This window comes from Aegilops tauschii, chromosome 3, assembly GCF_002575655.3.
Source record: "Aegilops tauschii subsp. strangulata cultivar AL8/78 chromosome 3, Aet v6.0, whole genome shotgun sequence".
NCBI lineage: Eukaryota > Viridiplantae > Streptophyta > Magnoliopsida > Poales > Poaceae > Aegilops > Aegilops tauschii.
Genome location: NC_053037.3, coordinates 549,408,197 through 549,480,285, shown reverse-complemented (window position 1 = coordinate 549,480,285; position 72,089 = coordinate 549,408,197). Strand labels below are relative to the sequence as shown.

At 45.3% G+C, this 72,089-nt stretch overlaps 2 protein-coding genes and 1 pseudogene across 2 annotated transcripts; all 3 read left to right on the top strand.

Moving 5' to 3' along the window:
* The first annotated feature begins 18,834 nt into the window (after window positions 1-18,834).
* On the top strand, window positions 18,835-19,570 carry LOC109755194 (uncharacterized). The gene has a single exon (XM_020314093.4). It carries the CDS (start codon window positions 19,144-19,146, stop codon window positions 19,396-19,398), a length of 255 nt encoding a protein of 84 aa, XP_020169682.1. The 5' UTR covers window positions 18,835-19,143; the 3' UTR covers window positions 19,399-19,570.
* A 3,518-nt stretch (window positions 19,571-23,088) lies between these two features.
* On the top strand, window positions 23,089-24,874 carry LOC109755159 (uncharacterized). Its single transcript, XM_045235146.2, has 2 exons — window positions 23,089-24,429; window positions 24,515-24,874. The coding sequence occupies exons 1-2, from the start codon at window positions 23,604-23,606 to the stop codon at window positions 24,613-24,615; spliced, it is 927 nt and encodes a 308-aa protein (XP_045091081.1). The 5' UTR covers window positions 23,089-23,603; the 3' UTR covers window positions 24,616-24,874.
* Window positions 24,875-43,990: 19,116 nt separating this feature from the next.
* Window positions 43,991-49,425, top strand: LOC109755200 (uncharacterized; annotated as a pseudogene).
* The last annotated feature ends 22,664 nt before the right edge of the window (window positions 49,426-72,089 follow it).

Sequence of the window (72,089 nt, the reverse complement as noted above, 5' to 3'; positions counted from 1 at the left end):
ACTACATTTTAAATACAATCAATCTTAGCTAGCTATCTTTTCACAATCTTCTTGCCCTTCTTTTTTGCAAATGGAGTTCTTCTGTTGAACGGACGTCCTTTAGGTAGGGTGGTCCTACTTCTTCTTGTGGTGTATGGCACTTCATCGTCGTCGTCATGTTCCATCTTCGGGTCGCCGTACTTGTCGAAGTCTTGCTCATTGGGGACTCCATCCATTCCGATGATCTTCCTTTTGCCTCTCCTCACGGCAACACGACTGGGCTTTGACGGGTCGGTAATGAAGAAGCATTGGTCCACTTGGGAAGCCAGTACCCATGACTCATTTTTCGCGGTGACGTTTGCGCCCGCGGTCTTGGATTTGGCTTTGGGTATAACCATGGTGGTGAAATACCGGTCTTCTTTTAGGACGCTCTTGGCCCATCTGACACGGAACATCGGGACCTTCTCTCCAGCGTAGCTCAGCTCCCAGATCTCCTCGATCCTTCTGTAGTATCTGTCCTTGTCGTTACCGGTGTAGGATTCCATCTTACCCCGGAGTTCTGATAACCATCGCTCTTCATGTCCTTTCCTCGGTGTAGAATGTGTAGCCATTGATATAGTACACCTCATAGGTCATTAGGTTGTGCTCGGTGCCCTGTGACAAGGCGAATATGACTTTTTCTTCCGCGGAAGAATTCTCATGTAAAGGGTACGACAGAAGCTTCTCCTTGAACCAACGCGTGAAACATGAGTTGTGCTCTTTGATTATATCTCCGTCCGTCCTCTGTTGGCCTCGGTCATTGTACGTCTTCTCAATAAAGGTTTTGTGCTCTACCACCCAAGGATCGACCACGTCTATGTGTTGTAGCGCGACTAGGTTTGCTCTTTCAAAGTCGGCGAGTCGACCCTCGAAGTCGACATGCATTTCGCGGTGACCATCACGGTGACCCCATCCAGCGAGCCTGCCGAGGTGCCCGTTGACGGGCAGACCAACGGGGTTCTCCATGCCTAGATAATTCGTGCAGTAGGAGATGCACTCTTCGGTCAGAAAGCCCCTGGCTATGCTTCCCTTTGGACGTGACATGTTGCGAACGTATCCTTTAATGACACCATTCATCCTTTCAAACGGCATCATGTTGTGTAGGAACGTCGGCCCGAGTTGGATGATCTCCTCCACGATATGTACCAGCAGATGCACCATAACATCGAAGAATGCGGGCGGGAAGTACATCTCAAGCTCGCATAGTATCACCACGATCTCTTCCTGTAGCCTTCTGAGTTGCCTCACGCCAACCGACTTCCAAGAGATGATGTCGAAAAAGTTGCATAGGCCAAATAGCATTTCACGGACGTGCGCGTCCATGATCCCACGGATTGCAACTAGAAGTATCTGCGTCATCAGCACATGACAGTCGTGAGACTTCATCCCGCTGAACTTCTGTTTCGCTGAGTCTAGGTATCTACTTATCTTCCCCGCGTAACCGTAAGGAAGTTTTACTCCTATGAGGCAGGTGAAAAACTGCTCGATCTCCTCCTGACTTAGAGTGAAGCACACGGGAGGGTAGTCATTTCCGGTCTTCTTGGCCTTTTTGCCTTTGCGACGACTTTCCGTGTCCTGCTTCAACTCATCATCATCATCATTAGCGTGAAGCTCCTCCCTGATGCCCATTGATTTCAAGTCTGCCCTTGCTTTCGGCCCATCTTTGGTCCTCTCTGGCATGTTGAGCAGGGTACCAAGCAGACTCTCGCACACGTTCTTCGTGATATGCATGACATCAAGGCTGTGAGGCACACGGTGGATCTTCCAGTACGGCAAGTCCCAGAAAACATACCTTGTTTTCCATACCTTCAGCAGCGGCTCTGGCGCCTTTCGCTTCTTTCCCGGCTCTGGCGCCTTTTGCTTCTTTCCCGGCAGTGGGCAATCTTTCCAATTTTTCAACAGCTCGTCTATTTCCTCGCTGCTCCTCGTACGCGGGCGTCTTCGGGGTTTGGTTTCACCATCGAACAGATCCTTGCGTTTTCTCCATGAGTCATCATCGCGAAGCCACCTTCGATGTCCCATGAACACGGTTTTCGAAGACCCGGGATCTCTATCTAGCTGGCGATACGTTGTGTCATCCATGCACCTGACGCATCCAGAAAATCCATGGACCACCTGCCCCGCGATATATCCGTAACCGAGATAGTCCTGCACCGTCGTGAGCAGTGCGACTCTCATAGGGAAATATTCTTTCTCTGCGGCGTCCCACGTATTGGCTGGCGTTTTCCACAGCGTGTCCAGCTCCTCTTTCAGCAGCCCCAGATACAGATTGATGTCGTTCCCTGGTTGTTTCGACCCTTCAATTAGCATACTCATGTGAATGTACTTCCTCTTCATGCACAACCAGGGGGAAGGTTGTACATCCACACAAACACAGGCCAGGTGCTATGTGTGCTTCTCTGGCTGCCAAACGGATTGACTCCATCGGTGCTCGAGCCCAGCATGATGTTCCTTGGATCGTCCCCAAATTCTGGGTGTTCGAAGTTCAACGCTTGCCACTGGCTCGCATCCTTAGGGTGACTCAGCATCTTGTCTTTTTTATTTATCTCCGGATCATTTCCGTCATCTTCTCGCTTCTTCTCCTCCCTATCCGCGTGCCAACGCAGGAGCTTTGCTAGCTTAGGGTCCGCGAAATACCGCTACAGATGAGGAGTGATCGGAAAGTACCACACCACTTTTCGAGGAGCTTTCTTCCTCTTCTTGTATCGAGTGACGCCGCACACCGGACATATGGTAGACTCCGCGTGCTCGTCCCGATAAATGATGCAATTGTTCATGCACACATGGTATTTCACGTGCGGTAAATCCAGAGGACACACGATTTTCTTCGCCTCCTCGAAACTGGTCGGCACTTGTTCCCCTTGGGAAGACGTTCGTGCCAGAATGACATGTTCTCATCGAAGCATGCGTCGATCATTTTGTGTTTGACCTTCATCTCCAGAGCCATGAGCGTTACTTTCAGGCGGGTATCCTCGGGCCTGCATCCTTTATACAATGGAGTAACCACGTCTATCTCCAGTTGATCCAGCTTGGCTTTCTCTCGGGCGGCAGCTCTTGCGTTATCCGTCTGCTTGAGAAGCAGCTCTTGAATATGAGGGTCCTGCACCCAGCCCATCGATGGTCCATCATCGTCTGCTCCGGCATCTTCATCTTCATGATCATGCCCTTCGTCTGCTCCAGCATCTTCCTCATCATCATGTCCGACATCTTCTACATGATGACTGTGTACTGCATCTACTTCGTGATCATGTCCTGGAGATTCTTCGTCTTCTCGCCCGCCCTCACCGCGGTTGTCTTGCTGCCCTTCCTCATTTCTTGCCCGGCCCCCATGGATGACTTCATAATCATCTTCATCACCTTGCCACCGATAGCCATCCATGAAACCACGCAAGAGCAGGTGGTCCCGCACCTATACGGAATCCGGGTCCATAAGGCTCCTCAGCTTGCATCTTCGACACGGACATCTTATCTCCATATCGTTCTTTTGAAGCATCTCAGCCTTTGCGGAGCTCAAAAACCTATTCACGATGCCTTCGGTCATCGTGCGGACCATGGTCGCCTGCGGGGTAGAGCAAAACGATATTTTAGAACCAAAAAAATTTTGGCATGACTTTGCCTAAAAATAGGACCAAAAAGAATGCATAGTGCCAAATTCTCGCCGAAACGGAAATGAATCAACATTCCGGCAAAATATTGGCAACTATCGCATTTCAAATACCGGTACCTGCAAACACAAACATATATGCAACACCACAAACATACGTAGATCTAGCTAGGCCATAAAAAGTGCATGTGCACGTTGTTGGAGGGAGAAAAAAGTAGATCTACAACATAAAGAAAGCTTTCCCCTTACTTACCTATCAAAAAAAGGTTATTTAACCACTTAATTTGGGTGAATCTATGGTGCAAATGAGGTGAGGAGGAGGAGGCAGCCGAGACAAGCTTGGAGGAGGAGGTGGAGAGAATGAAGTGGGGAAAGTGAGTGTGGTAGGTGGCTGTCCAAAATATCTAGCTGGTCTCAGGTTACTAATGGCGCACCACCTAAAAATGCGCCATTAGTAACCCTGGTTACTAATGGCACACCTGTTACGTGGTGCGCCATTACTAGTTTTGCAAAAAAAATGTTAGTAGTGGCGCATCGTGGATGTGGTGCGCCATTACTAGTTTGAACTAGTAGTGGCGCACTGTACTCTGGTGCGCCATTACTAGTTTTGAAAAAAAAAGTAAATTTTTTTTGATAGTAGTGGCGCACAGAGTGTGTGGTGCGCCATTACTAGTTAAAACTAGTAATGGCACACTGTGCCCTGGTGCGCCATTACTAGTTTTGGAAAAAAATTGTTAGTAGTGGCGCACCATGGGTGTGGTGCGCCATTAGTGATATGGACACTAATGGCACACCTGCACATGGTGCGCCACTGCTATATAGCAGTGGCACACCACATGTGCGGTGCACCATTAATGTCCATATTATCTATAGCCCTTTTCCTAGTAGTGACTCCTACAACCACTTTTCCACACTCGCTATACTAACTTTATTGCTTCTTTATCTAAACAGCCCCTAGCTTTTATTTACGTGCTCTTTATTATCTTGCAAAACTATCCAACAACACCTATAAAGTACTTCTAGTTTCATATTTGTTTTAGGTAAAGCGAACGTTGAGCGTGCGTAGAGTTGTATCGGTGGTCGATAGAACTTGAGGGAATATTTGTTCTACCTTTAGCTCCTCGTTGGGTTCGACACTCTTACTTATCGAAAGAGGCTACAATTGATCCCCTATACTTGTGGGTTATCAGTGGCGCACAAGGGTAGTACATTGGTTTCAGATCATGTACTGCTATGACGCCACTAAGGGTAAGCCTGAGGGCGATCTTAATCCTACAAAGTAGGAAGCTTTTGAGAACATGGATACCCTCTTCAAAGCCACCCTGCTGAGTGTTCCTGACGATTCAATTGTGGATTCATATATGTCGTTTGACAGCAGCAAAGACATGTGGGCTGCGCTTGAGGCCATGTTTGGGGCCTCGGGCGCTGGCAACGAGTTGTACGTCATGGAGCAATTCTATGACTACAAGATGACTGATGAGCGCTCTGTTGTTCAGCAGACTCATGAGATACAGACACTCGCTAAGGAACTTGAGTACTTTAAGTGTGTGTTGCCAGACAAATTTGTTGCTGGGACCATCATTGCCAAGCTTCCACCTTCGTGGAACTATTTTGCTACTTCTCTAAAAAAACAAGAGACATGAGTTTTCCGTTTCAGATCTCATTAGCACTCTTGATTTTTAAGAGAAGGCGAGAGCAAAATACACACGTGCTCGGGTCACTGAGGGAGCTTCTAGTGCCCACATGGTACATGAGAAGAACTTCCAGCCCAACCAGCCCCAAAACAACTGATACGTCTCCAACGTATCTATAATTTTTGATTGTTCCGTGCTATTATATTATCTGTTTTGGATGTTTAATGGGCTTCATTATACACTTTTATATTATTTTTGGGACTAACCTATTAACCGGAGGCCCAGTCCAAATTGCTGTTTTTTTGCCTATTTCAGTGTTTCGCAGAAAAGGAATATCAAACGGAGTCCAAACGGAATGAAACCTTCGGGAGAGTTATTTTTGGAACAAACGTAATCCAGGAGAATTGGAGTGGACGTTAAGAAAGAAACGAGGAGGCCACGAGGCAGGAGGGCGCGCCCCCACCATCGTGGGCCCCTCGTGGCTCCACTGACCGACTTCTTTCGCCTATATATACTCATATACCCTGAAAACATCCGAGAGCACCACGAAAACCTATTTCCACCGCCGCAACCTTCTGTACCCGTGAGATCCCATCTTGGGGCCTTTTCCGACGCTCCGTCGGAGGCGGAATCGATCACGGAGGGCTTCTACATCAACACCATAGCCTCTCCGATGAAGTGTGAGTAGTTTACCACAGACCTTCGGGTCCATAGTTATTAGCTAGATGGCTTCTTCTCTCTCTTTGGATCTCAATACAAAGTTCTCCTCGATCTTCTTGGAGATCTATTCGATGTAATTCTTTTTGCGGTGTGTTTGTCGAGATCCGATGAATTGTGGGTTTATGATAAAGATTATCTATGAACAATATTTGAATCTCTTCTGAATTCTTTTATGTATGATTTGTTATCTTTGCAAGTCTCTTCGAATTATCAGTTTGGTTTGGCCTACTAGATTGATCTTTCTTGCAATGGGAGAAGTGCTTAGCTTTGGGTTCAATCTTGCGGTGTCCTTTCCCAGTGACAACAGGGGCAGCAAGGCACGTATTATATTGTTGCCATCGAGGATAAAAAGATGGGGTTTATATCATATTGCTTGAGTTTATCCCTCTACATCATGTCATCTTGCTTAATGCGTTACTCTGTTCAGTTTATCCCTCTACATCATGTCATCTTGCTTAATGCGTTACTCTGTTCAGTTTATCCCTCTACATCATGTCATCTTGCTTAATGCGTTACTCTGTTCTTATGAACTTAATACTCTAGATGCATGCTGGATAGCGGTCGATGTGTGGAGTAATAGTAGTAGATGCAGAATCATTTCGATCTACTTGTCGCGGACGTGATGCCTATATACATGATCATGCCTAGATATTCTCATAATTATGCACTTTTCTATCAATTGCTCGACAGTAATTTGTTCACCCATCGTAATACTTATGCTATCTTGAGAGAAGCCACTAGTGAAACCTATGGCCCCCGGGTCTATTTTCCATCATATAAGTTTCCGATCTATCTTATTTTGCAATCTTTACCTTCCAATCTATATCATAAAATACCAAAAATATTTATCTTATTATCTATATTAGATCTCACTTTTGCAAGTGGCCGTGAAGGGATTGACAACCCCTTTATCGCGTTGGTTGCAAGGTTCTTATTTGTTTGTGCAGGTACGAGTTTGAGTGTAGCCTCCTACTAGATTGATACCTTCGTTCTCAAAAACTGAGGGAAATACTTACGCTACTTTGCTGCATCACCCTTTCCTCTTCAAGGGAAAGCCAACACATGCTCAAGAGGTAGCAAGAAGGATTTCTGGCGCCGTTGTCAGGGAGTCTACGCACAAGTCAAGACATACCAAGTACCCATCACAAACTCTTATCCCTCGCATTACATTATTTGCCATTTGCCTCTCGTTTTGCTCTCCCCCACTTCACCTTTGCCGTTTTATTCGCCCTTCTTCTGTTCGTCTTTTCGTTTGCTTTGATGTCTTACTTGGCTCGTTTGCTCGTTTGGTTGGAATAGTTGTTTATTTATTGCTAAACAGAGAACCTAAGATCTATGGATCCTCATCCGCTTGCCAATCTTTTTAAGAGATCCAATTATGATGAACCAAATCCTAGTGATTTGAGTGCACTAGATTATCTTTATGAGGTTTCGCTTGAGATTCGTGAATCTGAAAATTGTGATGAGGAAATTTATGAAGAGATTCACGATAGCTCCTTGAATAAAAAGCATGATTGCAATGATTTTATTTTAAATTCTCTTGATGTCAATTATGCTAATAATATCCAAAACCCTAAGCTTGGGGATGCTAGTTTTGCTATGTCTACTACTTGTTGCAATGATCATGATTGGGGTGACTCTTCTTATGATCTTGAAAATTTATTTAAGCCCCATGATGAATATGAGATTGATAATAATGTTTGCAATAATATTGAAAGTGGGTATGGAAGAGTTTCAACTTTAGATCCCACATATTTGGAGAATGTTCAATCTTATGGTATTTTTGATGAAAGTGGGTTTGGAGAGGTCATGACTTTAGTTAATGATAATCCCACTATTTTGGAAGAGTGTCAACTTCACATGCATGTGGATCGTGTTGAGAATAGGTTATGTGATAGCTATTTTGTTGAATTTTCCTATGATCCTACATATAATTATTATGAGAGAGGAAAATATGGTCGTAGAAATTTTTATCTTACTAAATTACCTCTCGTCATGTTGAGATTGCTATCGTCTCTTTCTTCTTCCTTGCATATGCTAGTTTTTGCTTGACTTGCAAATTTGCTTGCTTATAATATGCCTATGCATAGGAAGTATGTTAGACTTAGATGTGTTTGTCATGTGTTTCATGATGCTCTCTTTGTGCTTCAATTCTTTTCTTTCATGTGAGCACCATTAAAATTATCAATGCCTAGCTAAAAGGCTTTAAAGAAAAGCGCTTGTTGGGAGACAACCCAATATTTTTCTTTGCTTTTATTCAATAAATAATTCATCTAGCCTCTGGTTAGATGTGGTTTTATGTTTTAATAGTGTTTGTGCCAAGTAAAACCTATAGGATCATCTTGGGTGATAGTTAATTTGATCTTGCTGAAAAACAGAAACTTTTGCGCGTACGAGAATAGTTTTCATAAATAACAAAAACGTGCTTTTCAGTTGATTCTTTTTGCAGAAGTTTAATAGACAAATTATCTAGGACTTCCTATTTTGGTTTGGCCTACTAGATTGATTTTTCTTGCAATGGGAGAAGTGCTTAGCTTTGGGTTCAATCTTGCGGTGTCCTTTCCCAGTGACAGCAGGGGCAGCAAGGTACGTATTGTATTGTTGCCATCGAGGATAAAAAGATGGGGTTTATATCATATTGCTTGAGTTTATCCCTCTACATCATGTCAACTTTCTTAATGCGTTACTCTGTTCTTATGAACTTAATACTCTAGATGCATGCTGGATAGCGGTTGATGTGTGGAGTAATAGTAGTAGATGCGGAATCGTTTCGATCTACTTGTCGCAAACGTGATGCCTATATACATGATCATGCCTAGATATTCTCATAATTATGCACTTTTCTATCAATTGCTCGACAGTAATTTGTTCACCCACCGTAATACTTATGCTATCTTGAGAGAAGCCACTAGTGAAACCTATGGCCCCCGGGTCTATTTTCCATCATATAAGTTTCCAATCTATTTTATTTTGCAATCTTTACCTTCCAATCTATATCATAAAAATACCAAAAATATTTATCTTATTATCTCTATCATATCTCACTTTTGCAAGTGGTCGTGAAGGGATTGACAACCCCTTTATCGCGTTGGTTGCAAGGTTCTTATTTGTTTGTGCAGGTACAAGGGATTTGAGTGTAGCCTCCTACTGGATTGATGCCTTGGTTCTAAAAAACTGAGGGAAATACTTACGCTACTTTGCTGCATCACCCTTTCCTCTTCAAGGGAAAACCAACGCATGCTCAAGAGGTAGCAACAACAAGAACAAATCTCAGGGGAAAGGCAAGTTTGATGCAAAGAACAAGCCGTCACATTCTACCAACTTCAAGAAGAATTCTCATAACGGGAAGGGATACAAACCTCAATTTTGGTAGCACCGCACAAAATTTATATGGCTGCATCTACCAGCTGTCAGCTAACCTCATGGTGCTCCAGGTATTCCTACATTCGTAACTAGGTAAAATGACCACCGCAAGATGAAACAAGCTTATCGTACGTTGACTTGCTGATTGCAGTGCGGAACGATCCTGTCATGTGTGGAGGAGCAAACAAGCAGTGCAGCCGAAGGTGGAAATCAACCAAGGACTTATGAAATTATATATAATCTTCCTCAGGCAGGTCAGTATCCCCTTCGTCCAAATGATCGTGTTTTGTCATGTCGAGCTATTGATATGTGCTACTATTTTGCAACACTATTTAAGTATAGCTATTGTTTTCCTATCTTTTCAGATTCAGGACAATGAAGATGATTTCAGGGGAACTGCACAATATGGACTCATGTTGAGTCATCTCTATTGCCTCATGTGTTTGCTGCAAATGTGTCAGCATCAATTGCAAGATGAGGCAGCTAGCTAGTTGTGGAGTTGCCAACATGCTCAAAGTGCTCGCAACATTGAGAAGAAACAAGCATGCCCAGGAAATTAATGCGTGCGCAGGGAGGCCCTTTGCTCAGAGAAGTATCGACCGATTTTATTTATTTCCACACCTTCTCACAGCTTTGTATTGGTTATAGTATGGTGAATCATTGAGATGCATAAACATGCTGAACTTTTGTTCTTCTGAATGTTAGTATGCATACCGTATCTTCTAAAGCTTAGTTTAATGTGAGTGTCTGCATCCAGTACCACATCCTCTAATTTGGTGGATGCCAAGTTGAAAAATACCGATGAGTAGCCATAAGCTAGAGGCATCTCTTTTTTTCTTTCGAATGGGCAATAAGCTGGAGAGTGTCTCAGGCTGCCTCTAGCACAAGGCCCTCCAGTACGAAACACGGGCAGCCGACTGGGCCGATACAAAAGCCTATCCATCTTAAACCCCATTTGTTTTTGTTTTTTGCGAGGAGAAGCCCATATTTCTTGAAGAGGGGGCGATCCCAGAAAAACCCTCCTTCCTCCTTGCTTCCACTTATACTCCCTCCGTCCGGGTTTATTAGGCCCATGAGCCAATTGCTAAGACCAAGAAGTTGCACACAGAGAAAATAAATCTCCTTAATTTACTCCATAACCACCCTATTAAATAGGCCTAGTAACAAACCAGGCACATGCAGTGGCCGGCGGGCACATGCATCCTGCATGCATGGCCAGTCAGCCAAGTCCATGCATCAGCTCCAATGCAGCAACGCAAAAGAAGAGAGCGATTCTTGGGAAAAAGCGAGTAGTTAGTGCAACGGGCCTTATAAACACGAACAGCTCGCTCTCCCGCTTCCGTCTTCCCCCAATTCCCCCCACTCCCCATCTTCCTCACTCGTCCACAAAACCCCTGCTCACCTTCTTCCTCACTCGTACAGAAAATGTCTGCTCCTCTTCTTACACTCCTACAGAAATCCCCAGCCCTCATTCTTTCCCACTCGCACTGCCACTAGGCTCATCTCTGGCTACTCTGCTCAAACCCGTGAGCTCGGCGCGATGCCCACAAGGAAAATGGAGTTGGCTAGCCCCAGCGCCAAGAAGATGAGGCTCCCGCCAGCGGTGACGCCGGTTGTAGATCCCGCACCCGGCAGTGCGGGGAGAAGCGGCGAGCCCCCCCCCCCACCCGGATATGAGGAACCGGTAGAATCTTCGGTGGACCGCGTCAGCGATCTCCCGGATGTCATCCTTGAGGAGATCATCTCGCTTCTCCCCACCAAGGATTGCTGCCGCACACAAGTCCTCTCAACTCAGTGGCGCCCTCTATGGCGCACCGTGCCCCTCAATCTCGACTGTCGTCAGATATCTGTCCTTCCTGAATTTGATCTCCTCAGAGCCATCGTCTCCTCTCACCAGCAGGACCCTGTTCAACGCCTCTGCATCCCGACACGCTACCTGCTGTCCATACCCAGTATGGTGGACGCTTGGCTGACATCTCCTGAATTCGGAAAACTCCAGCAGTTTGAGTTGTACCATTACCACAAAAGTTTCATACCACGAACACACCAAGAATTCATGCTCACACCACCGTTGTCCATATCGCGGTTTTCCTCCTCTCTCTCCACACCGTCACCTTCGCCTGGTGCCATCTACCAGACGAACTGGTACAAATGCTTCGACTCCAACTTCTAAAAAAACTTTCGCTTGTGGTGGTTTGTCTGTCAGAGGCCTCACTGCACAACATCATCCACTCCAGTTGCCCTGCCCTGGAGCACTTGCTGATTGTTTTGGGAATAGAAATCCCTATCAGTTGTCTCCAAATAAAGTCGCCTCACCTTAAAAGCATTGGAATTTGTTTTGAAGGACAGCAGCTCATCATCGAAGATGCCCCTTCACTTCAAAGGTTGCTCCTTGATGATTGTTATAAACCTTCACAAATAATTGTCATCTCTGTGCCCAAACTGGAGACCTTGGGTGTAATTTGTGACCCGTTTAATGATCACAAGAAGTTGGTGTTTGGCTCCTCACTCTTTCAGGTACCATATATTATCATCTACACATTTGTAATCATAAGCTGCATTTTTCATTTGTGCGCATAAGTTTTATATCATCTTGGAGCAAACTTTGGGTACTAATATTATGTTATATGCTCAATGAAGAGTTCGTCCATTGATAGCGTATCAATGCTGCTGGATTCTGTCAAGATCTTATATATCGGAATGTTTAGTTTTGATCTGAACATAATTATTGGCTTGCTGCGATGCTTTCGATCTCTGGAGAATTTATATATAGAGGTGATGATTTCATGCACATTGAAAGCATGTATATATTGTACTAGAATTAACTGTTCAGCTGTCACTCTTTCGACATACTCTTTTTTTAGACCTTAACTGTTTTCAATCTTCATGTCTACTTAGGCACAACCACATGGAGTAAAACATATAACCAATCGGTGGCGTAATAAGCACCAGGATTTTCTCAGTTCTCATGACATTCGTTTGAGTACAATAACGATGGAAGGATATGCATCCAACCAGGCAAACAGAAGCTTTGTCACATTCTTCCTGTTGAATGCGAGGTTACTATTGTCCATGAGTCTTAAGTTTTACCGCAAGAGATTTCTCACGGACGGACACGTTGAACAGCAAAAAAAGAAGTTTCAGGTGGACAAATGGGCTTCTAAACGTGCTCGGCTTTTATTTACAACAAGTTGTAGTCATCCTGAAATAAATTTTTTTTGCACAGGATGTTGATTTTATGGATCAGACCGATCCATTTGTTTGTGACTGCGAAAAAGAGTGGTTGGGTTAGATGTTACTGCCATGTTCAATCTAGGTTTTGTCTAAAAATTTGATGAACAATTAATCCTTGGGCCTTTTGTACTATTTGTAAGCTTGAGTTGCATGTTGTTGCCCTCATACTCCCCTCGACCTGCCACTACACTGCCGCATCTTCCACGACTGTTGTTTGTTCCCGTCCGAGGCCTCGCCGTCGTTCTCCGCCTTGGTTCGCTCGCTGTGCCCGCCGCCGTCTGGCGTTGTCAACATGGTCAACAACCAAGAGGAATCAGGAGATGACTGTACGTGGAGAGGCTGACAGTAGGGACCCACCAAGGTCATTGCATTACGCAAGCAGGTGCCTCGTTATTACAAGCCAAAAAAATACTTCCTCCTAATTGTTTGACAACTAGGTCCCACGCCATTGTCAATGTAGTTAATAAACGAGAAAATTACACAACGAGCGGATAACACCAGGGACCCAGCAACTCGCCCAGTTGTTTTTTAGTTTCAGAGACGGAGCTGAACTGCGCGCTGTGCAGGGGCTGTGGCCCGTCTAGCCCACGCTTACGCTTTTATTTAAGCACATGATGAGCCCAGTTGATATATTTTTTCTTTCTGAAAATGGCTAGCCCAGTTCTTTTTTTGGAGAATACCAAAACCGAGGCCTACTTGCTTTTCTCAGCCCTGCTGGGCTGCGAATCTTTCAAGACGAGGAGGGATGTAAGTAGTAAGAAATGGGCTTCCCCAGAAAATGGGCTATAAGTTGTAAGAAATGGGTTGTAAATTTTTAAACCAAAGCCAACCGGCAATTACATTAAAATATCATTTTTTCTAGATTTCTCTACTCTCTACTCTTATAAAAACCAAAGCCAACTGGCAATTACATTAAAATATCATCTTTTCTCCCACAAGATAAACTACTCATACAAATGCATCTTCATGTTCCGTGCAACGAACGGGCATCTTGCTAGTTAAGATTTTAAATTTCATTCTTTTTTTTTGCGGAGAATTTTATTTTGATATAATTTTTAAAAATATATTTTAATGTGACTCGAAATTTTGTGATTAAAAGAGTTCGGACCCCACCGAAATATGCAAAATTTCACTGAATTTTTTAGCAGTGCCCAGAATATATGGTGTGTAATGCTAATAAAAAGAATATGGGCTTCAAATATCCTTAAGAATTAGCAAATGGGCTGTAAATTATTGAAAATAATGGCTAATGGGCTATAAGCTGTTTTCCACAGATTTGAAGGCTGACTTCTAGGCCTACTAGGTTGACGATGACACTGTTCTAAATTTTTTTTTGACGCGTACGCAAGGCTTTGTCAACTTAGTCAACACGGAGCAATGACTGTTGGATGTCCATCCAACGGCCGCCGTAAATCTTCAATCTCTGATCTTCCTGCTCCAGCCGCCCAAACCAGCGCCGGCGGGACTGCCTGCTCCCTCCTCCCTTGGCTGGCTGTGCTGTGCCAGGCCATCCCTCTACCCACCCACACATCCTGTTATTTTTCGGCGACGTCAGCCTCACCATGCAGCCGACCAGTCAGGGCTCGTACTCCTCTCAGTGTGGGCATCCGCTGCGGTGGCTTCACCGGCTTCGGGTCGTTCCCTTCCTGGGCCTCGCCCTCGTCCATCGCGTTTGTGCTCTCGGCGCGGCGAGGTCAACATGGTTAATAAACAACAGCCATCGGAAGAGGCTGACAGTAGGGGCCCACACAAGGAAATGCCTCCTTATTACGCGCAAAATAATGAATGCTCCACCTGAAAGCTGGGACCCACCAGAAGGGCCTCTATATTTCGCGAAAAAACGTTCCCCCTGCTGTCAGCTCGGACCCACCAGTTATATCTTCGCACGCAAGGAAGTGCCTCCTTATTATGCACAAAAAAATGAATACTCCCCTGCTAGCTGGGACCCACCGTAGTGGGAGGCTAACTTGTGGGCCTACTAAGTTGACGGGGACGAAGGGCTTTGTCAACTTAGTCAATATGAACGATTCTAGCCCCAGTGACCGTACGATGTCCATCCAACGGCCATAGTGCTTCTTCAACCTCTGGTCTTCTTGCTCCAGCCGCCCAAAGCAGCGCCGGTCGTGCCACATGCTCTTGCCTCCCGTGGCCGGCTGTGCTGCCGCGGAGGCCTCACCGCCCCTACTATTCCCACCGTTGGCCAGGCCCTGCGGTGACGGCAGCCTCACACCGCAGCCGAATTAGTGAACCCTTGTACTCCTCTCCGCGTGGGCATCCACTGCCGCGTCTTCCCCGGCTCCACGTCGTCCCCTTCCTAGGCCTCGCCATCGTCCACCTCCTTGGTGCTCTCGGCACGGCCTATTCAATGTGGTCAATGAACGACTTCCATTTGGAAGAGTACTATACGTGGAGAGGCTGACAGCTGGGTCCACGGCCGCGGCAAGGAAGTGCCTCCTTATTACGCGGAAAATAATGATTCCTCCACCTGACATCAGGGACCCACTGAACGGGCGACCGTATTTCGCGAAAAAACGTTTCCTCCCTGACTGTTGGGACCCACCAGCTACATCTTCGCACGCAAGGAAGTGCGTCCATATTATGGGCAAAAAAAATGATTCGCCCCCTGACTGCTGGGACCCACCAGCTACATCTTCGCACGCAAGGAAGTGTCTGACAGTCGGGACCCACCTGGTCGAAGCATACGTAGCGTTGTCATTTTGGTCACGAATGTGTACGTACATACTGGTCGATCGGAGTGTCTGCAGGCTGCAGCGATGAACCATGGCCGTGTAAGGAAGGGCACGTGTCGTAGTAGAGGCGCACGTAGCATGTCACGCAGTCCCGTTAATATCGTGTACACGTACGTACAGCGGCCAGGGTGCAAGAAAGTAAATACGGCCACATACGTACATACGGGCGGGGTCTCGATACTCGCGCATACGTACAGCCAGGACTCGTGTACATGGCTAGGTCGAAACGGAGAAACTGTGTCGTCGTCGTGTTCATGGGGAGGCAACGAAATGCGTCGTGTTCATCGGGAGGCAACGGAATACGTCGTGTTCATCGGGAGCCAACCGGTTTGGACAGAACAGCCGATCGAAATGGGGCCTGGCGTATCGCAGAATGGAGGAAACGGCCTTGTGTTCGACCGTCCACGGTCGAAACGGGATCATGTTCATTGGGAGGGGTCTGGCGTACCACAAAATGGAGGAAACGAACTTCTCTTGGACCTCCTACGGTCGAAACGGGCCCCTGTTGATCGGGAGGGGTGTGGCGTACCGCAAAATGGAGGAAACGGACTTGTGTTAGAGCGCTACGGTCGAAACGGGGGTCCTGTTCATCGGGAGGGGTGTGGCGTACCACAAAACGGGACTCCACAGGATTATGTTCATCTCCACCGTCGGCCTCCTCCAACCTCCACGGGCTACTGTTCATCCACCGTTGACCTCCTCCAGCCTCCACCTGCGACTATTCATCCATGGGCTCCTGTTCATCCAGCCTCCACCGCTCCTCCATCGGCTACTGTTCAACCAGCCCTCTCCACGGAGTCCTATTCAACCACCCCTCAACGGGATACTGTTCATCAAGCCCTCCACCGGCTATTGTTCAACCAGCCATCCACGGGGTCGTCCTGTTCATCCAGCCCTCCACGGGGTCCTGTTCATCCACCCCCAACCGGCTCGATCGGGGTCTTGTTCATTCAGAGACAACACCACGGGGTCCTGTTCATCCACCCCCATCGGGAACTGCTCATCCAACCTCCCCCCCCCCCCCCAACAACGGTCACTGTTCATCAAGGGAAGGAGGCAGCAGGGATCGATAGGCTTCAGTTAGCAGCAGTAGCGAAGGAATCACTCGGGTTCAGTTAACAGCAAGGGATCGATCGCTCGGGTTCAGTAACGTAGCTAGTGCAATCGCTCGGGTTCAGTTAGAGCCCAACGCCTCGCACACACGCGCGTACGTGTACGAGAGAAACGCGCATCGCTCGGCCCCCAACCACCCACCATAACCGGGAACTCCCCGAAATTTTCCTCTTCCTTGCTTCTACCACGGTTTTTTCCATCATGGACGGCCCAAAAAATGTCATGCAGCTGCGTCTCCGCCCGCCCAGGACGAAAAGCCCATTTTCTGTCGTGATTTTTTGTCATAGAAGTAGGAGCCCACCACATCTATGATGATACCGGATTTTGTCACAATTGTCGTCATAGAAGTGTCGTAAGCATGACAGAAAAAATTTCGTTCGACCCAAAATGTCATGGATGTGTCTTTTTTTATAGTGGATAACAGAGAGAAATCCGGCCAAAAGTAACTGAATATGGTTTTAGTCACTTGGAAGTTTCAATACAAAAATAGAACCGCTCACATTCATCGATAGAGACCATTCTCAGAGATGATAACATCGGCTGGGTACTTCCAACATTCAAAAAGGATGGACTTGGCGCTACCCGAACCTTGTCTTGATGTTCCAACTTAATAATCTTGGATATGCCAACATCTGAAGACTGGCTATTGGGAACTCTGAAGGTGTCATGTACACAAACTGACCACATAGTAGACGTAATTAGAACTTCCTAAACCAATGAAGATGTTTTGATCATCGTTCTCATAAAAATGTGGATTTTGGGAGATTCCAACATTTTTATATATTCGGAAACACCTTACTAGTTGAGCATTAACTAGATTCTCTAGCCATCTTTCAGATATGAGTCGTTCAATAGTGCATCTTTTCTCACACTTAAAGTGATTTCGTGGACAGTCAAAATACATATAAAGAAAACCATTAACCTTCACTACTTAAAGTTGTCTTTTTATAACATTTTAGGGGTCGTCGGCGTTTTATAAATCACTTGTTAGGAGTAAAACACATGAGCACAATTAGTATGCATTGTCTCCTTAACGATTTCAACATTAATCATAAACCCCTCTTCAGAAAAAATAATGGATGCAATTTTACCTCTCATGACATAATACCATAACTTGTAGTTGTATTGTAATCACTAGATCACTATTGTGGGAATAAGTAAAACTATCTCAGATTCCACCTAATCTTACATGGCATCCACATGATAAATAATCCAAATCAAGCCATGTTGACGAAAGTTCCAAGCATGATCTACAAGTCAAAAGATAGAAGCTAAAATAAAAGGCCAAAAGACCATATCCCAAATGAAGAAGCCCAATGAGAGGAAAGACGGATGTGCTACTTCACTATAGAGACCATACACCACTCCTCCTCCTCCTCCTCCTCCTCCTAGCCCACTATGGATTCATGGGCCATGAATCTTCTCACCTACCATTTGAAGGGTAGATCGGTCCCAAGGCTAGGTATCAGGATCCCTCTTCCGAAGTTTTCCTTGTCTCGGCATTTTGTGTACTCTAAACAAGGCTTGGGGCTGGGTATTGAGATCTGATCAAGGGACCTTGTAAGGCTCGGATTGTCTGGATAAGGGAAGCTTCGGAAGCGTGACGCAACGTGAGCCAATCTCTTTTTCCTGAGGCCACTTCTCACACGTGGGCCAATCTCTACTCTCCACGGAATAACTGAACCTGTTTTAAAAACGTCAATGTGTTAATTTTGTCACTGTACAATGACCATCCCTATAATGCCCTCCTACACACCCTGCTAACTTTGTAGTGAGTACAAAGGATGAGTTACTCTTACTTTGTTGTTGTTTCGACAATATGTACAATGTGTATGATATGTCCTTAGACATGAGAATGCCATATGTACCCTTTCTATATATGCATGAACATAAAACGTCGCACGACTAAAAAGCTATTGCATTCTCTTTTTGTTTATAAGGCATGTATGTTTAGAATGTGAATCCAATAATAGTATAATACACGGACAAGTACATTTGGCTTTCGGGTGTATATGCAGCTGGTATGAAAAAGATAATTTACTAGTTGCAAAAAAAGCCAAAAAAATCTGAAACTTCTTTAAAACAAACTTAACCTTCCGTTTTACTCGTGTAAAAACCTTACTCATTCAAATCGTGATCTGCGTTAACTAGAATTGGAGTCACAATGGGTGCCGGGGCATCTACCCTCTTGTCTTGCGGCAAGCAAGCAATGCAGCATCTGTAAAAAGCAGCAGTAGGAAAACGGGAGCAAGAAGAACCGGAGAAGAGGGGAAAGCATCAGCTGCAGTGCGGCCACCGCAAAACGCGTCGCCTTTGGCTTTGCTCTGCTCGGCTTCTTTTCGCTACCGGCCGGCTTCTCCAGCCTTCCTCTTGCTTTCGGCCCTAGCTGGAGGCTGGAGGCTGGAGCCCCCTCTCACACTGTAAAGCCACAGAAAAGCGGCGGCAGTACGTACTCTGTTCAGTTCTTGTACCCTTCCTTAGCTCGCAAGCAGAGTATGCATTCCTTCCTTGTCCCTCGCCGACGCATCCACCGCCAAGCAACCTCGCTACATATGCGCCGTTCCTTCGTCTACCCCCATTGTTCTACCAAACTCGTCGGCCGGTGAGCCCATACATACACACGCACAGGTCGGATCAGAGGTCAGAGCACGTGTACAGGTAGATAGCTGGAGCCTGGAGGCCGGTGGCGAGAGGATCATCGCTTGTCATGAACGGTGGCATCGGGGGCACGGCGGAGGGGGCACCGCACCCGAGCACGGACTGGGGCCCGATCATCGTGGCGGTGATCCTGTTCGTGGTGCTGTCGCCGGGGCTGCTGTTCCAGCTGCCGGCCAGGACCAGGGTGGTGGAGCTCGGCAACATGGCCACCAGCGCCATCGCCATCCTCGTCCACGCCGTCATCTTCTTCTGCATCCTCACCCTCGTCGTCGTCGCCATCGGCGTGCACGTGTACGCCGCCTAGCTATCTCATATAGTACTCCAGATCAAGATGGGTTTTGTCTTTCTTCAGTGCTGCCCTGCCCAGCCCTGCCCCTGTTTGCCTGTTTGATTTGGCCGGCTGTAAACTGCAGAAACACTGCTGGCTTAAAACAGTACGTATATATGTTCTTGGATGAGGAATTAGTTGCTTGTAATTACTTCTCTGTGTCGATAATTGATGAAATGCCTTTGAAATTGATTCCGGCAGAACCGTTTGCACCAACTATTCACTGAATCAGCACTCTTCAAGGGCTCCTCTACTTCAGATTTTGTTTTGTTTTGTTAAAGAGCATACTGATGCTGCAACTTTGGAAAGTGCTACCGGGGAAATTAAGAAACATATTTGTCCTCCAAAAAAATTAAAGTGAAAATTCCATCTTAAAGGATATATTTTGCGACATAATGACAGGTCGAACCACGTTTTACTTTCGGAAATGATAAATTCCGAAAATTCGGATTTTAACCATGGCAATCCGACATTTTTCATGGCAACTTGAGTTCACGCAAGATTGACAAACATGGCAATTTTCTAACAAAAAACAAATTGGGACAAAGTTGCCATGTTTTAACAACTAAAGTTGCCACCTCGTGTCAACTAAAATTGCCATGAAAAAACGTACAGGATGACATGCTTAAAATCCGAACGTTTGGGGTTTATCAGGCCACTAGGAATCGGATTTTCACACATTTTAGCATTCTATTTTGAACGACATTTTAGTATTAGAAGTGGCTCTCACATGATTGCCCAACTCGTTAGGGTAACAACGCTGGGCAACTAGGACATGCATTTCACAAAGAGGCTTTCGACATAAAAACAGGCATATTTTTATATATTTGAAATCTCGGCGACGAAAGCTTTAAAACTCAATTTTGGATACATTTGACATAATTATTTTGGAATCACTTCTTTGAAATAGTACGGCAAACACTTTATACATTTTACATAATTATTTTGGAATCACTTCTTAATCACTATTTAGTTTTCGTGGAATGGTTGAAATCATTTTTTTATGCATGCATTTCAATGCCAGAACATGCACATCACAAAGTAAACCCTAAAATGTAATTTCAATTTGAGAATATGCAGTTTCAACTTTAAAACATGCATTTCACATAAAATAGCCAAAATCACGTTTGGCGAACCAAATAAAAATATATCATAAAGGATGCATTTCAATTTGACATTTCATACTTCATGTCAAATACCAGATTTTTTTTCATTTTCATGATATTCATTTCAATTTTAGAACATGCATCTGACATAGTACTGCCGGTGACACAGTGGTCGTCATTCTCCTCAACACTAGCACCTTTGTTCTCGCCCCGTGATCCAACCTACTACCGCTCTATGCTAGAGCATCGTCAACAATGGTGACACGTGGATCCCTAGCGAGAAGTTGGGGTACGACAAGTGCATTGGTGCTCCATGGTGGATGGTCTCGTAGAGAGCGTACGGAGACCCCGCCCCAGAGATTTACGCCTTCCAGCTCAACCTGGATTGGACGCCGTAGTTCGTTTGCGGTGGAACAACACTCAGGGAGTACTAGGCCGCCGGCAACTGGATAGGCCAATCTTTAAAAAAAGTAAAACACTTTATATTACTCCCTCCGTTTCTAAATATAAGCCCATTTAGAGATTCCACTACGGACAACATACAGAACAAAATGAGTGTACACTCTAAAATCCGTGTATATACATCCAATAGGTCCATATTGAAATTTCTGAAAGGGCTTATATTTAGAAACGGAGGGGGTAGAAAACAATCAGTCACGCATCGAAATTATCACTTTCACATATTGAAATATCAATGTCAAACATGTCAAAGTGAGATGTTTCAATATGGGAAACCAATTTGGTTTCAATATGTGAAACAAAATACTAAATTATGCAAAATTGATTTTGTTTCACTGTGTGAACTGATATTTAAAATATGTGAAACATATTTTATTCAATGTATCAAACAGATCGCAATGATGTGAAATATATACCGTTTCAATGTGTGAAACTGAAATTTTTAAATATGCGTAACAAATTTGGCCTCGATATGTGAAACCAAAATGTGTAACATAGATTTTGTAAATGTTTGAAATAGGTTTTTGCCATATGTGAAATAGATTTTCTTCAAATATGCCAAACGGATACTTAGATTACGAGAAACAGTTTCTTTAACTTGTGAAATTGAATACACATATTTCTGATATATATTTCACTTAGAACGTTCCAGTTTTACAAATAGTTAAAGCCGCCTTTTGAAATAGTTAAATAGTTGAAATAACTTTTTTGTGAAACTGAAAACGACTAAAATTTAAATTAGCTTCAAATGCACCCAGGATTGGTCTTGGTTTGAAGGTCTTGACGGACGTTAGTGATTCGTAAATACAAATCATATTTGAAAACGAAATTTTAATTGAAAAGATCTCAATCATCTAAAAACAACTTCAAAGAAATACATAGTTTTTAGGTGGGAGGGGGGGGGGGGGGGGGGGATCATGGGATGTTGATTGCATTCGTTCTTCAGAAGAAGCGTATACGTAGTTTTTACGTGGGGAGATCATGGGATGTTGATTGCATTCGTTCTTGAGAAGAAGCGTAGATAGCAGCGAGCGAAATAACCACGGGGATGCGTCGAAAGCTGTGCGGCCCTCGGAGTGCTTTTGCGCGAGCCTGATCTAGCCCACGCTACCAGTGTGCGGGGTGCAGCTCGGTGTCTGTCGTCCCGTTGCATGAAACGGCAAAGGAAAAAAGTTACACGGCGCGCTCCACCTTTTCTAAATCGGTGATACGGCAGCAATGGACGCGGGCCCGCATGCATAAGCATAACCGGACGCTGGGGCGGGTCCTCGGAGCCACTCTCCTGCAAAGTGATCGAGACAGACCACAACCTCTCAAGCTAGTTTAACCCCTCTCCTTTTTTTTTTTGCTTGTTGATGCTTGGCGCCCTGCTAGACGAGCTTCTCATTTGTATCATCGAGTGCAGATCTAAACGTCCGAACGCAACGAAAAATCGCTTCCAAGTGTCTTTCTCGTTGCACATGCGAAGGAGTTTTTTCGCATGGCCGGTTGTATCATCCGGATCATCGTCGTCGCCGTCCTCGTCTCCCCCTCCGGTTGTAGGGACTGCTGCTGCTGGTAGTTGCCGAACTGAGTGGGATCCGAGTCTTCCACCTGCCCGTCCTCATAGCCCCCTCCTCCTCAGTCGCCTCCGTCGTGGATGATGTCGAGCATCTTCTTGTCCACGTCGCCGGCTCCCCCGCTCTAGGCATTGCAGCGAACAGCGTGCGGGCACCCATCTACTCCCTAGCCGTCGGTCGCGCCTGGACGAGGTACGGCGAAGAATACTTGGAGAAATACGTTGAAATGAGGGCTGTGAAAAAAATCCGGGGCTTTTTAGCACATGATACTATTCATCCTCAAAGTCCCTAAATTTGCTTCTTGACGGGTCGCATTTCAACGTATTTCATCTAAATTTTTACACACATATACATTTCATCCTCGTATACTTGCATATTTTTCAGATTTTTTTTTAAATCAAAAAGTTTGAACTTTGAAATTTTCAAAAATTCCGGGGTTCGTGGAGCCCGGTCACAGAAACGCCGCACTCGTTCATGCTTCCTTTAAACTAGATGAGCTTCTCATTTACGGTATATTATCCGCCGTAGATGATGTAGTCATATTTCTGATTACACGTGTTTAGGAGAAGTTCCTGTAGCACCTCGCTGGTTGCTCGTGTGAGATCACAGATCAGTGTATCAGTGGCCTGTGGAGGACCCTGGTTGATCCAGACAATGGCGTCGAGGTAGGCAGGAACAGTAATGAGTGCTGGTGTTGCACTTGAACAAACGTTTCTGCTCGGCGCATGGATACCCACCACCACACCACTGCGCTCCGAGGTAGACAGGGGAAGGAAAGTGCGCGGAAAGCTCCTGGTGGACGGACGAGGCAAAAACCATGCAACGCTCGCCATGCCTTTGGCAGAGCCCGATCTTAGCTCAGGGCCGGCGTCGCCGCGTTGCCTGGAATGGCAACGCAGGAAGCCACGCAGCGCTCGATCGGCTCCACCCTCTCCAAATCGATGCAGCAGCTAGCACTGGGTGCATTCATTAGCAGCTCCAGCTCATGATCACCACTCTCCTCGGCTAGCTCCTCCTCCCAACAGTTCACCACCGCCCCCTAGAATCGCCCATTCACATGGCGCTCTCCCGCCGCCTTCCCCTCCTCCTCCTCCTCTCCCTCGTCGCCGCCATGACGGCGGTCACCAGCACCGCCCCCGAGGTCATCGTGACCAAGTGCTACCCGCCGCCGACGCCCACCGGCACCACCCCCGGGGTCATCGTGACCAGGTGCTACCCGCCGCCGACGCCCACCGTCAACGGCAGCGGCGCGTTCCCCGATAGTCTCCTCCCGCTCCTCGACGCCCTCCCCTCGGCCGCCGCGCGGACGGGCTTCGCCTCGCTGGGGGCCGGCGGTGCGCTCGCCCGCGGCTTCTGCTTCGGCGACCCCGCGCCCGACCCGTGCCTCCGCTGCCTGTCCGACGCCGGCAGAAAGATCACCGGCCAGTGCGGCGACGCCAGCCGGCGCGTGGGCTTCCTGAACGACGGCTGCTTTCTGGGCTACGCCGACACCAACGCTTCCTCCTCCGCCTGCCCGGACGCCGACATCGGCGCGGTGACCTTCTCCGGCGACGCCGTCCCGCGCCTCGACGACGCCGACGTGCAGAAGCTCGTGACCGTGGCGCAGTCCCTGGTCCCGCGGTCCGCGAACGGCCAGCTGCCCGCCGTCAACGCGACCGCCACGGCGAGTAACGGCGACACGGTGCGCGTGCTGGCACAGTGCGCGACGGACCGCGCCGCGACGGAGTGCGCCCGGTGCCTGCGGGACTCGGCGCTGCAGATGGCCAGGAGCTGGGGGGCCGCCGCCGGCGCCGTGCAAGGAAGCGTGGCCGCTGTCCTCGGTTCCAACTGCTACCTCCGCTTCGAGATATCGGCACCGCCGCTGCCCCTGGGAGAGCAGACCCGTGAGTAGCTCAGCTGATCTCCGGCCGGTAAATTTCTTGAGGATTCTGGCTGTCTCAGACTTGTGATGCATTGCATGCGCTGCAGGGAGGATGATAAAGGAGAACGTCGCCCTGACGGTGTGCATTGCCATCATCTTCGTCCTAGTCGTGGCTGTCATGGCGTGGCAGCTTGCGTCGTCGGCATGAGGATGGGGATACAGGCCTGGAATGCGGCGGTGGCAGCGGCGGCGGCGGTGCAAGGGAATTAGCCATGACCGATCGAGGGACGAGGAAGACCCAATAGCAAGTCGGCTGCAGGCAGGACATGAGAGAAGTTCCGCGGACGAAGACCCTGCGGTCAGGAGCACATGACTAGCTAGGCTAGGGTAGTGTTATGCTCTTATTGATCTATTCTGTTGTATGCATTTGGATGCTTGGTAGTGCTACTGCTCTGTTCCGTGATCGATCTCGCACTAAAAATGCTCATCCTTTTTAGATCTTCAACAGATGATGATCTCTTCTCGCTAGTTGCTTGCCTAGCAAGCTCGTCGAGTCGTCCCGTCCTCCATAATTATGTTCCCGTTCTGCTCCGTCGAGTTCTACTCGATCAGCATGCAGGTGTTTTTTTCAGGAAAAAAAATGGAGACAAAAAAAATGCTTGCAAGCGTCTTTTAAAAATGTTAGAGTATTATCATGCTGGTGCACATTGGGCGTGCAATCACAAAAAATGTGCCACGGTTGGCATGCAACGTGTAAAGAGAGAGAGTGGCACATCAGTCTGATGTGTGGGTTCGTCGTGTAAGAACCAATATAAGAGTAGATGCTAAAATGGGGGTCCATGGTAAACCTGTGTGTGCAAAATCTGGTACACACTGGCGAAAAAATAAACATACTTCAGCATGTCACTATGTCACGAGTACCTTTTTCTTTTCTTTGAGAAATACTCCCTTCTTCATTCACGAACATAAGATGTTCTAACTTTTTTTCTGAATCAGTTGTATACATAAACACGTTTAAGTGTGTTCATTCACGTATTTCAGTTGGTATAAGGATCATATAAAAATATTCAAAACATTTTATATTTGTGAACATAGGTGGTATCTCATAGGTACCTAAGGTTCAAATTAAACGGAAGTTACTCATAAAATTAAGTGATATTTGCTAAAAAAAAGTCATATTTAAGCAGACTCTACTTCTACACTAGTACTAAGTGGGAGCGTGGGCTCTGCCGAGCTCCATGGAGCTAGTTTTTTTTCTTCGAAAAAGCCATATTTAAAAGTTTTGAAAATATTCAAGAAAAAACATTGAAAACTTATGTGTGTTCAAACGGATCTGAGAAACTTTCTTTGAAAATATTGTAATTTGTAGGCTACACGGGTGAAACAAAATTTTGGCCTAACAAATAAAAAATGACCCATTTGGAATACATTTTTTCTATGCCACATGTAAAAGTATATTGTTATAAAATTTCACACATATGTAATATACATGCGTATGTGTATTCACATATTTTCTATCTCTTTTGTGATGCATAAATACCGTATTTTATAACAAGGCTCGCTGGAGCCGGGCTCCATTAGCATTTTTCGTACTAATAACTGACCCGTGGGTGACAAAATGGGGAGCCGTTGTGTCTCGCCCTTAGCTAGACACGGGCACATCTCACCTAAAGAACGCCCCAAATTCGCCCCTAATCACGCGTGTACATGTACACCAGTTTTGTTTTTCATTTTTGTATATATTTACCAAAATAATAATTATGTATAATCCAAAACAACTTAATGTACTTAAAAAATTAAATATTCACAAACAAATTTGAAAATGTTAACACCGTGTATATCTGGAAGTGTAATTTTTTTAAATGATAATATTCAAAACAAGATGTTCGTGATATTTCAACAATGGTCACCCGTTTCAAAAAAATGTACATGGATTTTTTAAAAACTTTAAACAATATAAAAAATATTCAATTAATTTTAAAAGATGTTTCGTACCACTAAAAAATGTGTGCTACATATAGAAAAATATTCGCACGTTTCAAAAATATGCTTTCATTAAATGTTTATACAATATAAAAAATGTTTGCATAGTTAAAAATGTTTCATTCAAAAAAAAAACATTTCAACATGTATTTGGAAAATGTGAAACATGTATTTGACAAAATATTCAAAAAATGTATTTAAAAAAATGTTAATCGTGTATTTGAAAAAAAGTCTATAAAAATATTCTATATGTATTCAAAATAAGTCCAATGTGTATGTAGAAATAGACATCTAAATATATATATATATATATATATGAAATAATGCTAATCATGCATTTGTAATAAGTTAAGCGTGTATAAAAAGATTTATGATGTATACAAAAAATGTACTATAATGTGTACAAAAAAGGAAGACGTATGTTAAAAACAAAAAGGAAAAAATAATAAATCTGTGAAAACCGAAGAAGTAAACAAAGAAAAAGAAAAACCAAAGAAAACCAGAGAAACCTGAAGAAAACCACTGCAAGCAATGAAAAACCCGATAAGAAAACCACAAAGTAAAAACTCGTCCCGCAACTATAGTATTGTGCCAATCATATAGCACCACGGCCCTTCGCAGCTTGTACACTTGTATGTTTGTGAGTTGGCAGTTTGTGATAAATAAAACAACAGCTAGGCCTCAGAGCGGGCGAGAAATAGCCCTAGCGGACAAAATGGGTCGCAAAGCACCACAAGAGAGATTGGCCCTATAAAACAGGCTCAAATCTTGTAGCTTGTCCACCGTTTTAGAGCCCAACAACGGTTTGTTTAAGGATCCCAAAATAAAGACATAAGCACCCCCGATGTTTGGTTGAAGCTAAGACTTAAAAAGATCTATTGATGTAGGGTCAAGCCCTTGTTTGCCCAATCTTCACGAATTGGAGGTGCATTTTGGGAAGAACACAAAAAATCACAAAGGGGAACACGCAATAATACTATCCACATCACACATGTGCTCTCTCATCATCCAAATCAAGATACACCTAGAATCCACAAGCAACAAGCAAGAAAGTAAAAGGGTAGGTTCTTCCAAAATCTCTATGGGATAGATGACGTCTTGATGATCCACTTAGAGATCCTTCTCCAAGTTGAAGGTCTTGATGATCTATGATGAGATCCCTTTTCAAGTTGGGAGTCTTGTTCCTCTAGAAGGAGGTACAAGGAGCAAAATGTCCAAGTGTATACTTTGCTAACCCTAGGATGGAGGAAGGGGAAGAGTATATATAGTCCTAGGCAAATGAAGGGGTAAGTAAGGGTACAAGGGTCATTTTCCCCATGGTTACTCGCAGGAAGCCCACGTGAGAGGCTTGTAGGCACGGGGTAAAAGGGGCCATGCGTGTGGGGTGTCCAGAGAGCTGGACGCAGCCCCTGTGTGCACGGGGTCCTAAGGCATGTGCACACCGGGTATCTAGAGGGCTTTGTGACTGCGGGCCTTCACGTGGATACCCCTCGATGCTTGTGGAACCTTGCCTTCATCTTCACGGTTCCTACTTCGCTTCCATTTGCGGATGGCGTGGGTGCTCGCTAGTGCACGACTTCCTCCATTGCACGCTCATCATTGGCTCAAACTTATATGTGCAAAGGGTAGGACGGTCAAGTAGTAACCATCCTCAAGAGAACCAAGAAGGCACACATAAGGGATAGAATTCACCTTAGTGTGATGCATGTGTCCCTCTTGGCGATGGATCCAATTCCATGGTGATGATCTAGGGTGCTTCGCACCATCTGCTGTCCACCCCGACACCAAGATGATCTGAAGAAATCAAAGGCATCATGATGAAAGTCTTCACTTCAAATTCTTCAGAATGTAGATCACAAATTCTTTAGCAGCTGAAATACTAAGAGTAAAGGGATGAGGAATTTGAAACCAAGTTGGCTCGATGATGACACGATGATTTGGTAGACCAGTTCCAGTTGTTATATCAACTGTACATCTGGCTGGAGCGGCTTGAGATTCAACCCATAATACGCTTAGTCTTCATCATATTCTCCTTGAGCTAAGGTCACTGTAGACCTCACCCAATCACCCGTGGAAGTATTCAAGGTAGTCTTCCAAACTCTTCACAGACTTATTCACCAACACGCCACAATTACTCTTGGGTTGCCCAGAACGTGATTTCTAACCATCTGGAAGAATGATAGTCTTCAAAGACAATAGGTGCCGGATCGCACAGATCAATCTCTTTAGTGATGCTCAATCACTTTGGCTTTGGTGGGGTTTTTCCTCACTTGTGTTTTCCCAAATTCATCAGAGGATGGGTTGCTCTCAAATGACAAGTGTCAATCTCTCTCTTGGAGCAGGCAACCAACAAGTGGTTGTGCGGGCGACTATTTATAGCCAGGGGCAACCCGACATGAATTGTCATAAATGCCCCTTCGGACATGACCGTTGTCAGGATAAGGATCCACTCGACAGTTGTCACTCAGTGCAACAACAGTCGGAATTTGAACTCTCAAATTCGTCGGGGCACTCAATTTCCTCACGATAGGCAAATCGCACTAGCGAAATCCTAACTCCTCATTCAGACCAATTCCGTCAACAACCAGAAGAACTTGTCTTTGTCGCTGAGGAACTCGATTACACTGCAAGATATTTCCAAAGTCTTCAACTAGAAGAAATAGGTAGTTGTAGGTTTTGAGAATTACTTCGAAGATACGTCTATATAGCACCTAGACCCCCTTTAATAGTACGGTGTTTCTTATGACTCAAAATAAGAAGAAAGAAACTAAGAAAACAAAGTCTTCAAACTTCCAATTCTTCACTTCAATTTCTTCAAAGGACACACCAAATTCTTCACTCGAAGCAATACATATTTGGGGGCCATCTTTCGTCGGTTAAAACACATCTTCAGTGACTATAACTCATGTGTACAGTCACAAACACATTACTCCCTTAACCTATTTGTCTTCAATACTCCAAAACCACTAAGGGGGCACGGGCACTAGATGCACTTAGATGTGGCTATTTGTTTTCTATCTTATCTTTGATTATCTACATGAGATGTTATTCGCACTCTCGTACTCTATTCATTTTAATAAATAGTTATATGTGTCGCTTCATGCAAAGGCCAGGATAGTCCTTCTTTTCTAGAGAATTAAAGTTGCACGGGCCTAGTTAATTCAATGTGTAGCATTATTTTCGTGTGACGCCCCCGATTCAATCATACACTAATTATGCACGCAAATGTATACGATCAAGATCAGGGACTCACGAGAAGATATCACAACACAACTCTAAAAGTAAAATAAGTCATACAAGCATCATATTACAAGTCAGGGGTCTCGAGGGCTCGTATACAAGTGCTCGAACATAAACGAGTCAGCGGAAGCAACAATATCTGAGTACAGACATAAGTTAAACAAGTTGCCATAAGATGACTAGCACAAACTGGGATACAAATCGAAAGAGGCGTAGGCCTTGTGACTGGGATCCTCCTAAACTACTTCTGGTCGTCGTCAGCGGCCTGCACGTAGTAGGAGGCACCTCCAGTGTAGTAGGAGTCGTCATCGACGGTGGCGTCTGGCTCCTGGGCTCCAACATCTGGTTGCGGCGTCCGGGAAGAAGAGGAAAAGGGGAAAAGAGGGAGCAAAGCAACCGTGAGTACTCATCCAAAGTACTCGCAAGCAAGGATCTACACTACATATGCATGGGTATATGTGAAAAGAGGCAATATCGGTGGACTGAACTGCAGAATGCCAGAATAAGAGGGGGATAGCTAGTCCTATCAAAGACTACGCTTCCGGCAGCCTCCGTCTTGCAGCATGTAGAAGAGAGTAGATTGAAGTCCTCCAGGTAGCATCGCATAGCATAATCCTACCCGGCGATCCTCCCCTCCTCGCCCTATGGGAAAGCGATCACCGGGTTGTCTCTGGAACTTGTCTGTGTGTGTTTTATTAAATATTTGATTCTAGTTCTCATAAGGTCAAGGTACAACTCCGTGTCGTCCTTTTACCGAGGGACACGGCTATTCGAATAGATAAACTTCCCTGCAGGGATGCACCACATTTCCCAACACACTCGATCCCTCTGGCCGGACACACTTTCCTGGGTCATGCCCGGCCTCGGAAGATCAAAACGTCGCAGCCCCACCTAGGCACAACAGAGAGGTCAGCACGCCGGTCTAAATCCTATGTGCGCAGGGGTCTGGGCCCATCGCCCATTGCACACCTGCACGTTGCGAGGGCGGCCGGTGAGCAGACCTAGCCTCTCTTATACAAGGGCAGGCGTTCCAGTCCAACCCGGCACGCGCCGCTCAGTCGCTGACGTCAAGAAGGCTTCGGCTGATACCACGACGTCGAGTGCCCATAACTGTTCCCGCGTAGTTGTTTAGTGCGTATAGGCCAGTGGCCAGACTCAGATCAAATACCAAGATCTCGTTAAGCGTGTTATTATGAAGTAACCGCGAACACCGACCAGGGCCAGGCCCACCTCTCACCTAGGTGGTCTCATCCTGCCCTGTCGCTCCGCCACAAAGATCCACTCAGAGGGCCGTCGGGAAAGTATGTCCTTTCAGCCCCAATCCGTGAATCAACCGCGGGAACTCAACAAGCCGACCCAACTTTAGTCACAATCTGTATAGTATGTATGTATGTAAGTATATACCCGTGATTACCTCCCGAGTGCTCACGGCCCGATAGTATAGCAAGGCAGACAGACAAGAATGTAGGGCCACAGATGGTAAACTAGCATCCTATACTAAGCATTTAGGATTGTAGGTAAGGTATCAACAGCTGTGACAACAATGACAGGCTATGCAACAGAATATGATTAACCGAACAGTAACATGCTACACTACTCTAATGCAAGCAGTAGACGGAAGAATAGGCGATATCTGGTGATCAAGGGGGGGCTTGCCTGGTTGCTCTAGCAAGAAGGAGGGGTCGTCAACTCCGCAGTCGACCGGGGCAGCAGCGGCGTCGGTCTCGTAGTCTACCGGAGAGAAGAGGGGGAAGCAACAATAAATATAATGCAAACATAAGCATGACGATGCATGACATGACAAAGACCGGTGCTAGGAGTGCCCTAACGCGGTAGTAGGTGATACCGGCGAAGGGGGTAAACATCCGGGAAAGTATCCCCGGTGTTTTGCGTTTTCGGTCAGATGAATCGGAGGTGAAATGTTGCATGTTCGCTATGCTAGGGACGTCTGGCTGACGAACGGGCTGCGTATTCGGATTCGTCTCGTCGTTCGGAGCAACTTTCATGTACAAAGTATTTTCATCCGAGTTACGGTTTATTTTATATTAATTTTTAAAGTTTTAATTCATTTTAGAATTAATTTAATTCAAAATTCATTTTATGATGTCAGCATGACTTCAGCGGTCAACTCTGACCGTTGACTGGCCAAACTGACACGTGGGTCCCACTGTCATTTACTGTTAACTAATTAACCTAATTAATTCGTTTAATTACCATGTTAATTATGTTAATTACTTTATTAATTAATTATTGTTATTGTTATTATTTTTAATCTTTATCTTTTTTTCTAAAAACTGTTCTAGGCGAGACCCCCATGTCATAGGCCCCTGGGGCCAAACGGGGGCGGGTTAGCGGGCGCTGGGCGGAGCCGGACGTCGGGCGCCAGCCCGCCCGATAGGCGCAGCGGCCAGGGGGCGAAGGAGGCGGGCGCATGGCCCGGCGCCAGTGGCCGTGGCCGCGGCCGGAGTGGGGCGGCGCCACGAGGCCACGCAGGGACGCGGCCGGGCGAGGGCGTGGGGCAGCGGGGAGGTGCGCGCTCGTGGCAAGCAGCGGCGGCAGTAGCAGAAGAAGCAGCAGGCGGGAGCAGGGCGACCGATGCGGCGGGGAACTCCAGCGAGTGGAGGCGGTCACGAGCGGCCCCGGGCAGAGGAAGGCGTAGGGAGGCGTGGGACTAGGCGGCGCGGCGGCGGCCGCGAGCGGGCGCCGGAGCGCTTGCGGTGAGTGGCGCAAGTCGCGGCCACGGCGACACAGTGCACGGGTGCGGGACGGGGCGGTTGGTGCGTGCTGCGGCAAGGCGACGGGCGAGCCGGCGCGGTGGTGCTCGCGCGGGGACAGAGGGGAGAGGAGGAGCGGCTGGAGCCTCACAGCGGGCATAGGGTTCGGGGCAGCGGGGCGCGGGGAGGAGGACGAGGACGACGATGTCGAAGACGGGGAGGCAGTCCGGCGACGGCGGTGATGAGGTCGGGGCGGTGGGGTGACTTCATGGCGAGGTGGCACCGGCGATCCAGTGACGACGACGCGCAAAACGGCGGCGATGCGACAGTGAACAACTGAAAGCGGCGAGGGACGCCGTTGCGCCCCGATCCAGATCGGGGGGGAGCGAGAGGAGCGAGGCGTGGGGGAGAGTGGGGGATCGATCCCGATCCAGGGGGAATCGGGGGAGGGAGTGGGGCGAGTGGGGGTTAGTGTTGGGGAACGTAGTAATTTCAAAAAATTTCCTACGCACACGCAAGATCATGGTGATGCATAGCAACGAGAGGGGAGAGTGTTGTCCACGTACCCTCGTAGACCGAAAGCGGAAGCGTTAACACAACGCGGTTGATGTAGTCGTACGTCTTCACGATCCGACCGATCAAGTACCGAACGCACGGCACCTCCGAGTTCAGCACACGTTCAGCTCGATGACGTCCCTCGAACTCCGATCCGGCCGAGTGTTGAGGGAGAGTTTCGTTAGCACGACGGCGTGGTGACGATGATGATGTTCTACCGACGCAGGGCTTCGCCTAAGCTCCGCAACGATATTATCGAGGTGTAATATGGTGGAGGGGGGCACCGCACACGGCTAAAATATCGTATATCAATTGTGTGTCTAGAGGTGCCCCCTGCCCCCGTATATAAAGGAGCAAGGGGGAGGCCACCGGCCTAGGAGGTGTGGCGCGCCAGGAGGAGTCCTACTCCTACCGGGAGTAGGACTCCCCCCTTTCCATGTTGGACTAGGAGTGGAAGAGAGGAAGAGGTGGAGGGGAGGAAGGAAGGGGGGGCGCCGCCCCCCTCTCCTTGTCCTATTCGGACTGGGGGGGAAGGGGGGCGCGGTCCTGCCCTAGCCTCCTCTCCTCTCTTCCACCTAGGCCCACTAAGGCCCATTAAGTTCCCGGGGGGTTCCGGTAACCTCCCGGTACTCCGAAAAAATCCCGATTTCACCCGGAACACTTCCGATGTCCAAACATAGGCTTCCAATATATCAATCTTTATGTCTCGACCATTTCGAGACTCCTCGTCATGTCCGTGATCACATCCGGGACTCCGATCAACCTTCGGTACATCAAAATATATAAACTCATAATATAACTGTCATCGTAACTTTAAGCGCGCGGATCCTACGGGCTCGAGAACTATGTAGACATGACCGAGACACCTCTATGGTCAATAACCAATAGCGGAACCTGGATGCTCATATTGGTTCCTACATATTCTACGAAGATCTTTATCGGTCAGACCGCATAACAACACACGTTGTTCCCTTTGTCATCGGTATGTTACTTGCCCGAGATTCGATCGTCGGTATCTCGATACCTAGTTCAATCTCGTTACCGGCAAGTCTCTTTACTCGTTCCGTAATACATCATCCCGCAACTAACTCATTAGTCACAATGCTTGCAAGGCTTATAGTGATGTGCATTACCGAGTGGGCCCAGAGATACCTCTCCGACAATCGAAGTGACAAATCCTAATCTCGAAATACGCCAACCCAACAAGTACCTTTGGAGACACCTGTAGAGCACCTTTATAATCACCCAGTTACGTTGTGACGTTTGGTAGCACACAAAGTGTTCCTCCGGTAAACGGGAGTTGCATAATCTCATAGTCATAGGAACATGTATAAGTCATGAAGAAAGCAATAGCAACATACTAAACGATCGAGTGCTAAGCTAACGGAATGGATCAAGTCAATCACGTCATTCTCCTAATGAGGTGATCCCGTTAATCAAATGACAACTCATGTCTATGGCTAGGAAACATAACCATCTTTGATTAACGAGCTAGTCAAGTAGAGGCATACTAGTGACACTCTGTTTGTCTATGTATTCAGACATGTATTATGTTTCCGGTTAATACAATTCTAGCATGAATAATAAACATTTATCATGATATAAGGAAATAAATAATACTTTATTATTGCCTCTAGGGCATATTTCCTTCAGTCTCCCACTTGCACTAGAGTCAATAATCTAGATTACACAGTAATGATTCTTACACCCATGGAGTCTTGGTGCTAATCATGTTTTGCTCGTGGAAGAGGCTTAGTCAATGGGTCTGCAACATTCAGATCCGTATATATCTTGCAAATTTCTATGTCTCCCACCTGGACTAAATCCCGGATGGAATTGAAGTGTCTTTTGATGTGCTTGGTTCTCTTGTGAAATCTAGATTCCTTTGCTAAGGCAATTGCACCAGTATTGTCACAAAAGATTTTCATTAGTCCGATGCACTAGGTATGACACCTAGATCGGATATGAACTCCTTCATCCAGACTCCTTCATTTGCTGCTTCCGAAGCAGCTATGTACTCCGCTTCACACGTAGATCCCGCCACGACACTTTGCTTAGAACTGCACCAACTGATAGCTCCACCGTTCAATGTAAATACATATCCGGTTTGCGATTTAGAATCGTCCGGATCAGTGTCAAAGCTTGCATCAACGTAACCATTTACGATGAGCTCTTTGTCACCTCCATAAGTGAGAAACATATCCTTAGTCCTTTTCAGGTATTTCAGGATGTTCTTGACCGCTGTCCAGTGATCCACTCCTGGATTACTTTGGTACCTCCCTTCTAAACTTATAGCAAGGCACACATCAGGTCTGGTACACAACATTGCATACATGATAGAGCCTATGGCTGAAGCATAGGGAACATCTTTCATCTTCTCTTTATCTTCTGCAGTGGTCGGGCATTGAGTCTTACTCAATCTCACACCTTGTAGTACAGGCAAGAACCCTTTCTTTGCTTGATCCATTTTGAACTTCTTCAAAACTTTGTCAAGGTATGTGCTTTGTGAAAGTCCAATTAAGCGTCTTGATCTATCTCTATAGATCTTAATGCCTAATATATATGCAGCTTCACCGAGGTCTTTCATTGAAAAACTCTTATTCAAGTATCCCTTTATGCTATCCAGAAATTCTATATCATTTCCAATCAGCAATATGTCATCCACATATAATATCAGAAATGCTACTGAGCTCCCACTCACTTTCTTGTAAATACAGGCTTCTCCAAAAGTCTGTATAAAACCAAATGCTTTGATCATACTATCAAAGCGTTTATTCCAACTCCGAGAGGCTTGCACCAGTCCATAAATGGATCGCTGGAGCTTGCACACTTTGTTAGCTCCCTTTGGATCGACAAAACCTTCCGGTTGCATCATATACAACTCTTCTTCCAGAAATCCATTCAGGAATGCAGTTTTGACATCCATTTGCCAAATTTCATAATCATAAAATGCAGCAATTGCTAACATGATTCGGACAGGCTTAAGCATCGCTACGGGTGAGAAGGTCTCATCGTAGTCAATCCCTTGAACTTGTCGAAAACCTTTCGCAACAAGTCGAGCTTTATAGACAGTAACATTACCGTCAGCGTCAGTCTTCTTCTTGAAGATCCATTTATTTTCAATGGCTTGCCGATCATCGGGCAAGTCAACCAAAGTCCATACTTTGTTCTCATACATGGATCCCATCTCGGATTTCATGGCCTCAAGCCATTTTGCAGAATCTGGGCTCACCATCGCTTCTTCATAGTTCGTAGGTTCATCATGGTCTAGTAACATAACCTCCAGAACAGGATTACCGTACCACTCTGGTGCGGTTCTTGATCTGGTTGACCTACGAGGTTCAGTAATAACTTGATCTGAAGTTTCATGATCATTATCATTAACTTCCCCACTAATTGGTGTAGGTGTCGCAGAAACTGATTTCTATGATGATCTACTTTCCAATAAGGGAGCAGGTACAGTTACCTCATCAAGTTCTACTTTCCTCCCACTCACTTCTTTCGAGAGAAACTCCTTCTCTAGAAAGGATCCATTCTTAGCAACGAATGTCTTGCCTTCGGATCTGTGATAGAAGGTGTACCCAACAGTCTCCTTTGGGTATCCTATGAAGACACATTTCTCCGATTTAGGTTCGAGCTTATCAGGTTGAAGTTTCTTCACATAAGCATCGCAACCCCAAACTTTAAGATACGACAACTTTGGTTTCTTGCCAAACCATAGTTCATAAGGCGAAGTCTCAACGGATTTTGATGGTGCCCTATTTAGAGTGAATGCAGCCGTCTCTAAAGCATAACCCCAAAACGATAGCGGTAAATCAGTAAGAGACATCATAGATCGCACCATATCTAGTAAAGTACGATTACGACGTTCGGACACACCATTACGTTGTGGTGTTCCGGGTGGCGTGAGTTGCGAAACTATTCCGCATTGTTTCAAATGAAGACCAAACTCATAACTCAAATATTCTCCTCCACGATCAGATCGTAGAAATTTTATTTTCTTGTTACGATGATTTTCAACTTCACTCTGAAATTCTTTGAAATTTTCAAATGTTTCAGACTTATGTTTCATTAAGTAGATATACCCATATCTCCTCAAATCATCTGTGAAGGTGAGAAAATAACGATATCCGCCACGAGCCTCAATATTCATCGGACCACATACATCTGTATGTATGATTTCCAATAAATCTGTTGCTCTCTCCATAGTTCCGGAGAACGGTGTTTTAGTCATCTTGCCCATGAGGCACGGTTCGCAAGTACCAAGTGATTCATAATCAAGTGATTCCAAAAGTCCATCAGTATGGAGTTTCTTCATGCGCTTTACACCGATATGACCTAAACGGCAGTGCCACAAATAAGTTGCACTGTCATTATCAACTCTGCATCTTTTGGCTTCGACATTATGAATATGTGTGTCACTACTATCGAGATTCATTAAAAATAGACCACTCTTCAAGGGTGCATGACCATAAAAGATATTATTCATATAAATAGAACAACCATTATTCTCTGATTTAAATGAATAACCGTCTCACATCAAACAAGATCCAGATATAATGTTCATGCTCAACGCTGGCACCAAATAACAATTATTTAGGTCTAAAACTAATCCCGAAGGTAGATGTAGAGGTAGCGTGTCGACCGCGATCACATCGACTTTGGAACCATTTCCCACGCGCATCGTCACCTCGTCCTTAGCCAATCTTCGCTTAATCCGTAGCCCCTGTTTCGAGTTGCAAATATTAGCAACAGAACCAGTATCAAATACCCAGGTGCTACTGCGAGCATTAGTAAGGTACACATCAATAACATGTATATCACATATACCTTTGTTAACCTTGCCATCCTTCTTATCCGCCAAATACTTGGGGCAGTTCCGCTTCCAGTGACCAGTCTGCTTGCAGTAGAAGCACTCAGTTTCAGGCTTAGGTCCAGACCTGGGTTTCTTCTCCTGAACAGCATCTTGCTTGCTGTTCTTCTTGAAGTTCCCCTTCTTCTTCCCTTTGCCCTTTTTCTTGAAACTAGTGGTTTTACTGACCATCAACACTTGATGCTCCTTTTTGATTTCTACCTCCGCTGCCTTTAGCATTGCGAAGAGCTCGGGAATTGTCTTATTCATCCCTTGCATGTTATAGTTCATCACGAAGCTCTTGTAGCTTGGTGGTAGTGATTGAAGAATTCTGTCAATGACGCTATCATCCGGAAGATTAACTCCCAGTTGAATCAAGTGATTATTATACCCAGACATTTTGAGTATATGCTCACTGACAGAACTATTCTCTTCCATCTTGCAGCTGTAGAACTTATTAGAGACTTCATATCTCTCAATCTGGGCATTTGCTTGAAATATTAACTTCAACTCCTGACATCTCATATGCTCCATGACATTCAAAACGTCGTTGAAGACCCGGTTCTAAGCCGTAAATCATGGCACACTGAACTATCGAGTAGTCATCAGCTTTGCTCTGCCAGACGTTCATAACTTCTGGTGTTGCTCTTGCAGGAGGCCTGGCACCCAGCGGTGCTTCCAGGATGTAATTTTTCTGTGCAGCAATGAGGATAATCCTCAAGTTACGGACCCAGTCCGTGTAATTGCTACCATCATCTTTCAACTTTGCTTTCTCAAGGAACGCATTAAAATTCAACGGAACAACAGCACGGGCCATTTATCTACAATTAACATAGACAAGCAAGATACTATCAGGTACTAAGTTCATGATAAATTCAAGTTCAATTAATCATATTACTTAAGAACCCCCACTTAGATAGACATCCCTCTAATCATCTAAGTGATTACGTGATCCAAATCAACTAAACCATGTCCGATCATCACGTGAGATGGAGTAGTTTCACTGGTGAACATCACTATGTTGATCATATCTACTATATGATTCACGCTCGACCATTCGGTCTCCGTGTTCCGAGGCCATATCTGCATATGCTAGGCTCATCAAGTTTAACCTGAGTATTCCGCGTGTGCAACTGTTTTGCACCCGTTGTATTTGAACGTAGAGCCTATCACACCCGATCATCACGTGGTGTCTCAGCATGAAGAACTTTCGCAATGGTGCATACTCAGGGAGAACACTTTTTATCTTGAAATTTTAGTGAGAGATCATCTTATAATGCTACCGTCAATCAAAGCAAGATAAGATGCATAAAAGATAAACATCACATGCAATCAATATAAGTGATATGATATGGCCATCATCATCTTGTGCTTGTGATCTCCATCTTCGAAGCACCGTCATGATCACCATCGTCACCGGCGCGACACCTTGATCTCCATCGTAGTATCATTGTCCTCTCGCCAACTTATTGCTTTTACGACTATCGCTACCGCTTAGTGATAAAGTAAAACAATTACATGGCGATTGCATTGCATACAATAAAGCGACAACCATATGGCTCCTGCCAGTTGCCGATAACTCGGTTACAAAACATGATCATCTCATACAATAAAATATAGCATCATGTCTTGACCATATCACATCACAACATGCCCTGCAAAAACAAGTTAGACGTCCTCTACTTTGTTGTTGCAAGTTTTACGTGGCTGCTATGGGCTTAGCAAGAACCGTTCTTTTTTTTTGAATATTTACTGTGAGGCAAAGCCCCACAGTCCTTTATTAGATAAAGTACCACTGTACAAGTAAAAACAAACTATACAAACAAGAAAACAAAAGGGGAAAGAGTCTACCTATTTGCTAACTAACTGTACTTGCTTTACAACAAAGAAGCAATCCAAGCCAAAAGCTTTGGCTTGTTACAGTCCTTCACCCTGTGAGCAAGCAAAGAAATATCATGGATGAATTTACACTTCCAAGCACTGAAAGTAGCTCTCTCAGCAAGAACCGTTCTTACATACGCATCAAAACCACAACGATAGTTTGTCAAGTTGGTGCTGTTTTAACCTTCGCAAGGACCGGGCGTAGCCACACTCGGTTCAACTAAAGTGAGAGAGACAGACACCCGCCAGTCACCTTTAAGCAACGAGTGCTCGCAATGGTGAAACCAGTCTCGCGTAAGCGTACGCGTAATGTCGGTCCGGGCCGCTTCATCTCACAATACCGCCGAACCAAAGTATGACATGCTGGTAAGCAGTATGACTTATATCGCCCACAACTCACTTGTGTTCTACTCGTGCATAGCATCAACGCATAAAACCAGGCTCGGATGCCACTGTTGGGGAACGTAGTAATTTCAAAAAAATTCCTACGCACACGCAAGATCATGGTGATGCATAGCAACGAGAGGGGAGAGTGTTGTCCATGTACCCTAGTAGACCGAAAGCGGAAGTGTTAACACAACGCGGTTGATGTAGTCGTACGTCTTCACGATCCGACCGATTAAGTACCGAACGCACGGCACCTCCGAGTTCAGCACACGTTCAGCTCGATGACGTCCCTCGAACTCCAATCCAGCCGAGTGTTGAGGGAGAGTTTCGTCAGCACGACGGCGTGGTTACGATGATGATGTTCTACCGACGCAGGGCTTCGCCTAAGCTCCGCAACGATATTATCGAGGTGTAATATGGTGGAGGGGGGCACCGCACACGGCTAAAATATCGTATATCAATTGTGTGTCTAGAGGTGCCCCCCTGCCCCCGTATATAAAGGAGCAAGGGGGAGGCCGCCGGCCTAGGAGGTGTGGCGCGCCAGGAGGAGTCCTACTCCTACCGGGAGTAGGACTCCCCCCTTTCCATGTTGGACTAGGAGTGGAAGAGGGGAAGAGGTGGAGGGGAGGAAGGAAGGGGGGCGCCGCCCCCCTCTCCTTGTCCTATTCGGACTGGGGGGGAAGGGGGCGCGGCCCTGCCCTAGCCTCCTCTCCTCTCTTCCACCTAGGCCCACTAAGGCCCATTAAGTTCCCGGGGGGTTCCGGTAACCTCCCGATACTCCGGAAAAATCCCGATTTCACCCGGAACACTTCCGATGTCCAAACATAGGCTTCCAATATATCAATCTTTATGTCTCGACCATTTCGAGACTCCTCGTCATGTCCGTGATCACATCCGGGACTCCGATCAACCTTCGGTACATCAAAACATATAAACTCATAATATAACTGTCATCGTAACTTTAAGCGTGCGGACCCTACGGGTTCGAGAACTATGTAGACATGACCGAGACACCTCTCCGGTCAACAACCAATAGCGGAACCTGGATGATCATATTGGTTCCTACATATTGTACGAAGATCTTTATCGGTCAGACCGCATAACAACATACGTTGTTCCCTTTGTCATCAGTATGTTACTTGCCCGAGATTCGATCGTCGGTATCTCGATACCTAGTTCAATCTCGTTACCGGCAAGTCTCTTTACTCGTTCCATAATACATCATCCCGCAACTAACTCATTAGTCACAATGCTTGCAAGGCTTATAGTGATGTGCATTACCGAGTGGGCCCAGAGATACCTCTCCGACAATCGGAGTGACAAATCCTAATCTCGAAATACGCCAACCCAACAAGTACCTTTGGAGACACCTGTAGAGCACCTTTATAATCACCCAGTTACGTTGTGACATTTGGTAGCACACAAAGTGTTCCTCCGGTAAACGGGAGTTGCATAATCTCATAGTCATAGGAACATGTATAAGTCATGAAGAAAGCAATAGAAACATACTAAACGATCGAGTGCTAAGCTAACGGAATGGGTCAAGTCAATCACGTCATTCTCCTAATGAGGTGATCCCGTTAATCAAATGACAACTCATGTCTATGGCTAGGAAATAGAACCATCTTTGATTAACGAGCTAGTCAAGTAGAGGCATACTAGTGACACTCTATTTGTCTATGTATTCACACATGTATTATGTTTCCGGTTAATACAATTCTAGCATGAATAATAAACATTTATCATGATGTAAGGAAATAAATAATACTTTATTATTGCCTCTAGGGCATATTTCCTTCAGTTAGGGTTACGGGGGTGGAGGATATGGGAAGTGCGTGGTGGGCCGGGCCTGTTTTAGTTAGGTGGGCCAAATGGCCTAGTAGGTTAAGTCCTCTGTTTTCTTTTCCTTTTAGGGTTTTGTTTTATTTTTACTTTTTCTTTTCTGTTTTCTTTTATTTACTTAGTAGTTTATAGTTTTACAAAAAGTAAAACCCATAGCTAAAATAGAGTTACAAGTCCAACTACTTTTAGAAAAAGTTTTACCCCTGATCAAAATAGTTTAGCATTTTATAATATTCAAAAGACATTTAGTTAACAATTTTACCTACTGTTTTAGTCACTTAAGTGCATGTAACCCTTTTATAAAAATGTGGTTTTTCCACCAATATTTAGTATGGGTTATTTTTCACAATCCGAACATTTTAGTTTTATTGTTTCAAAACTTTTATTGTTTAAGCTGAATTTGAATTTTGAATCCGAACGGGATTGAATCATCGCGAGATTAACAACAGTAATCATGGTGACGTGGCATCGTTAGCAGAGATTATTGTAGCTTAATTATCCGGGCGTCACATTTCGTTATGCTCATGTAACATAGTGAAATGAAATGAAATTATATGGGAACATACAAAATGGTTAGATAGACCACATTTCAAGTTGCACCAATGATTGTAGTTATTTTGTTTTTAGAGAAACCAGCTTCGGCCAAGCTCAAGAGAGGGCTCGAACCTAGCTCGACTTTGAATTAACAAATCCATCAGAATTACAAAGACACCACAATACAAAGAAATGAAAACAAAGCAGAACATAGATATAAAGTGCTAAGAGGAATGACTCAAAGGCAAGAGCAGACACCGTTACCATCGACTACCGCAATGCCAAAACTAGCTAACCTAACCCAAGGCTTCTGGAGGGCACCATTGGGCATGTTTCGTGTAGCTAGCTGCATCCAAAGGGTCAGACATGACCAACACAAAATCTGTCTCCGCAGCAGCAAAGGGCCATAACCCTTTCACCCAGGCTTGACGGGTACCGCACCAGCAGCCGACAGAGAGGTTCCCCTAGAATTCTGACCAAGGCGGTCAAGCTGCCAAAGGGGAATAACAAGAGGCAGACCCACGAGCAACGGAAACAGGCCAGTAGCTCGACGTCGCCGGCAGCGGCAAGACAAGACGTCGGCCGAGAGACGTCGATTGAAGGCGTAGAATCACAGAGAAGTCCGAAAAGGGGCAACGACATGCGACGGTTGGGCGGCCACGGGCGGAGGGTCATGAGCGGCCCTCCAACAAGACAGAGTCGTCGGATCCCCGCCGCCACCTTCATAGGGGCCGCGCGCGCACCGGCGAGCACCTTTGGTGGTGGCAAAGGGAGAAAAGGGGAGCGCGGTGGCGGCCTAGGGTTAGCCCTCGAGTCGCCTCAGAGGAGGCTATGCGAGGGAACATGTATAGGGCATCTTCGTTTTGACACCGGAACACTTTGTCGTTTTTTGTTCTCAAATGTCTTGTTGATTAAACTAGATGAGCTTATCATTTATATTATCTCCTGTAGACGATCAATTTTTTTAAAAGGAGGATAAACCCCCGGCCTCTGCATCTGGATGATGCATGCAATCATTTTATTTATTATTCACAAAGATTACACAAAGTAATACATCAGTCAGCCTCAAGCCACCATCTAAACAACAGTGTTGCTACTATTATCCCTTTGATGAAGGTGTGCCAAATATCAGGGCCCAATACCAAACGGACATCGCACCAAACCCTAACATCTATAGACGGATGCCCCAGCCCAGCCACGCACCAGGATTGGGTCTCATACTGGCCTGACGCACTTTCAGAGGCTACCGCCGCCATCTTCCACCGGTCCATCTCCAGAGCAGGAACTGATGCATCGACCTTGCCTGGCCTGCCGTCGACGCCACCATGGTGCCAGACAACTCCACCATCCTGCATGTCTCTGTCCACACGCGCCCGTCGTCGAACCTCTGCAGCACCATGCCACCGGGATTCGCCGTCGGCCTTGCGGTGAATGCAACACCGCTCCTCCGCTTGTCCCGTCCAACCAGCATTTGCTCCAAAACGATACCCCCAGGAGGGACAACGACATCGAAGGTGCCATCAACGTCCGATCCGGTAGATCCAGATCTAGGGTTTCCACCGGATCACGAGTGGGGTGCACGACCTGCAACAACGATGCCTCGAGAAGGGAACGACGTCATAGACGCCGCCATGACCAAAGTCGGCGCGATTTTCACCGGAAGTCGCGCCTCCCCGAACTCACAACTGGGTGGAACTGAACGGAGCGTCGCCGCGGAGACAAGGGCCGCCGTCAGCATGCCCGCAGGGAGCCTCCAGCCGCCCCTCACCGGTCCTCCTCGCGCCACCGGCCGGCCAAGGCCAAACCGAGACGGATCTAAACAGGACGCCAGATCTGCAGCCATCGAAGCCATCCATCTGCACGCAGTTGCCACACTGTCGGACATGGAGGCTCCAATCGCCACCGCGCGGCAGGGGCGCCGTCCTGACTGCCGCCCGCGTCGTCTCCAACCTCCTGGATCCAGATCGGGCCAGATCCCGATCCAGATCGGGCCAGATCCCGATCCAGATCGACAGTGGTGCTGGCACGCCCCTCCACCGTGAGGTACTCCAGACCGCCTCCACCCGCGGCCCGCCGCCGCAGGGGCACTGAGCGCCGTCGTTCTCGAGGCGGCTCACGCCGGCGCACCGCCTTGGCGCAAGGATGCCGCTCCGTCGCAGCACCCCCGAGCGAGGACAAAAAGGGCGCCGCCGCCGCCGACACGAGCCAGCCGTTGCCCGGACACGCCTTCTGCCCGTCGCGAGGGAGGAGTGTGGGGGAGAAGGAGACCGGCGGGTGCAACGGGGGGCCCTCCCTGTCGCCTACGGGTGCGACAAGGGAGGGACAAGGGAGACGAGCGGGTGCGGCCTGTAGACGATCGATGTAGTGACATTTCTGATTAGAGAAGTTCCTGTAGCGCCTCGTTGGTTGCTCGTGTGAGATCGACGGGAATGACTAGGTATAAGTCGACTGTTTTTTTGATCTTCGATCAGTCGACTGACCACAAAATTAGTCAGTCGATATGAGCAACCCAACGCGTCGAGGCATGCAGCCACACAAGCCCATGCAGCGTCTGCACAGGTGGATGGGCTGCTCCGGTTCAGCCAAGCCACGGCCTTTTCTGTACGTTGAATATAGACTGCTCTAGTATAGTGTTTGCATAGCTTTACCCCTCGAAAAAATACAACGGATAGTGGCTATAGGTTCAATCTCACATATGTATATTTATTTTTATACATGCATGCAATATATATATACACACACATACATCTGCATATATAAAAAGTATATTATTATTATGCAAAAAATAACCATATAATAGTTAGATTTCTGCCAAAAAAAGGTTTTTTTAAGTAATGGATTAGTGACAAGGGTATTACACTTACAAAATAAAAGAAGATGAAAATTAAAACAAAATCAAAAATAAAAGTTTTCTATGGGAGAATGAATTTGTGGCGCTGATATTACCCTGTCAGAAGAAAAAAATAAAATAAAATCAAAATAATGAAGTTTTATAATAAAAATGAAAACCTTTAAGAAGAAAGAAAATTAAAAAGAAAAACCTTTCAAAACTTGCACACAACATTGCACTTTTTGAAATGCGCAAACAATAAGCATATAATAGTGCGATTTTCACATTCTACTATAATTTACAAACATATTATTTGGTACTCGCATTTATATTTAAACACACAAAAATTAAAATTTATGTTTTCTAAGAAGGAATGAACTAGTGCATTGCTATTACCCTTTAAGAACGAAGGGAAAGCTAAAACAAATAGTGATCAATTTGCACAAAAAATACATAAAAATTACGCTTTTTCTAAATATGCAATAATAAATATATAACGATGCAACTTTTGCAAAAACAATATTTGTACGATGAAATGAATTAGTGTCATTGGTATTGCCCTTAAATGAGAAAGAAAAAATAAAAAAATTGCACACAATTTATACACAAGTGGTGCTTTTTATAATATGCAAGAATAAGCATATAGTAGTGGATTTTTCGCACAAAAAGGTTTTCTAGTAAGGAATCAATTAGTGGAATTACTATCTCCTAAAGGAAGCTATGAAATAAAACCTGAGACAAAATAAAAATAACGAAGTTCTATACAGAAAAATGAAATATATATCAAATAATGGCAAAATTTGCATACTATTTATACAAAATTTGCTTTTTTTAATAATATGCAAGAATATGTATATAATGGTGAAATTTTTGCAAAAAAGAAGTTTCCTCAGAAGGAATAATATAGTGGAATCGGTCTTATCATTAAAAAGAAAGAAAAAGATACAGAAATAAATCAAGTTTTGACAAAACTTATACACAATTTACACAGATGGGTTTCACAAAAAGCAATTGCAGACATTCCACACAGAAATTACGCTTTTATAATATGAAAGGATAACCATGTAATACAGGAACGATATTGGAATTACCATTAAAGAACGAAAATGAAATAAAACTAAAATTGAAATGAAAACAAAATGATGATTTTTTTCTAGGAAAAAATAAAACCATTTAAAAAGAAAGAAAATAAAAATCAAAAACAAAATAATGAAATTTTCTAGGGAAGATTGAAACCCTTTAAGAAGAAAGAAAATAAAAATGAAACAAAAATAAAATAATGACGTTTTCTAGGGAAGAATGAAATCCTTTAAGAATAAAAACAAAAAACTACAACTAAAACAAAATAATTAAGTTTTCTATGGAATAATGAAACCCTTTAAGAAAAGAAAATTAGAAAAACTAAAATAAAATAAAATAATGAAGTTTTCTATGTAAGAATGAAACCCTTTAAGAAGAAAGAAAATATAAAAACTAAAACTAAAACAAAATAATGAAGTTTTCTAGGGGAAAATGTAACCCTTTAAGAAGAAACAAAATTGAACAATAAATTGCACACAAGTATGCCCTGATATTGCATTTTGTAATATGCAAAAAGTAAGCATATACAGTGCAATTTTTGCTCTCTACTATAATTTACACACATGGTGTATCATATTTGCGTGTATACCTTACTTACACCCACAAAAATAAAAATTCTAGGAAAAAATCAAGTATAGTGGCAACCACCTATTATGAAGAAAGAAAGTAAAAATAATAATGAAACAATTTTTACACATAAATTGCAAATTTTAAGTTATGTAAAAATAAACATATAATGGTGAATTTTACATAAAAAAGTTTTAAAACAAGGAACGAATTATTGGCATTGGTATCGTCCTTAAAAACAGGAAATGAATTAAAAACTAAACATAATAAAACAAAGAAAGCTTTCTAAGAGAGAGTAAATTAGTGACATTGGTATTACTCTTAATAATAAGAATAAATAAAATTTGAAAAACTTGCACACTACTTTGCAGTGAAATTGCACCTTTTATAATATGCAGCGAATACACATATAATAATGCAACTTTGGCAGTCTGCATAATTTACACAATATTGTGTAGTACTTTCATGCATTTCATACACATAATAATAGAAAAATGTATTTAATTTGAATAAAGAAAATGAAAAAAGCAAAATTTTCCACACAATTAGCACAAAAAGTGCACTTTTTATAATATGTAGAGAAAATATATAAGACTGAAGTTTCCATACTCTAATGTAATTTGTACATGTATACATTTACACACACTCGACATCCAGAAATACACGTAAAGAAGAAACAAAACTCAACTGAAAAATAGAAAAATAAAAGCGTACAGGTGCAAAAAACAAAAGCAAACCCATGGAAAAAAGCAGGGGCCAAACAGCCCAGCCTAGTACACCAGCGAAAACCCAGCCCAGGAACGAAATTGACTGACCCAAAATAGGAGTCGGTCAAATCCAGCCAGCCCAGCCCAGTACACCACCGAAACATGACAAAAAAAGAAAAACTGCACAGATCTTAAAGCACAATCCAATGGTCAACAAATCGACTGACCACAAAACTAAAAGTCAGCTGACTGAAATCTAGCTAAAGTGGAGATCGACAGTATTATGAGTGGCCTGTTGAGGACCCTGGCTCCATACAATGACAATGGCGTGACGACGTCCGAGGTAGACGGGAACTGTAATAAGCGCTGGTGTTGCACTTGCACTTGAACAAATGTTTCTGGTTGGCACATGCATGCCACTGCGCTGCGTGGTACTACAAGACTTTGAATCACAGACGTACGGGGGTTAGGAAATTGCGCGGAAAGCTCCCGAAGGACGGATGAGGCAACAAAACCATGCGACGCTCGGCATGACTTTGAGGCTTTGACAGAGCCGATCTTAGCTAAGGTCCGGCGTCGCCGCGTTCTACTCCTCCTCGTCTCTCGATCGTCTGTGGGCGCAGGCCCGGAAGCGACAACACTTTCTCGTTCCTCGGATCGCTCACTGACATGGCGCTCCCTAGCTCCCGCCGCCCTCTCCTCCTCCCCCCCCCCCCCCCCCCCCCCCCCCCCTCGCTCGTCGCCGCCATGACGGCGCTCACCTGCGCCACCTCCGAGGTCATCGTGACCAGGCTCCACCTCCGAGGTCATCGTGACCATGTGCTACCCGTCGCCGACGCCCACCGTCAACGGCAGCGGCAGCCTCCTCTCGCTCGTCGACGCCCTCCCCTCGGCCGCCGCGCGGACGGGCTTCGCCTCTCTGTGGACCGGCGGCGCGATCGTGCGCGGCTTCTGCTTCGGCGACACCGCGCCCGACCCGTGCCTCCGCTGCCTGTCCGACGCCGGCAGAAAGATCACCGACCAGTGCGGCGACGCCAGCCGGCGCGCGGGCTTCCTGAACGACGGCTGCTTCCTGGCTACGCTGACACCAGCGCGTCCTCCGCCGGCGCGGACGACGACATCGGCGCGGCGACCTTCTCCGGGGACGCCGTCCCGCGCCTCGACGCCGCCGACGTGCAGAAGCTCGTGGCCGTGGCACAGTCCCTGGTCCCGCGGCCCGCAAACTGCCAAGTGGCCTCCGCCAGCGCGACCACCACGGCGATCAACGGCGACACGGTGCGCGTGCTGGCACAGTGCGCGCCGGACCTCGACGCGGCAGAGTGCGCCCGGTGCCTGCGGGATTCGACGCTGCAGATGGCCAGGAGCTGGGGGGCCACCGCCGGTGCCGTGCAAGGAAGCGTGGTCCTCGGCCCCGACTGCTACCTCCGCTTCGAGATATCGGCACCGCCGCTGCCCGTGGCAGAGCAGATCCGTGAGTAGCTGATCGTAAATTTCTTGACGATTCATGTTTGGTTCATGACTAGATTTGCAGTGCCTAACCTTAATCTTAGGCAAATCCTGGCTGCCATAAAAAAGGTGGCGAACAAAATGAACACTATAAACATGACAATATTTCACAAAAAATATGCCGGTGACATATGGATCATGTAACTAGAAAAATGTAGCAAGCATAAGTGTGACACAAAGCTTAGACTACAAACCAACATGCCCTCTGTTTCTAACCTGTGATGCATGTGCTGCAGGGAGGACGGTGAAGGATAACATTGTCCTCACGGTTTGTATTGCCATCGTCATCGTCCAAGTCGTGGCTGTCACCATGCTGGTAGCTTACGTCTCCGGCATGTAAGATGGGCATAGAGGTCTGGAATGCATAGAGGGAAACAGTCCCTGGTTGTCTGTTTCCCGCGGCCTTACGGAAAACTGATGCTTGTCTTTGTTAGATCTTCAAGACTTCAACAGATGTTGATCACTTCCCGCTAGTTGCTTCCTACCTCCGTCCTGGTTTACTAGTTCTTCATGTAGTTTGTATCAAAGTTTGAATTCATATTTGACTAGAAAAATATTAATGCATATTATTAAAAAAATGTTAGGTTCGTATTTGAATGTAGTTCTCATTGATATTAGTTTTGACACCTATAACCTATATTTTTTTAGTTAAAATCATGATCAAAATATGATAAAAAATATGAGGGGACTAGTAAACCAAGACGGACGTATGATTCTGTTCCTGTTACGCTCCTGGGTTGAGTTCTGCTTGATATGCATGCATGCACGTGTTTTTCTCTAAAAAAGAAGGGAGGCAAAGGATGCATGCAGCAGGTGCTTTTTAAAATAAGAAAAAGGGTTATTATGCTAGTGCTACACTTTTCTTTAGGGGAATGTTGGTGCTGTGCACTTAAACACATGTTGGTTGGTTTGGCGCATCGATACTAACATGTGTTTAGCCTCTGCTGTTAACACCTGATACATATACAAGACTTCATTGCGAATCTTTGAGAAGTGAGCGAAATGGTTTGGCACATAGCCTTGCATTCGCTCTTCGTTAACGCTAACCCTGACTCTCCGACATCGGACCTCTCTGGCTTAGCCTCTGCTGTTGCGTTGGTTAGCTAGCTACTGCACATTGGGCGTGCAATCACAAAATATTTGCCATGGTTGGCATGCAACGTGTCAAACAGAGATTGCCACGTAAGTCCAATGTGTAGGCCCATCATGTAAGACCACTCTAAATACTAAAATGTGGTCCATTGTAAACCTATTAGAAGACGCACTGATGGTTGGCATGCAACGTGTCAAGAGAGAGAGTCTCGTGTAAGAACCACTTTAGATGCTAAAATGTGGTCCATGGTATACCTATGTGTGCAAAATCTGATACATACTGGCAAAAAAAAAAGTTACATGTCACTATGTCACGAGTACCTTTTTATTTTCTTTGAAAAACACCCCCTTCATTCACAAATATAAGATGTTCTAACATGTTTTCTGAATCAGATGTATATAGACGCTTTTAGTCGAAAGTACTCATGTCATCCCGAGCTCTAGTGGTCTCGGATGAACAGTAAAATCTGATAAAATACTGATTTTTTTTGGCAAGAAACTTTGATATTTTTCTACATGCATGCAGATTTTCATGATGAAATTACATCTTTTGGAGGTTTGGGCAAAAAAACAAAACTGGTGTTTCAAAAAAGTGTTAATTACATCATGAAAATTTGCATGCATGTAGAAAAAACATCAAAGTTTCTTGCCAAAAAGATTCAGATTTTTCTAAAAAAATATTATTTTTTCAGTGCTCATCCAGGATCATACCAGGGAAAATATCGTTTATACCACAAAGAATGGTATAAACAATGAGCAGATAGTTGTGAGTAAGCACAAACAATGTGGTAGAGAATGAGCAGATAGTTGTGAGTAAGCACAAACAATGCATTTGCATTTGGACTATCTACTACACTACGAGTAATAGTGGGTTATATAGTAATATAGATACACTGAGGAAGCGAACGTTTACATTTCTAATCTATGAGAAATTCCTAAATCAACTTGTTCATAATCTCATATAGTAACGCCATAATATGAAATCTGCTATAAGAACCAAATGCATCATGCACAATGGAGAATATTTCTCAATAAATAAAATTTGAATTAGTACCAAATCATTGAGTCAGGGGAATGGCTCTGCATCATCGGTCATGCCAGCTTGCTACTGATCCAAAAATTGCAAGCAAGCAACGCTTAGTGATAACTACAAGGTCATACAAATAAATTCAGATGTAATTGATGAACTGTTGGCATCATCAAGAGAGAATTATAAAAAAATCTTAGGTAATATCACTGAAACTGTATCAGCCACACTATGGTAAACGTTACATGAGTTACTGAAGCAAGACATAAGTATATATACAATCTGCTTCAAAACACAAGCATATGACAATGGAATCGGACACTTACAATAAAGTTTGGATTTTAATAATCCTCACTGCACAAATTTTGAAGCATTCAAAATAGAGGATGTCTTTGTTATCTACTGGTGTTGTCACGGACTGCTCGACCTCCTCGTCCTTCAATTCAGCGCCACAAATCAAAGGGCGGTGACAATGACACGGAACGAGGAAGGGGGTTGAAAGAAAGAAAACGAGATTTTAAGCAACAAACATGTGAGTTCACCAAACTGCAGAAATGTGCATATCTAAAGCAACCGTTTCAACATCAATAAACATGAAAAAGAAGACACTCTCTGCTTGTTCTTATCAGCACCAGTAAACTGAAGGAAAATAAGACCAAAATTAAGCACCTATTTATAGCAAGAGTACAAGCACATCCAACATTTATCTATTTTCCTCACGAGCACAAAGATCCAGAATGTTGTAAGCATGAGAGAGGATGGAGGTACAAAAATTACATCAATCCCATGTGTTTTGCAATAAACCTACAAAGATCCAGAATGCTGTAAGCATGAGAGAGGATGGAGGTACAAAAATTACATCAATCCCATGTGTTTTTCAATAAACCTTCCAAGGATAAAGTGTATGTGTGTAAACCAAAGCAAACATGCATCACTAACTAAGCTAGACCAATGACTTCTGTAAGGATAGTATCGAAGACAACAACAAAAGAATAATAGCATTTAGGTGGCGCACCAAGACATTATGTTGCTAGAAACAATCAAGTTGTGGCAGTAAGTAAATATTGCTCGGCATGCCAAATAGTGGTTATGGGTGAAATGCACGTGGATGCGTCGTGTGGACTATGGGCATTATCTCATACCGGTGGTAGAGGCAGGGTTCCCTGGTGCTTTGATCCACTGGACTCGGCGAAGCCAGCATGGTCACCGTCCTCATGTCTTCCTACTTGGAAGGAGGGCACTTACTATCAAATTAAATGATGGGAATTAAGCAAGATATCATTCTTTTTTAAAATTTGGTGACATTAAATCCATGAATAAGAACACCAGAAATTTTGCTAACTTGCATACAGTGCACTCCCCCGAGCCAACTATTGGATTAACAAATTTATGGACCTATACAAGTAGCATATTTTTAGTTTGGATGAGAACATGATTTTTTTAGTAAGACAATACATATTTACAATCCCATTTTCCTTTTGTAAGAATATGTATGCTTTCACATGTATCACTACATATCTAATCTCTTTTTCTTTATGATATTGATTGTATTAAATATGTATATGTGTGTACACAACAACAAGCATGTTTAAATGTACATTCCTGCATAGAGAGATCAGTACCCGATTCTCAGGTTCTATCACCATTAAATATCAGATGATAGAAGACAAAGTAGTTAACCATGGAAACAATTAGTGTGCAAACATCACTTCCACGCTAGCAAACATAACACAGTTCGTCGTTAGTTCTACGAGGCACTACTGATTCATGTGAATACCCCCACCGCTCGAGGGGCAACTGAACACTAAATCTCCAACTGCAGAGTTAAACAACAAGTTGGATGGTAAGAATAAGCCATTCCATACATATCTGTATCAAACCAACTCAAGAATGATGAGTACCATTCCATCCCACTTCCAACAGTAAGTACTAAGTAGCAGTAGGGAAGTAGAACCATACTTAAGCTTTTCACCTCTAGTTCTCTTTGGGCTTACAGCCGGATGCGAGGTAGGCGATGACGTCCTCCTTGGTAAGCGTCTCCGTCAATGGGTTGACCACCATGGCCTCGCCACGCCGCGCCACCATGGCGCATCTCCACACACACCTCACATAAAACGACCAAAGAATCTCATCTGTAACTCGCCGCCCCGAGGCAGGGCCTCCGTCCGCACCTCCATGGCATCCCCATCCTTCCCATCCTCTGCAACCATCATGGGGGGCGGGTGGGGCATGAAAGCAAGATGGTTTGGGGAGAGGTGGATCTGAGGAGGGCGCTTTCTCTGGTGGCGGGCGACGGATGAGATAGGATGTGGCGATGGGGTGGTGGCGGCGGCAACCCTAGGGAAGGGAGGAAATGTGGGTTTTGTGTATGATCTTTCGGAAGCGAAAGAAGAAAGGGTGGGTGTCGTGGAATTGTCACGGCTGATGTCCTCATGCAAGGACTTAGTCGTGGAGCCATCGCAGCTAGGAAGCTTAAAGGGGTTAAGCGGGACAAGGAACACGAGGGTTATACTGGTTCGGCCCCTTACGATGAAGGTAAAAGCCTACGTCCAGTTGAGATGGTATTACTTAGGGTTTCGATGACCAGGGAGCTTAAATGCTATGCCTGGCTCTCGATCTGTTGTCCCTCGTCCTGAACCGCCGCCGGGTCGTCCCTTTATATAGAGAGGTTGACGCCCCGCGGCTCTCAGAGTCCCGGCCGACTTATAACAGTGTCCGGCTCGGACTCTTAACTATTCTTGCCTTACACTACAAGTTTTGCCATAACGGCGGTTTATCACTACGGGCCTTAAGCCATCTCCGGGTCTTAAGCCCATTACTGACCCGCCGTCTTCATTCTTGGTACTGGGCTTCTCGTGATGATCATTATGACGTAACCCGGCCCCTCCTGGGCGGGTGACTCTAATGGTTATATCCTCAACATTAGGCCCCAGATTGATTTGAACCGGTTCATGTCAATCTTCAAAAAATCTTCAAAATCTTCCGGCTTCTGCTTGTGCAAAGGTTATAACCCGCCGTGACGTCATCTTCTGGATTCTTGGTAACCCGCCATGACGTCATCTTCCATTAAATTCATTTTTTATTCTGTCATATCTCAACGGATCTTATCTTTAAAGACCATCCCGAGAATCGAGGCGTTTCTGCGGCAAGATAATCATGTCTCCGGCCTCCTCATTTCTCGCGCCCATTTATGAGCCGTCCCTTATAAATAGGCCCGGCCCAAAGGCTTTCGTCACTCTTCCCCTCCATCGTCTTCCTCCTCTGACGCTCCAGAGCCCGAGCTCCACCGCCGCCGCCGCGCCTTTCGTCTTCCTCGACCTCGGCCGCTGCATCACCCTGAACTGGTCCAGAGAAACGGCGGCGACCTCCGCGGCTCATTAGCGCCAGTAAGTCCTTGCCATTCCATACAGTAGATTCGCATTAGGGTTCTGTCGTTCTCCCCTGTTCTTCGTAGTTTCATCTCAAGTTCTTCACAGTTCCTCCACCACGGCTCCTTTTGATCCGTAAACGGTACAAAACTCCTGCGGTAGTAGTTTCTCACCCATTCTTATACTAGCAGATCCCTCTTGCCCGCAAAAAGATCTTATTTAGGGCTTATGAACTTCTCTGTATCAACTTTTTAGGTCTAGAAATTTTTCCTTTCTGGACGATCATTTGATCCAAAATAATCCCTGCGATCTGTGAAACTTGTTTGTGCAACACTTAGACAAAAACATGCATCTGTTTAGCCACGGCGGCTTATATCGCCGGCTTAAAAGAGGCCATGCTTTGTGAAATCTCCGGCTCATTCATAATAGAGTTTTAAACGACTTGAATTACTTACGATACCCACAGCGGCTTAGATAACCCGACACAATTAGCCATATATCATTAGGCCCCTTCATAAGCCGCCATCTTGAATACTGAACTGAAATTTTTTCTCCGACTTAAATTTGAACCGGAAATTCTCTTTTATCATAGGCCTCCGTCTTTCACAATGCCACCCAAAGCTCCCAAGGCTCCCATCACGTGTAACTGGGTGAGATCCAGCGTTACTGACAATGTCTTAGATGACTTCGTGAAGACGGGTTACCTGCCCAAGAAGGAGGTCATGTCCTATCGTGCCCCTGACCCGTTCGAAGAAAGACCTCAACCCAAAGATGGAGAGGTTTTAATATTTGCTGATCACATGAGCCGGGGTTTTGCACCTCTCGGCTCAAAGTTCTTCAGAGATGTTCTGCACTTTTTCGATCTGCGACCTCAAGACATAGGACCCAATTCCGTGTCGAACATTTGTAACTTCCAAGTATTCTGCGAAGTGTACCTTGGAGAAGAGCCCAGCCTACTACTCTTCAGGGAGTTGTTTTATCTGAACCGCCAGAACGAGTGTGCCAACGGGCCTAGCCTGGAACTTGGCGGGATTTCAATCCAACGACGGAGAGATTGCCTCTTTCCTTATGCTGAGCCGCCAAGTCACCCAAAGGATTGGAACCAGACATGGTTCTACTGCCAGGATACCTCTCCGGCTGATGAGAACCCTCTGCCCGGCTTTCGCGCCCTGCGTCTGGAGTCAAATCACCCTCTGCCAGAAAAATTATCTCAAGCTGAGCGTCAACCACTTATCCCTACCATCAACAAGATTAAAGCTCTTCTAGGAAACGGCCTTAACGGCGTTGATATGGTCCGGGTCTGGATTGCTTGGCGGGTGATTCCTCTAAGCCGCCGCCCCGGCTTAATGTGTGATTACATGGGCCGGAAGGATGATCCTTTTCGGCACAGCCCCAATGACCTTCCCGAGGACGTCGTTGATGACATGACCAAGTCCCTCCTAAATGAGAGTTTAGCAGATTGCGGGAGGACAGGCTTAAGTCCCTTCTGCAAAACTAACCCGGCTCCGGCGGTAAGCTACTGATCTGAGCACCGTACTTTCCATTTTAATAATTTTCATCTTTAACTTCAAGAAATCTTTGTTGTATTTTTCAGGCTAATGACAAGTTCTGGAAGGTCAGGTATGACCATGAGGCTGCTAAAAAAGCCAGGAAGGCTAAAAAAGCCGCCAGGAGAGCCGCCCCCCGCAAGAAGGGAAGTAAGCCTAGCGCCTCAGACCTGCTTCAGTTGGATGACTCCTCCGAGTCAGAGGTAGCCCTTGATTCTTTAGGCTCTTCTTTTGTTTTTTGTCTGTTTTTAACCACCTTATTGACACTGATTATCAGCGGGATGATACCGGAGCGAGTAAGCCGGTGATTGAAGAGGTAACTATACTTTCCTCTGACTCGGAGCCCTTGCCAAGGCTGAAAGTCCGAAGAGTAACCCGGAAAGTAAGATTTTCACATCCTTTAGCTTATCAAGATCCTCAGTTTCTTTTGAAGCGACAGATTCATGAGAGCCAGAGACACACCCGGACTAACAAGGACGCAGACCTCTCCTCCGGCTTACCTGAAGCATCAAGGAAGCGGCGGACCGAGGTTATCTCCAACTTATATCCTTTTCATCCTTTAGTGGGCGCCACTCGTCAACCACTTAATTCGTCTGATTCAAACTATCAGGAGACTTCGCCTTCCTCCGGTGACTCCATGCAATCTAACTTGCCAGCTTTCAAGACCGCACCCGGGTAATGATGATCAGTTTATTTTCGTGCTTATCCTACCCATGTTTTTGCACTAACCTTTTGACTTTCAGTGCACAAGCAAAGCTCAGCAAGAGGGCCAAAAAAAGTAACCCGGTCGAAGGGCCGGTCTTGACTGAACCCAACGCCTCCGCCTCTGAGCCGCCATCGGCACCAGCTCCAGAAACCACCGCTCCAACTGAAGAACAAGCCATGGGGGGTTCTGACAACCCGGAGATTCCCAGCTCAGCTCAACCGGCCGATGACCCGGACGTGGTGATTACCCGGACCGAATATGTTGAGCCGGGAAGACCCACTGTGCTGGCTAGATGCTCTGCTAAAGAAGAACTGCTGGAGCGCCGTAGGGCCAGACTGGATATCACTGACTATGCTAACTTGAGCATTGGAGACATTGCTGCTGGTTATATTGGTCAAGTGCACAACAGCCGGGATCTGGAAATTGATATGGTGAAGCAGATAGAGCAAAAATCTGAGGTATAATTCCCTTGTTTACTCCATAGTCATCCTTACCATGCTAGCCCCCAAGTCTATTACTTATGATAGAATATGTTGTAGACTTAATACCAGCTTACCGGGTGACACTCAAGGGCCGGGTTAAATAGCCTAGATGAACCGGTCTTTTACTCTATGTTTTAATCAAGCAATTGAGCAACTTTTCCCATTAGCCCCCAAGTGCCAAGCAGCTTTGCCTGCAGAGTGCTTGGGACTCATTTTCATGAACCGGCACTGTAAATAAAACTTCTCAGCCTACATTAGCCCCCAAGTGCCAAGTGTCTTTGCTTGCAAAGTGCTTGGGACTTAAATATTGCATGATAATCACTCAAACTGTAACCCGGAACTTGTACAGGCTGCCTGCAAGAAACTTGAGTCGGAAATCTCTGAACTGAAGACCCGCCTGAAGACTCAGGAAAATGAGACCCAGAAGGCCAATGCCAAGTTTGAGCTCAGTGTCTCTGCACAAGAAAAACTGAAGAAAAAATTTGAAACAGAGAGAAAAGCCTGGGCCGATGAGAAGACTGCCTTGGTCAACCGGGCCGAACAAGCGGAGGCCTTACTGAAAGAACCGCCGAACTCTCCGGCTTAAAACGCCATGTATCGCAAATGGTCACCGCAATCTTCGGTAAGTTACTTTGTAAGCTTCTAACAAGTTTACATCCTTTACATCTGATAAGTCCCACCATTGCCATCAGCTCACTTGACTTTGTAATGCAGGTCCCAGGAGCTCCAATCTCAATCAGAACATGCTGACCAAGCTAAAGGCTGTTTACACCTTGGTGGAGCAACTCTACACCGGGTCACAGCGTGCTTTAGCCGTTGTAGCTCTGTCCAATGAGGTTCCCACTCACCTGGCAGACGTACTCAAGCGGCTTGCCGTACTTCCTCAACACTTCCAAGAGCTGAGACGGGCTTCTGCAAGAGCCGGAGCCATAGCTGCTCTGAGCCGGGCCAAGGCGTTTCTACCGGAGCTAGACCCGGCCGACATCGCTCTTGGATATCCCAGCTTGAAGGAAGACGGCACCCCCTTTGACCAGAAAGACTTCGCCGCCTGTGTGAAGAGCGTGCGCCCGGTGGCCACCTTGATTGGGAATGATACAGACCTTACCAAGTATCAGCCGGGCTATGACGCGGAGAATCAGAGGATCCCAACTCCACGCTATGAAGCAGTCAGCCTGATCCCTCCGACTCGTAAGCATACCTTCGCCCCAGAAGTTGACCCGGCCGGGTTAATTGATGATGAGGCTCAATTTGAAGCTTTGAGCGGCATTGACTGGAAATCATCAACCTTCCAGGTCATGGAAACAGCCGGAGGAGCGGAGAGGGATGAGCCGGGAGCTTCAACCCAACAAGCACCTTGATTTCTTAGGCGGCTCATGGCTACGCCTTAAAAACAATGCCTCACCTTTTGGACTCGGGGAGTCCTGTAATAGAGTAGGACAAACACTTAATTTTGTCGTGCCATCGTGCACGTGTGGAGTGCTTAACTCCGTTGAAGGTGCTCTTTTATATTCCTCCGGGTTATGCTTGATCATTTACTTTCCTTAAGCTTAAAGAACTGTCTTTCATTGTCCTACATAATAAATCACAAGTCTCTAGGCGGCTTACCGCATGGAGGGTCATATATCTTACATATAACCCGGAATATAAACCAAGGTCATAAAAGACCGGCTCTCAATCATATCTTCGGGATAACCACAATAGCCTACCTGCAAGCCTTGCAAGTACACCTCCGATTTATGTAACCCAAATAATGAGGTTGAGAACGTAACTCCGGTTCACCATCATCGATAATGCGTGTTGTGTGCTATCAACATTGTTAATCAAAGTTAAGCCGGCGGAATAAGAACCGCCCTTGCACACTGTTGATATGATCAAAAGAACTTGTTGCAAACCAAAAGATCAAAACTTAGGGGCTTCTGGTTCGAATACGACCAGAGAACCGTCCCAAAGGGGTTAAGCTAAGATTCGAATGCGATCATATAGCCCCCAGTGGCTTTGGCGTTGCCTATCAAGAGGGTACCGACAGCTATGTTCTCTCAGGTTCGAATACGACCCATGTTTGAACAGGAAGCCCCCAAATGACCTTAATAGTTGTTTAACGACGCTGATTCGAATACGATCCACGTCGGTTCCCAAAGGGGTTGAGCTATGATTCAAATATGATCAAGAAAAACTCCCCAATGAGCTCGGCAATTTGCCAATCAAAATGGGTATCGACAGCTATGTTCTCTTTGGTTCGAATACGACCTATGTTTGAACAGGAAGCCCCCAAGTGACCATATTGTTAACGGCTAGATTCGAATACGATCATAAGCCGGATCCACCTCCAAGTGACCATGTAATGTTGTAATGAAAATAACATATTTACCTTTGGAGGAGAAAAGGACAGAGGTCCTGCTTTATTATTTATCATAATATATACATGGCTACAGAAATATGTACATTATGAGAGCCGGTGGCTCAAGTGTAGTAAGGCCGAAGCTGAGCTATGTTCCACGGCTGACGGGTCTCTTCCTCCAACTTACGTGAATCTTTGTGCTCCCGAACATCGATAAGGTAGTATGACCCGTTGTACAAGTTCTTGCTGACCACAAAGGGCCCCTCCCAAGGCGGGGATAACTTGTGTGCATCTGTTTGATCTTGGATGAGCCAGAGCACCAGATCACCTTCCTGGAAGACCCTGGACTTAACCCGGCGGCTGTGATAGCGGCGCAGGTCTTGTTGGTAAATCGCCGAGCGAGCTGCTGCCACATCACGCTGTTCGTCCAACAAGTCAAGAGCATCTTGGCGCGCCCGCTCATTATCCGCCTCAACATAAGCCGCCACTCGAGGCGAGTCATGACGGATGTCACTAGGGAGGACCGCCTCCGCTCCATAAACCATGAAGAAAGGCGTGTAACCCGTAGACCTGTTAGGAGTAGTATTGATGCTCCACAACACGGAGGGTAACTCCTCCACCCAACAACCCGGCGTCCATTGCAAAGGGACCAAAAGCCAGGGCTTGATGCCCTTCAAGATTTCCTGATTGGCTCTCTCAGCTTGACCATTGGATTGAGGGTGAGCCACTGATGAAACATCAAGCCGAATATGCTCTCGTTGACAAAACTCCTCCATGGCGCCTTTAGACAGATTGGTACCATTGTCAGTTATAATGCTGTGTGGAAAATCAAAGCGAAATATCACCCTCTTCATGAACTGAACCACTGTGGCTGCGTCACACTTACTGACTGGCTCTGCTTCAACCCACTTTGTGAACTTGTCAACCGCCACCAAGAGGTGGGTCTTCTTATCCTTGGATCTTTTAAAAGTCCCAACCATATCAAGCCCCCAGACCGCAAATGGCCAAGTAATTGGAATCATCCTCAATTCTTGAGCCGGCACATGAGCCCGTCGCGAGAACCTCTGACAACTGTCACATTTACTGACCAAAACCTCTGCATCAGCATGAGCCGTCAGCCAATAAAAACCATGACGAAAAGCCTTGGCCACAAGGGATTTTGAGCCGGCATGATGACCACAATCCCCCTCGTGAATTTCACATAAAATTTCTTGACCTTCCTCAGGGGAAACACAACGCTGGAAAATTCCAGTGACACTGCGACGATGCAGCTCGCCATTGATAATTATCATTGACTTAGACCGCCGGGTTATTTGTCTGGCCAAAGTTTCATCCTCGGGCAATTCTCCCCGGGTCATGTAAGCCAAGTATGGTACTGTCCAGTCTGGGGTAATGTGGAGAGCCGCCACCAACTGTGCCTCCGGGTCAGGAACAGCCAAGCCTTCCTCTGTAGGCAACTTAACAGAAGGGTTATGCAAAATGTCCAAGAAAGTATTAGGCGGCACCGGCTTTCGCTGAGAGCCCAGCCGGCTTAATGCATCAGCCGCCTCGTTCTTCCTGCGATCGATGTGCTCTACTTGGTAACCCTGAAAATGTCCAGCAATGGCATCAACTTCGCGGCGATAAGCCGCCATGAGAGGGTCCTTGGAATCCCACTTGCCTGACACTTGTTGGGCCACTAAATCTGAGTCGCCAAAGCACCTTACCCGGCTCAAGCTCATCTCCTTAGCCATCCGAAGACCATGAAGCAAGGCCTCGTACTCAGCTGCATTGTTAGTACAGGGAAACATCAACCATAGCACATAGCGAAGCTTGTCACCTCGAGGGGAAGTTAATACAACTCTAGCCCCCGAGCCCTCCAATTGCCTAGACCCGTCGAAGTGAATAGTCCAGTATGTATTGTCCGGTTTCTCTTCAGGCACCTGCAGCTCTGTCCAATCGTTAATGAAATCCACCAATGCTTGAGACTTGATGGCAGTGCGTGGCACGTACTTTAGACCATGAGGCCCAAGTTCTATAGCCCACTTAGCGACTCTTCCTGTGGCTTCTCTGTTTTGGATAATATCTCCTAGGGGAGCAGAACTAACCACAGTGATAGGGTGACCCTGGAAATAATGCTTAAGCTTCCGGCTTGCCATGAATACCCCATAAACGAGCTTCTGCCAATGTGGATACCGTTGTTTGGACTCAATGAGTACTTCGCTGACGTAATAAATCGGCCGCTGAACCGGATACTCCTTACCCGTTTCCTTACGCTCCACCACCACAGCCACACTGACGGCTCGTGTGTTAGCGGCTACATACAGCAATAAGGGCTCCTTGTCAACAGGAGCGGCAAGGACTGGGGGCTCAGCCAGCTGTCTCTTCAAATCCTCAAAAGCAGCATCAGCGGCATCATTCCAAATAAAGTCATCTGTTTTCTTCATCATCTGGTACAGTGGCATAGCCTTTTCACCCAAGCGGCTTATAAACCGGCTCAAAGCAGCAATGCGACCCGCCAGACGTTGGACGTCATTTATGCACGCCGGCTTGGCCAGAGAGGTGATTGTCTTGATCTTCTCCGGGTTAGCTTCAATGCCTCTGTGAGAAACCAGAAAACCCAAGAGCTTGCCTGCAGGAACACCAAAAACGCACTTGACCGGGTTAAGCATCATCTTATAGACCCGGAGATTATCAAAGGTCTCTTTCATATCATCTATCAAGGTCTCCTTCTCCCTGGATTTAACCACGATATCATCCACATAGGCGTGAACATTGCGCCCAATCTGGTTATGAAGACAATTCTGCACGCAACGCTGGTAAGTCGCCTGTGCACTCTTGAGTCCAAAGGGCATAGACACATAACAGAAGGCTCCAAAGGGAGTGATGAACGCCGTCTTCTCCTGGTCCTTAACTGCCATTTTAATCTGATGGTATCCAGAATAAGCATCCAAAAAACTCAAGCACTCACAGCCCGCCGTAGCATCAATAATCTGATCGATACGGGGGAGAGCAAAAGGATCAGCCGGACAAGCCTTGTTTAAATCCGTGTAATCCACACACATCCGCCAGGTGCCGTTCTTCTTGAGCACGAGCACCAGGTTAGCTAACCATTCTGGATGAAAGACTTCAACAATAAACCCGGCCGCCAAGAGCCGGGCCACCTCCTCACCAATGGCCTTCCGCCTCTCCTCATTAAACCGCCGGAGGAATTGCCTAACCGGCTTAAATTTCGGATCAATATTGAGAGTGTGCTCAGCGAGTTCTCTAGGTACACCTGGCATGTCAGAAGGTTTCCATGCAAAGATGTCCCTGTTCTCACGGATGAACTCGATGAGCGCGCCTTCCTATTTCGGATCCAGATTGGCACTGATACTGAACTGCTGAGATGAATCACCTGGAACAAAGTCGACAAGTTTAGTCTCATCAGCGGACTTAAATTTCATTACCGGCTCATGCTCCGTGGTTGGCTGAGCCTGATCCGCTGGGGCGACCGTAGTGGTTAACAGGGCCGTCATCTTGTCTGTGAGGTCCATCAGCACCTGAGCCGGCGAGGGCACAGGGCTTCCTGCCCCTGCGGCGGGGTTTTGAACAGGTTGTACGCCAGCCATGAAGATTCCAACCCGGCTTGGCGGCTCAAAGGGGTCCGGAATACTGTCGCCATCGGAACAACCCCTGAGCCTGCCATCTTGAAGTTGGTATAACGAGTCGGTCTCCTCTGTGGATGACTCGCCGTCAGAGCGAGCGGCCGTCTCCTCGCCAGACCCAGGTCCTTCAGAGAGTTCTCCATGTACGCATCCCACGAAAGCGTGCTTCAAGGCAGGCAGAGTTCGGGCGGGTCGTCCACGCTGAGCCGTCTCGATGAGATCGGCGCAGAGGTCCGGCTCAAGGCCCGGCTCACCAATCTTGCCAATAAAGACATGGATTCCGCCGAAGGGGACCCGGTACCCGTACTCAATTGAGCCGGCGTCGGGGCCCCAGTTTGCATCGTCGATGTAGAGCTTGCCGCGATGACTCTTGGTCATCTGGCCCACAGCGTATCCCTTGAGCCCTTCGAAGCTACCCTTCAAGAACTCAAATCCACCGTGCGTCAGCCCCACGGTGGGCGCCAACTGTCGTGGAATTGTCACGGCAGATGTCCTCATGCAAGGACTTAGTCGTGGAGCCATCGCAGCTAGGAAGCTTAAAGGGGTTAAGCGGGACAAGGAACACGAGGGTTATACTGGTTCGGCCCCTTACAATGAAGGTAAAAGCCTACGTCCAGTTGAGATGGTATTACTTAGGGTTTCGATGACCAGGGAGCTTAAATGCTATGCCTGGCTCTTGATCTGTTGTCCCTCGTCCTGAACCGCCGCCGGGTCATCCCTTTATATAGAGAGGTTGACGTCCCGCGGCTCTCAGAGTCCCGGTCGACTTATAACAGTGCCCGGCTCGGACTCTTAACTATTCTTGCCTTACACTACAAGTTTTGCCATAACGGCGGTTTATCACTACGGGCCTTAAGCCATCTCCGGGTCTTAAGCCCATTACTGACCCGCCGTCTTCAATCTTGGTACTGGGCTTCTCGTGATGATCATTATGACGTAACCCGGCCCCTCCTGGGCGGGTGACTCTAATGGTTATATCCTCAACAGTGGGTCTTGCTTCGTGAGGAAGGGAAGCTGCAAAGCCATCGACGCCCTGCATTTTTTTACCCCTGTTGGTTTTTTCTCTCTAACACAATAAAAGTGATGAGGTGGAACGCGCGAGGAGGCACAATTCTCCCGACGCCTATTGTGTGTGATGTGAACGGAGGGAGTATCTCACATGTACCTAAGGTTCAATTGGAACTTACTCATAAAATTAAGTGATATTTTTAAGCAATGTCTAGTTATATGTGAGTACTAATTGAGAGCGTGGGCTTACGTCTGCCGAGCTCCATGGAGCTAGGTATGTAAAAGAAATTTATATTTATTTATTTTGAAAATATTCAAAAAAATCTTTGAAAACTTGTGTATGTTTAGTATGGACCGGTCAAACTTTGTTTGAAAATATTGTGATTTGTAGGCTACACAATAAAACAAAAATTCGGCCCAACAACAAAATAATGGCCCATTTTCCAATACATATTTTTTCTATGCGCTGCAAAAGTATATTGTTATACGATTTTGCACAAGCGCACTATATACATGGGGGGGCCTCCTATATGACGCATTTTGCGTCATACAGGAGCTCGGCGCATAGGGTCAGACACACGTCTGGGCCAGCCCACCAACCCGCTAGTTGTTTTGTCTCCTATCGCACCACACAAAAAAATCTGAGAAAATAGAAGTGAGTATCATGAATCAATCCCTGACCTCACACTCCAACCGCGAGCCATTAGCCACTACACCATAGAGCAACAACTGAACATCAAAGTGCAAAACTATATAATAACACACAACAGCGTTGAGATTTGGAAAACATTTCTTGAAAATTGCGAGCAATTTTGAAATGCCACATTTTTTGTAATCCATTTCTTTTGAAAAAATGAAGATGTTTTGTAATTCCGATTTTAAAATGAAACAAATTTGCAAATCCCAAACAATTTCCAAACAAGCGAACAATTTTTCAAAATTAACATTTTCTAAAAATGAACAAATTACGAAAAACACGATCATTTTTTATAAAAAATCAAATATTTTCCGAGATCTCGAATAGTTTTTAGTTTTTTCACAAAAATGGAAAACAGGAACAGTTTTTAAATGCAGCGCCAAAAAAACTAAAATACGACTTTTTTAAAAACACGAACAAAATTTGTATTGTACGTTTTTTAGAAATGCGAACAAATATTTGAAACATGGGAATATTTATTTAAATTGCAAACAAAATGTTGAACCCGCAACATTTCTTGAAACATGAACATTTTTCTGAAATGGTGAAGAATTTTGGAAAACAAGAACATTTTACGAAATTCCTGAATATTTTTTGAAACACGAGCAATTTTCTGAAACTGTGAACAAATTAGAAAATGAGACTTTTTTTGAAACACGAACATTTTTTGAAATTGTGAATTGTTATAAATGAGATTTTTTTTGGAAATTATTAACAGTTTTGAAAAATGTTTTTGAAATTCCAGAAGATTTTTTGAAACACGAACATTTTTTTAAAATGCGGACAATTTGTTAAAAGAAGAACATTTTTTATAAATTTCAGACAATATTTGAAATTTCTGAAGAAAATAAACAGGAAAAAGGAAAAACAAATAAATGCAGGAAAAGAAAAAAAAGTAAAACAAAAAGAAACACAAACATAATACGAAAATAAAAAATACTAAAATACTAAAAAGAAAAAAAAATAGAAAACCTGGTTCAGAAACCTTCTAGGAAGTTCCTAAAACTGATAAAAACTGGTTGGGAATATCTAGAATGTTCCTAAAACCGGAATCGCTAACGTGCTAGCCCAGCTTATCGTTTCGATCGCCAGCCTGTGCGAAAGGTCGACAGTTTGACGCAATATAGGTCAAATTGGATATTTCATACTTTTTTTTAACACAGTACAGACGGAAGCACTATTTGTATTCATGTATTTTTGTACTTCATTTGTGATGCATAAATATCATATTTTTGTACTGGGCTCCCCGAGCCGGGACTCCATTAGCATTTTTCGTAATATAACTGGCCCGTGGCTCACAAAATGGGGAGCCGTTGTATATCTCGCCAGCAGGAAGACACCAGGACATCTCGCCAAAAGAACGCCCTAAATGGGCCGGCCCTAATCACGCAGGTACATGAACACCACTCCATTAGCATTTTGTATTATCAGAAATATTATAAATACATACATTCCAAAAAAACTTTACATACTTATAATATATAAATAAAATATTCACCACAAATTTGAAAATTGTTAACACGGTGTAATTTTTATAGAAGTGCAATTTAAAAAATGTTGATAGTATTCAAAACAAATATTCGTGCTATTTCAAAAATGATCACACATTTGAAGAAAATGTACGTGACATTTTCGAAAAGAATTATACAATGTAAAAGAATCTTCATGTAATTCTTTTTTTAACATAGTACAGATGCAGACGTTCATACATACGAACATACACTCAGTCCTATGAGCGCATGCACACACACCATACCCCTATGATCACCTTCGAGAGACCGAGCATGCACATCGTCTTGAGATTGACGAAGTTACGAGAGACGACTTCGTAGTTGAAGAGAGTGGCTTCTTCCACTGGACGCACATCAACAAAAGGTATGGAATAGATTCAGAAAAATACGACCACCAATGCAAAATATAGGATTTGAACCTTGATGGATTGGTTCCACCATAAAGAATCTAACCATCTGAGCTACGCTCAGTTTGCAATGTTCATGTAATTCAATGATGTTCCGTACCATTAAAAAATGCACACTACATTTAAAAAACATGTTTATGACATATTTAATAAGTTTTTATACAATCTAAAAAATGTGTGCATAGTTAAAAATGTTCATCATTTAGAAAATCTTTTAACGTGTATTTGGAAGATAGTTAACACATATTTGAAAAAATGCACAAAAACATGTATTAAAAAATGATGACATGTATTTTAAAAACAAATGTGTATATTTATATGCATATAGAAAATGCACAATTTCTATGAAAAAATAGATATAGAAAAATACATTTGAAAAAAGTTAAATGTGTACAAAAGTATTCCCGACGTATAAAAAAATGTAGAGTGTCTATGAAAAATGGGGACATGTGTTTAAAAAAGGAAAAATAAGAATAAAACCAATGAAAATCAAAGAAAACCTAAGAGAAAAAGAAAAACCAAAGAAAATTAGAGAAACCTGAAGAAAACCGCTACAAACAGTGAAAACCTCGATAAGAAAACTAGAAAGAAAAAACCTTTGTCCGCATCTACAATATTGTGCCGATCCAGTAGCACTGCACCCATTGCAACTTGTACATTTGTATGTTTTGAGTTTGCTATTTGTGATAAACAAAACAACTAGGTCTTGCATTTTTTTTAGGATCACAACTAGGTCTTGCAATGGGCTACAAATAGCCCTGGCGAACAAAATGGGCCGCAAAGGGACGATGCTTGGGTGCCTTAAGGCACCTACCTTTGTGTCTATGACATGTGGGCCCAACAGGTGGTTGGCCCACATGTCAGTGACCCAAAGGCAGGTGCCTTTAAGGCACCGAAGCTGCGTCCGCCGCAAAGCACAACAAGAGACATTGAGCCTTATAAAACAGTATAAAACAAGCTCAAGTGTTGCACTTTGTCCACCCTTTATAACAAACAAACTCAAATAGTTTTTTTAAGGATTCAACCCTAAAGGCATAAGTACTACCAATGTCTGGTTGATAGCTAAGACTAAAAAAGACATATTGATGTAGGTCCAAGCCCTTCTTTGCCCGATCTTTATGACTTGGTGGTGAATTTGGGGAAGAACAAAAGGAAACCACAAAAGGGGGGACACTCAATAATAATATCCACATCACACATGTTCTCTCTCAACATCCAAATCAAGATACATCTTGAATCTACAAGCAACAAGAAAGAAACTAAAAGGGTAGGCTCTTCACAAACCTCTATGGGAGAGATGAGGTCTTGATTATCCATTAGAGATCCTTCTCCAAGTTGGAGGTCTTCATGATTTATGATGAGATCCTTCTTGAAGTTGGAGGTCTTGTTCCTCTAGGAGGAGGTATAAGGAGCAAAACTCTCTCAATGTCTAAGTGTATAATTTGCTAACCCTACGATGGAGGAGGGGGAGGAGTATATATAGTCCGGGGCAAATCAAGGGGTGAGTAAGGGTACAAGGGTCACTTCCCCATGGTTGCTCACAGGCAATTCCGTGTGCATGGAGGAGGGTCCATGGACACGGGGTAAATGACCCATTGATAACCCACAAGTATAGGGGATCAATTGTAGCCTCTTTCGATAAGTAAAAGTGTCGAACCCAACGAGGAGCTAAAGGTAGAACAAATATTCCCTCTAGTTCTATCGACCACCGATACAACTCTACGCACGCTTAACGTTCGCTTTACCTAAAACAAGTATGAAACTAGAAGTACTTTGTAGGTGTTGTTAGAAGGTTTGCAAGATAATAAAGAGCGCGTAAGTAAAAAGTAGGGGCTTTTTAGATGAAGACACAACTAAGTTAGTTTTAATAGAGAGCTTTTTGTCACGAGAAAGTTATTTGTCCCTAGGCAATCAATAACTAGACCGGTAATCATTATTGTAATTTTATTTGAGGGAGAGGCATAAGCTAACATACTTTCTCTTCTTGGATCATATGCACTTATGATTGGAACTCTAGCAAGCATCTGCAACTACTAAAGATCATTAAGGTAAAACCCAACCATAGCATTAAAGCATCAAGTCCCCTTTATCCCATACGCAACAACCCCCTTACTCGGGTTTATGCTTCTGTCACTCAAGCAACCCACTATAAGCGAATCATGAACGTATTGCAACACCCTACAGCGGGAATCCCTCACGCTTGCGCGACACGGAGAGCACCATAGGACAACACCAATAATAAAACATGCAACTCAAACCAATCACGATCATCAATTAACCCATAGGACAAAACGGATCTACTCAAACATCATAGGATAGCCATACATCATTGGGAAATAATATATGGCGTTAAGCACCATGTTTAAGTAGAGATTACAGCGGGTAAAAGAGGGGTTACACTGCTGCATAGAGGGGGAAGAGTTGGTGATGACGGCGGTGAAGTTGTTGGTGTAGATTGCGGTGACGATGATGGCCCCGGCGGCACTCCGGTGCCATCGGAAGCGAGGGGGAGAGAGCCCCCCTTCTTCTTCCTTGACCTTCTCCCTAGATGGGAGAAGGGTTTCCCCTCTGGTCCATGGTCTCCATGGTGTGGGAGGGGCGAGAGCCCCTCCGAGATTGGATCTGTCTCTCTGTCTCTCTCTGTTTTTGCGCTCCCTGATTCTACCCTTTCACCGTTTCTTAAATTTCCGGAGATCCGTAACTCCGATTGGGCTGAATTTTGGACACGATCTCTATCCGGATATTAGCTTTTTTGCGGTGAAAGAAGGGCACCAACCGCCTTACGGGGTGGCCACGATGGCCTAGGGCGCGCCTCCCTGCCTCGTGGCCCCCTCGGGCATCATCTCGCGTTGATTCTTCTTCCCAAAAATCATAAATATTGCAAAAAAAATCTCCGTCAATTTTTATCCCGTTTGGACTCCGTTTGATATGGGTTTTCTGCGAAACAAAAAAACATGCAACAAACAAGAACTGGCACTGGGCACTGGATCAATATGTTAGTCCCAAAAATAGTATAAAAAGTTGCCAAAAGTATATGAAAGTTGTATAATATTGGCATGGGACAATCAAAAATTATAGATACGATGGAGACGTATCAGCATCCCCAAGATTAATTCCTGCTCGTCCTCGAGTAGGTAAATGATAAAAAAGGTAATTTTTGATGTGGAATGCTACCTAGCATAATCTTGATCATGTAATCTAATCATGGCATGAATATTAAGACACGAGTGATTCAAAGCAATAGTCTATAATTTGACATTAAGACAATAATACTTCAAGCATACTAATAAAGCAATCATGTCTTTTCAAAATAACATGGCCAAATAAAGTTATCCTTACAAAATCATATGGTCTGGCTATGCTCCATCTTCACCACACAAAGTATTCAAATCATGCACAACCCCGATGACAAGCCAAGCAATTGTTTCATACTTTTGACGTTCTCAAACCTTTTCAACTTTCACGTAATACATGAGCGTGAGCCATGGATATAGCACTATAGGTGGAATAGAATATGATGGTGGAGGTTGTGTGGAGAAAACAAAAAGGAAGAAAGTCACACACCGACGCGGCTAATCAATGGGCTATGGAAATGCCCATCAATTGATGTCAATGTGAGGAGTAGGGATTGCCATGCAACGGATGCACTAGAGCTATAAGTGTATGAAAGCTCAAACTGAAACTAAGTGGGTGTGCATCCAACTTACTTGCTCATGAAGACCTCGAGCATTTGAGGAAGCCCATCATTGGAATATACAAGCCAAGTTCTATAATGAAAATTCCCACTAGTATATGAAAGTGATAACTCAAGAAACTCTCTATATGAAGAACATGGTGCTACTCTGAAGCACAAGTGTGGTAAAAGGATAGTAGCAATGCCCCTTCTCTCTTTTTCTCTCATTTTTTATTTTTTTATTTTTTTTTTGTTTTGGTGGGCTTCTTTGGCCTCTTTTTTTTTATTTGGGCTTCTTTGGCCTCTTTTATTTTTTTTAAGTACGGAGTGTCATCCCGACTTGTGGGGGAATCATAGTCTCCATCATCCTTTCCTCACCGGGGCAATTCTCTAATAATGATAATCATCACACTTTTATTTACTTACAACTCAATATTACAACTCGATGTCTAGAACAAAGACATGACTCTATATGAATGCCTCTGGCAGTGTACCAGGATGTGCAATGATCTAGCATAGCAAAGATATCAAAAAATGAACAAGCCATGAAAACATCATGCTAGCTATCTTACGATCATGCAAAGCAATATGACAATGAATGCTCAAGTCATGTATATGATTATGATGGAAGTTGCATGGCAATATATCTCGGAATGGCTATGGAAATGCCATTATAGGTAGGTACGGTGGCTGTTTTGAGGAAGATATAAGGAGGCTTATGATGCGGAGCATCCTACGATCATCCCCATGTACACTCGAGCATACGCCATTGGACCTAAGGTGAACCCGTTCCTACATGCTTCCCCTTTCCACTCATACGAGACATGGTTGCTACATAATGCAAAGACACTATGTGTGCTTAGGAACCGAGGAGACGACCATGGAGATGCTCGAGGCATACGCCAAGTCCACACGGAAGCGGATCAAGAAGTGCCTCAAGTGGAGTCGCCGCGGAGCTACAGCGGCCGGACATCCGGCAGGAGCCCGTACATCCGGCGCCACCAACCAGAAGAAGACCAGAGAGAGACAGAAGCCAGGCGACTCTACAGCAGCCGGACATTCGGCCCCCAGCCCGGACATCCGGCGCCTGTCTGCGCACAGTGAACGGGCCAAGGGCCCATGTATCCCCCTCTCACTTACCCCTTCGTGGGCTAACACTATATATAGACCCCCTCCTCCTCCTAGTTAGGGTTAGCATTGGTTTAGCTCATATGTGAGATAGAGCATTGCTCATCCATACGGATCTGCTCCACGAGAGAGACCGTGGCCCCTCTACGGAGACGATCCACGTTGGATTCAAGACCCCCTCTTGGGTGGCCCCATCAAGACCTCCTCATGGAGAAGAACCGGTTACCTTTGTATCGTCCTTTGTTGGATTTGGATCGTGTATCTCCTCTCGTGTTTCGAGGATCTAGCACATGTGTGATTGTTCTTGTTGGTTTTAGTGATCCTCTCGTTATTCCCCTCGTGTTTCCCTTGTGTTCTTCGTGTTCTTAGTTGGGGTCCGCTCCTTTCGTGAAAG

What these genes read in the sequence shown, in the direction of transcription:
- LOC109755194 (XM_020314093.4), top strand. Translation starts at nt 19,144, where the DNA reads ATGAACGGTGGCATCGGGGGCACGGCGGAGGGGGCACCGCACCCGAGC.
- LOC109755159 (XM_045235146.2), top strand. Translation starts at nt 23,604, where the DNA reads ATGGCGCTCTCCCGCCGCCTTCCCCTCCTCCTCCTCCTCTCCCTCGTC. An exon ending in GCCCCTGGGAGAGCAGACCC is followed by an intron (nt 24,430 to 24,514) that starts GTGAGTAGCTCA and finishes CATGCGCTGCAG; the next exon opens with GGAGGATGATAAAGGAGAAC.